This window comes from Delphinapterus leucas, chromosome X (genome assembly GCF_059928025.1).
Source record: "Delphinapterus leucas isolate spDelLeu-1000000601 "Yukka" chromosome X, BTC_Dleu_Yukka2, whole genome shotgun sequence".
In the NCBI taxonomy this organism is placed as follows: Eukaryota; Metazoa; Chordata; class Mammalia; order Artiodactyla; family Monodontidae; genus Delphinapterus; species Delphinapterus leucas.
The window spans coordinates 40,759,773-40,817,703 of record NC_143150.1 but is presented as its reverse complement, the minus strand read 5'-3'; the positions used below and the strand labels follow the sequence as shown (position 1 = coordinate 40,817,703).

Here is a 57,931-nt window from a genome sequence, read left to right as displayed (position 1 = left end):
CGGATCTTCAAGGCAGTGAGTCCCTGGAGAGCAGGCCACTCTAACGCTCCAGCATTCTGGCCCAGCATGGGGGGGGAAAAGCCTTACATTTTTGCTAGAGGTTTTCTATTCTTTCCGCTACCCTGAACATTGCCACGGAGAATAGAAATATCTCAGAGAAAGAGGAAATGCTTTCACTCATTCACTACTCTTCGTCCTTCCCATCTCAGGTAACTTGATGAAGCAAGGTCAGAAAGAGGCTTCTTCAGAGCACATAAGCCAGATGGGCAATGAGCAGATCAACCTCAGTCATATTCACCAGCGCTGGACCTCGTGAGGCATGCCATGTAAAAGTGTTGAAATCAAAATGGATTTCAGGTTCACTCTTGGTCAACTAGAATATTCAAACAAACATTCTCCCCCTTCGCCTTTCCTTCAGTATTTGGTGAAAAGAGTTGGGACTGCTTGTGCCCAGCATGTTGCAAAGCATTAGTTGCATGGAACTTCCTGGGGTGGCTGAGTGTTTTGTACAGCTAAAAATTTAACTCTTTACCCCACCTTGACCCCTTCTCCAGCACCCCCTTTATTTTTCTTTTGTTTTATTTATTTTTTACCATTTTAGAATCACACATTTTTTAAATGTCTCTCATTTTCCTTCCTTCTCTTCACCAGCAGAGCATCTTCACACCTTCGTTTCCCCTCTCCTTTCCCCCTCTTTTTCCTTCTATTGCAGTAAGTGATTTCTTCTCACTTATGTGGCGGATCCGCATGGAACTAACCCACTTACTTATGTGGGGGATCTCTCTATAACTAACTATCACAACAGCAGTGGGTCAGTTGAGCTCAGCCCTACTGCTCTTAATCCTGAACCCCTTGTCTCTAGTCACTAAGGCATCCTCGTAGAGACAATACTTGCTTGTCAAAAATGAAAAGGCCATTTCAGATCCGTTTGTCCAAGCATCTGAATTGTATATGGGCGGGGAGGGGTGGGGACTGAAGCCTAGAGGAGGGCGGATGGGCCCAAGGTTACACAGTGGCAAAATGCAAAACTAGAACCCTATCTCCAGGTTGGCCCACTTCCAGAAAAGTGTGTTTTTCCAGTGAAAGTCAGCTTTAACTGTTATCTCAGGCAGCCACTGACATGTGGGAATTGTTTTGTTTGGAAGCAGGTTATTCCTATTCCTGGGATCAAATTCTGCAATCAGTGTCTCAACTGACAGGAAAAGCAAGCCTCAAGTTTTTTTTTTTCCTAGGCGTCCTTGTGACTATGGAGATGGCCAAAAACTTGATGGCAAAAATGAATTTATTTCCAAAGCTTACGTCCCACACTCACATGACAAAGAGCCCCAAAGGCAGCAAGGAATATGAAATAGCTAGTACAATTTGTAGTTGTTGAGTTTTTGTTGAGTTCATTTATTAGAATGTACATAAATATCCACATTGAATGGAATTAAACATGAATATGGGATCAGGGTGTAGAGGACAGGTCACTGACCTAGGAGTTAGCCCAAGGAGTTAGCCCATCTGTGTTCTGACCCAGCTCTGACACATGACTGCGAATATTCCCGTTTGTCTAGAGTATGAGGTGGATTGGGAGGTAAGGCAAGAGGCCACATTGGTAAGAAGCAAAACAATAGGTGGCACCTGGCCTAATGAGGGCCACACATTCAGTGCACAGAAAATACCTCCTCGGTGAATAACTGAAGCTAAGAGGGAGACTTTTACTGTATTTTTTTTTTTTACTTATAAACAACAAACATTTATTTTTCACAGTCCTAGCCACTGGTTAGTCCAAGATCAAGGCACCAGCAGATTTGGTGTCTGGCGAAGGCCACTTCCTGGATCATAGATGGCAACTTTTCACGATGTCCTCACATGGTGGAAGGGGCAAAGTATCTCTCTGGACCCTCTTAAATAAGGCACTAATCTCATTCATGAGGATTCCACCCTTTTGACCTTGGCACCTCTCAGAGACCCCACCTTCTAATACCGTTATCTTGGGGATTAGTATTTCAACACATAGATTTGGGGGGAATGCAAACATTCTCTTTAGGACACCTACCCAATTTCCATACTGCCCACAAAGTGCCATGTGTAAACCCAAATAAAATCACATCATTTTCTTCCTTTAAAAAGTTCAAAGTCTTCTGATTGACTGGCAGAGAACTTTTCATCTTCAACCTTTCTCTCCATAACCTATTCCACATACTCCATTTTTCATTTCCATCTCTTCTTGTTTTGAAGTTAATTTTTATTGAAGTATAGTTGCTTTACAATGTTGTCTTAGTTTCCGCTTTACAGCAACATGAATCGGTTATATGTATACACATATCCCATCTTTTTTAGATTTCCTTTGCATTTAGGTCACCACAGAGTACTGGGTAGAGTTCCCTGTGCTATACAGTAGTTTCTCAGAAAGAGAGTTTTAGATCTGATTGTCCAAACTAAGGAATTTGATTTCTATCTTACATTCAACAGTAAGCTTTTGGAGGCTTTGTGCAGGAAAATAACACCATCAGGAAGAAACTTTCAGTTACTTTCTGGAGGAAGAACTGGAAGAAAGAGAGCCTGGGGACAAGGAGAGAAGTTAGGAGGGTGGTGCACACTTCTGCTCCGAGTAATGGCAGGCTAAGTCATTTGCACTCACCAGCGCAATGAGGACAACTAAAAAATACTGGGTGAAATGTGAAAAGAAATTATCTCCATTAAGCGCTAAGAAACTCTGAGGCTAAAATCTAGAAGAAAGCAAAAACCCAAATAGGAAAGCCCAGCACTCAAAGCCACTTTTGCCTGAGGGCATTAGCTGGATCCAGAAGAAAGACCTGTGACACTGAGCTGTGGTTTTGGCGGCCTGATGGGAAAAGAGACCAAAAGTTGAAGTCCTCACCCCCATTGAGTAGATCTGATAAGCCCTCCAGCCACTCTAAGCTGAAAAGAAGTGGCTACCCCTTTGGGATAATGGTGAACCAGAAGCAACAAGCCCTGGCATGGACTTGCAGTCTAGGTATCCATCACCAGAGTGGTCTGAGGAACTTCAAGCCCTGAACTTGGATTAAAGTGGTCTTGGACAGGTAGTGACCCCAGGCATTTAGCAGAAGCAGGTGAAAATGCTCTCTGCAGGAAGGTTCTGTCTTCCCATGCCTGAAATCAGTCTGATAAATAATTTTTCAACAATATATTGGCACACAGTCTAAGATAAGTGGACACATAAGCAAAAAAAATATATTGTAAGTGACAGCCCAAAGAAAAAATAGACAATGAAAACAAATTCTCAAATATTTCAGATATCAGAATTATGAGACCCAGACTATAATCACTATGGCCTACTATAGTTCAAAAAATTAAGAAATAAGCTTTAAAATATTCTCAGGGAACAGAAAATCCTAAAATGTGGCATAGTCAATTTGGAAAAGAATCAAATAGGACATCTAGGACTAAAAAAATATAACGATTGAGGGTTCAATGGATGCGTTCAACACAAGGCTAAACATAATCATTAGATGATGATAAATGTGATGAAGAGAAATAAACCTAAGAGAGAATTATTGAATTAGAAGATAGATCAAAAGAAATCATCCAGAATTCTACCTGGAGAAGTGAATTTTATGAAGAGAAATGTAGGATAAGAGACACAATGAATAGAGTGAAGAAGTCTAATATACATTTAATTTAAATCCTAGAAGGACAGGAGTGAGAAATGGGAAAGAAGATGATGGCCAAACATTTTCCCAAGCAGATGAAATGCACCAATCCACAGGTACTAGAAGCCCATTGAATTCTCATCAGGAGAGAAAACAGAAATTCACTCCTAGACGCACCATAATGAGAGTGCAGGACATCAGAAAGAATGAAGGCTATGTTAAGGATCCAAGTTAGAGATAATGAATCTTGACCTTGGGCAGGAGCAGAAGAAATAAAGACAAGGGGATGGGCCTCTGGACGCTGGTCTTTAGAATACCTTTTTCTCAGACTTACCATGAAAGACTATTTTATAAACGTTATCCATTTCATCCTTCATTAATAAAATACATTTGCTACCAAATCTATTTCTTAGAGCACCCTGACACCTAGGAGCTGTTCAAATTGTCTTAGTCATACATGGAAGGTTTTCACCCTATAAGTATGTCATCTCATGGGCTATGACAGGGGTGAGTATTCTCCATAGGAATTATGAAGGTTAACTTTATGTGTCACCTTGACTGGGCTAAGGAAGAATTTCAAGTGCATGAACCTATTCCAGGAGCTATTAGGTCTGGAAAAGCTTCTCTGTGGACCTGCAGATCCTATTTAGGAGTCAGCTATGGAAATGAAGTCAGAGTGACCCTTCTTGTGTTCCATTTAATGCAAACATGAAGAGAGCTTCTTTCCATTGAAATGCATTGTTATGGCACCTTGCTTATACACAACTTCACTTTGAATTTATTAAAAGTAAATGGAAACACTTATTTCACCTTGAGGATTATGTGTGGATCTTAATTGACAAAATGTACTCTCTACCCCATCCCACTGATCAGAAAATGGCCAACCTCCTCCAGAGGACTAATAATAATAATTTAATCCTCACTTCAGCTCTGTAAGGTAGGTATTATTCTTCCCATTTCACAGCCAGGAGGGGAGATGATATAGTAGAAGTCAGAGCTTAGGCTCTGAAGCCAGACTGCCTGGGTTTGAATTTCACCTGTGTCACTCACTAGCCGTGGAATCTTAAGCAACTTACATAGCTTCTCTGTGCCTCACTTTCTTCTTCTCTAGAGTAAGATAATAATAGCACCTCTTTAGAGGCTACAATGAGTTAATTCATGGACAGCACCTAAATTATTACGGCCAATCATACAATCAGTGCTCAAAACATGGAAACTCTTCTTCTTCTAGAGTTACGTGGCCATTTATTTTCTGGCCACTTAATACGACGAACGAGAAGGAAAAATATGGATCACTGAAGCCGACTAGAAGAAGAAACATGGGTCATGGGAGCAGCCTGGCCTTATTATCCATAGCTCCTGAGATGAGCTGTGTGACCCTGACTAGGGGCAGGGGGAGGTGTCTACAAGGGTTCTCCAACCCTTGCACTCCAGGGGGAGCCAGTGCCTAAGATATGTCCCAAATGTGTCTGCCCCACCTAGAAGCTCCTGGAGTCCTGGAGATGAGAAAAGGCCCTTTCCCACACAGGCTCCAGGAAGCCTTTAGAACCCCAAGGAATATACAAATTACTAAGCTCAATGAATCACAATAAATTCACTTTAAAAGTACTACTTTACCCTCTTAATTTACAAGTGGCAAGGTATGAAGCAACTGTTTGTTCATCATAGTTTTTCTTTGGGAGACCTGAAGCAGTTTCTGGCTCACCCAGTAGGGGTGTCAAACCCCTGGGTGACATGGAACCACCTTATCACCTTACCTTATCACTTCTAATGGCTGGACTTTGTGTTCCGTTGTCATCACAGAATGTAAGTGGTTTCAACTATAACTTTGTTCAAAGCTCTTAGTCCATGTCAAACTAACTAATGTTTCCCCTTTACTTTTCAGTTAAGACTCTCAAGTACCTCCTAGAGCAGCTTCAGCATTTATACCTTTCTGTCAGCAGCTTTGTCTCAGATATTCATGTGGATACAGCCTTGTTCACAGTGGAGCACAGGGCAAAATGCAGAATGTCTTTGTGTTTCTGATTTACTATAATGAGGGATAAGTGTGCTTAGGGCAATCACTCCCATGGAGAGCAAAGGGGAAATTTAGCGGAACATAATGCGTGTTGACTTGAGTAAGCCTCAGTCCCGTGCCCCTCCCTTGGGGTTGGATTCCAGTTTCTGACTACCCAAATGTGTTCACAATGCACACTGGAAGATGTAGCCCCATCTGGCAACACTGGAAATAAGCAAGGAGTCATAGGGCCCCTTAATACAGAAAAATTCCCCTGGTCACTGAGCTGGTGAACTCAAGGTGATGCGGTATTCCTCCATTCCTCATGATAACAGTATTTATTGAGAAAGCACCGTATGCCAGGTCCTGTGCCATGCAGAGCCACACACACGGTCTGCCCCTAGGGAAACGACTCTTTAGTAGAAATATAGATGATGAGCCAAGGAATTCCAAAACACATGGTGCAGTGATATACATAAGAGGGGCTCCTGAACCAGGCTTGAGGGTTTGCAAAGAAAACTGGATGTCTGGGGCACGAGTGAAAGGAAGTATTAATCTTCACACTTTTATGTCTTTCCCTCAACCCTGCCATAATTTATAGACAAGTCCTATTTTCTGAGTAAAACATAAATCCAACCACTTTCTAACACCTTTGCATTTGTCACTCTGGTCCAGGTCCCCATCGTCTCTCAGGTGGACCACTCCAATAGCCTCCTAATTGGCTTCCCCACTTCCAGTTTTATATCCTGTGGCAAATATCGTAGATTAGCTCACTTGACTCCATTACAATCCCAATCACAGCAGGTAAGGCTTGATCGACGTTGCAAGCCAAGTCTACATTTCCTGAACTCCCGCCCTTATGGCCTGGATTGCACACATAACTTAGCCTCTGCCAAGCAGATAATAAACCCCCATGAGAGTTGGTAGGAGCAGGAAGGTGGAGTCTATGCTGCTTCTTCTGTGGTTTCTGGTTTCTCTTAGTGAGCATGGGCTCAGAAATTTTCGCATCTCCTGCAGCAGTAACAATAGAGGTCCCAGGGTACAGTTCCTAGTTTTGTGGGTATCAAAAGGCAAGGCATGGGACATCAACTTTGTATAGATGGAGGAAGGAGGCAATGTGGCCTCAAAGCCAAAATTTGTGATGCTCTCAGCAGAAACAGAGTGGTCCAATGGCTTCCTCACGTTCCACCCTCCTGATTGTACCAGTTCTGTGGTATTATTCAAGAAAACAGTTTTGGAAATTATAACTACTACTGGAGTTAAACCAAACATGACCACACACCCCCCCCCCGCCGTGCAAAAGTCTCTCGTGCTTTTCCCTCATACACCCAGGTATTTTGTAGGCTCTTGTAATTTATTTATGCATGCCTGTTTTTGTGCTTTGTAAAAATGGCCTCCTATAGAATATATTCTTGTGTGTGTCTGTTCTTTTCTATTTTTTTTCTGGCTTGCTATCTTGATTCATAAGATTCATCCAACTTGTATGTAGCCAAGTTTGTTCATTTCCTTTGCTGTATGACATTCCACTGATGGACATATCACTTCATATACCTACCCAACTAGTTTCTGAACTTGGGTTGTGTCCACTTTTGGACTATTACAAACAATGCAGCTCTGGGCATCCTTGGCCTTGTCATCTGGTTTGCATGGGCATGGGGTTCTCTAGGCGAAGCGCCTAGTGGTAGTATTACTGGGTCTAGGGTAAATATATCTTAAACTTTGAGGGATACTGAATATTCCCGTTATTCAGTTCTAAATATTTCTTGATTTACTTCAATCCAAGTGTTAGTTAGTAGTATGCTATTTTGTTTCCAAACATTTGGGTGTTTTAAAGCTATCTCTGTGTTATTAACCTCTGCGTTAAGCATTAGGATCAGAGAGCCTAGATTTCACACTAGTGATCCTTTGCAGTTTATTGAGGCTTCTTTTTTCTTCTTAAGGTCTATTTCTGTAAACGGTCAATATGCTCAAAAGAATTTATGTTCTCTGTTTGTTGGGTATAAAGTTTTACATTATCTAATAGCTCAAATTTATTATTGTGTTTAGGCCTTTGATATCACTGCTTATTTCTGTTTGCTTGGACTTTCACGTTCTGAGAGTGGTGGGTTAAAATCTCCAGCTCTCATTGTTAACGTATCTATCAGTCCCTACAGTCATAACATTTATCCTTGAGGTTTAAGCTATCCTGCTACGCCACCTTCTGTAACTCCCTCAGTCCAGATGACTCCAACTTCCACATCAATCACTCAACAATTGGACATTCTCAATTCCAGTGAACATCTGTACAACATACTAGCCAAACTCTCTCACAGACACACTCTGGTTTATTCTTCACCCTAAACTACTCTACCTCTCACATCTAAAATGAAAATATCCCAGTGTTGGACCGCAAGCCCCTAGACATGCTGCTCTCTCATTCTTCTACTCTCTCTACATGTGCTCTTTTATCTCACTGAGCCCTCCGATTCCTTGGCCTCTCTATTTTCTGCACATCTGCACTCTCCCTCTTCTGTCTCTCCCTCCTGTCACCATTGATTTGGTATGGGGTTTCTCCCTATTATTTTTTTTTTATGGCCGTGCCACGCAGCTTGCTGGGATCTTAGTTACCCGAACCGGGATGGAAGACGAGCCCCCGGCCACTGCCGAGTCCTAACCACTGGACCGCCAGGGAATTCCCTGGGGTTTCTCCTCTTCTCCTACTCACACTCAGGCATACTAAGTGGTCAATATATCTACCACCGCTTATTCTTCTACGCTTATAACACCTTCGGTATCTCCACATCGAGTTATCACCCATAGCCAATCAACTGTTGACTTTCAGTTCTATACACTTCTTCATGTGTTTCCAGTACCCCTACCTTAGTCTAGGACTTCAGCATGTCTCACATAAATCACTGCTATAATGAGCACTCCATTCTTGCTCCTCTCTGATCCTTTCTTCACATTGCTTTCAGAGTGACATGTCAAAAACACAAATTACTTCCCAAATTAGAGCCCCTTGATGGCTTCTTGTAGCCTTAAGAATGAAGTCTCCACTGCAGTCTCTGGGGAAATGCAAATGGCCAATAGACACATGCAAACATGTTCAACATCACTAATCATCAGGGAAATGCAAATCAAAATCACAATGAGACATCACCTCACAAAAGTACACACGTAACAAATTTTGGCGAGGATGTGTAGAAAAGGGAACCATCCCACACAGTTTCGCAGGAGTGTAAAGTGTTGCAGCCACTGTGGAAAACAGTATGGATATTTCTCAGGAAGCTAAAAATAGTTTTAGCTTGTAGTTTTCAGAACTACCATACGACCCCACAATTCCATCCCTGGGCATCTATCTGTAAAAAACAAAAACACGAATTCAAAAAGATGCATGCACCCCAATGTTCATAGTTGTGTCATTTACAGTTGCCAGTGTATGGAAGCAATCTGTGTCCATCAACAGATGAATGGAGAAAGAAGATGTGATGTATATATAGAATACTAATCAGCCATAAAAAAAGAATTTTGCCATTGGCAGCAACATGGATGGACTTGGAGGGTATTATGTTAAGGGAACTAAGTGAGACAGAGAGAGACAAATACTCAGTACATTATAAATAACTGGCTGAATTAATGGACATAGAAATGAATGTAGAAGAGACTTAAGAAAGGGTAAGTCTTCAACAACAGACATCCTGCAGAGAGCAGAGAAAGGGCAGGGCTTATTTGAATACCACCTAATAAGTTGGTATTACTTGGTCTACAGAGCTAGTCGGCCCTTCTGTGTGCGTCTTAAATGACAAGTTTATTGTGTATGCAGTACAGTCATCAAAATTTTCTTACAGGAATCTGGCATGGCCAGAGTTGGGTTTTAGGAAGGTTGACTTAGCAAGTACATGAAGCATGTATCTGTGGGGAAAAATATGGAGGTAGGAGGAGGTTAGGAGACTAGGGCAAAGTTCAGGCAAGAAGTAATGAAGGTAATGATACTAAGAGTTGGCAAGAATGTGGAACAAATAGAAATCTCATCCTCTGCTGTTGGGAATATGAACTAGTACAACCGTTTTGAAAGATAATTGGTGTTACCTAGTAAGGTTGAACGTGGGCAGACCCTACGACCCAGGAATTTCATGTTTAGGCCTATACTGTAGATCCGGGTTCCTCAACTGTTGACATTTTGGAAAAGATAATTCTGGGTTGTAGAGAACTGTCCTGTGCATTGTAGGATGTTTAGCAGTATCCTTGTCCTCCACCCACTATATGCCAGTAGCACACCCTCAGTTACGACAACCAAAAGGTTTGAGACGTTATCAAATGTCTCCCTGGTTGGGGCGGAGGGGTAGTGTGTAAAATTGCCCTCAACTGAGAAACTAGAGAAACTCTTGTATGTGGGCATAGGGGGATATAATGAGAAAGTTCATCGCAAAATAATTTGCAAAAGCATAAAACTGGAAACAAGCCACATGTCCATCAACAGGAAAGAGACACACTGTGGAATTTTCATATGGTGGATAAGTATACAGCAATGAAAAGTGATTACTACAGTTGCACACATCAACATGGATAAAGATCACAAACACAAAATTGGGGGGATAGAGAAAGAGCAAGATAAGTAATACGCCTAGTATAATTAGATCTACATGACGTCCAAAATGGACAAGAAATAACGTTATTTAAAGGAACATTCCTCTGCAGTGAATGTATAAAAAAGTGAATTATTAACAAAGTTCAGGATCGTGGTTACCAATGGGAAGGAATGAGGGGAGGAATCTGGAAGGGCACAGGTGGACTTCCAAGGGATTAGCCGTGTTCTAGTTCGCAAGCTTGGTGGTGAGTACACAGGTTTCTATATTATTATGATACACCTTACATATATGCTGTATTATCTTCTGTATACATGAAACAGTTCATAATTTGTCAGGAAGTGATGCGGTGTAAAATAAGGCAGGAAAACGGAGAGAAAGGCAGCAGAGTAAATAACTGGATGAGAGAAAGAGACAGACAGGGAGAGAGAGGGAACAGCCAACTTTCAGGTGCCTCTTCGAAACGTTTTAAACTCATTTTCTTCATAGATTTGGGGATGAAATCAATTCCTTATCTATAAACACACATAATTCATTGCTCAGACTTCTAAGAAATGTACATTTTATGCCTCAAAACCGATCCTACTATATGATGTGATTCACAGGACTGGATAATACCACATTTCACAAAACACCATTGTCTGAGAATCCCGCCCTGTTAGACTTGTAAACGTGTTCTCATTTGTATTCCTTGGAGTTATAAACATCTGAAACTAGGCGGCTTAGAGTAAAAGTGATTCTTCATTACTAACTTTAGTGTCACTAGCATATCCCTAACTGGGACAGAACACTGTTTCCAACTCCGGCACCCACCCTACCCCTGTGTTTTTCTCCCAATGGTCACCTCTCAGGTAGCGGAATAAAAGGAGAGTTTTTGGATCAAATCCTTTCAGAAGATGGGGCCATAACCAAGGAAAATATCAGAATACCCTAACCTTTCCTGGACGAGGCAGAGAGGGACAAGACAGGTCTTTTCCTAGAAGAAGCACAAAGTTTTCAAGGCAGAAGGACTCACTGAAAACATATTTTATACATGTGGATACAGAAACACCCACAAACACCCAGAGAAGCAGGAAATGCAGGATTTGTCCCTGACCTGATTTAGGGACCATCTCCCAGAGACTCAGAGAAGCCTGATATGTTAGAGCTACAGCAAACCCTCAGATCAGCAAGCCTGAGCTTCCTCCCTCAACATGAGAGGCTTCAGGTGCATCCATGTGGATAACGTAGCCCACTTGTCCTGTTACCTGGATATGCAGCCTTCACCTCGTAGATACCTCTCAGCCCTGAGAGTATAACACTGACAGTGCCACTCAGCCCTCAGCAGCACAGACGCAGGGAAGAGGAACACACATGTCTCTTGGGGCTTGGGACATGGGGCCACCTGGGGAGTAAATTCAGGGCCCTAGGTAACTGGAGCTCGGTAAGGGCCAGGGACATGGACTCCGAGCATGCACCAAAAAAGGCTTATCTCAAAAAGAGTTGTGCATGCGTTTCTCTAAAGTGAACCTCCCGGGACTTCCCTGGCAGTCCAGTGGTTAACCCTCTGCTCCCAATGCAGGGGGCACGGGTTCCAACCCTCTTCGGGGATGTAATATCCTGCATTCCACACGACGTGGCCAAAAAAAATAATAATAAATAAATAAAGTGAGACTCCGAAAGTTCTTCAGCCCAGGTAAAGGCCTTTAATATTAACTATTAACTATAGTTAATACGCTAACTATATTAACACAGAAATACACACACACGCTCCCTGCTGGCATGGCATGAACCATACGGAACCAAACCAATTTGAGGACTTTCCAGGGACCCTACATGGATAAATTTCTACTTGGACTGTTCTTTCATTAAACAATGGTGACAAAAGGCCTTGTGCCTTTTGTTGTTGTTGTTCTAGCCATGAGGAATACTCTGTGTTACTACATGATAATGCATTTTTAAATGTCAACACCAGTGACAGGGGAAACGGTTGTGGATACCTTACACTCACTTCACTTTAACAGACCTTTATCAAGCGTCTACGGAGAAGAAAACATAGTGCTTTAGGAGAGAGAAATCAATAAAAGCCTTTACGTTCCGAACAAGTCAGAAGCTCACACTTTAGGGAGCTGGGGAGATACACACATAAATAAATAATGTTAATATACTCTCCATACATGAGGAACTAGCATAGAAAACAGAAAGCGGTATTGATGCTAACTAGCAAGCTCTCAAGCAGCCTTAACTAAATATAGAAATAAGGCCTTCTACCCTCAAACTCCTGGTCTTCCCCTTCTCTGATCCTCTGCTCTGCTCAAGTACCACTTCACTTTTTTCCATTAAAGATGTTCCCGATACTAGGCCCATTTCCTCTTTTAATTTTCTTTAAATTAGGACATATTTCAGACCTCGAAAAGGCACAGAAAATGCTACACCCATGCAACCATCAGCCGTCTTAAGAAACATAAGCTTACAAATAAAATTGAAACCCAGTGTACCTGTCCCCAACTGAATTCTTTTTCTATAGATTTAACCACTGTCTTAAATAAGTTTATTGTTCTCATAGACACCTTTCTGCATACTTCATATGTATGCATTACTCCTATGTACGCCTTTTACTACAAATGGATGTATCTATAATCAATCTAGTAATTTTGCATGTCTTTAAACTTCATATGTGCATGGTATCATAATGATTTTATCGTTTTGGAACTGGGTTTTTCCTTTATCTATTCGACCCTTCCACTACTGAATCTTTGCCCCTTATTATAAGCTGAATTGTGTCCCCACAAAAGACATGTTGACGTCTTGACCCCCGGAACCTGTAAATGTGACCTTATTTGGAAAGAGGGTATTTGCAGGTGTAATAAAGATCAGATGAGGTCATATTGGATTAGGGTGGGCCCTTGATCCAATATGACTGTTGTCCTTATAAGAAGAGAAAGAACACAGAAACAGAGACACAGGGGAAAACACTATGTAAAGATGAAGAAAGAGATTGGAATCGTGCATATACAAGCCGAATGATGCCAAGGACTGACAACAACCACCAGCAACTAGGAGAGAGGCATGGAACAGATCCTTCCTGCGAGCCTCCAGAAGGAACCAACCCTGCCGACACCTTGACCTCAGACTTCTGGCCTCCAGAATGGTGAGAGAATAAATTTCGGTTGTTTTAAGCCACCTGCCTTGCAGTAATTTGTTATGGTAACCCAAGGAAACTAACACATCCCTCCGGGAGGTCTTTGTGTCTCAGGCCCCTGAGAATTCTAGTGTCTTCCTCAGTCCAGATCTTACCATCCTGTTGTTTACCTGCAATAGTACCAAGTCAGTGAATTAAGGCTGGTCCTACTGTGGGTGTAGTTAAATGTTTCCCCCATTGCTCTAAAGCAGTGGTTCTGAAACTTTAGTGTGCTTCAGTAGCACTTGGAGGACTTGTTAAAACCTGAGGGCTAGCAGCCTACCTTCAGAATATCCAATTCAGCAGGTCTGGAGCAGGGTCTGAGAATTTGCATTTCAAACATGTTCCCAGCTGATGCTGCTGCTGCTGCTCCATGGCAGGCCACTAGCACCATCTGGTCTCCAGGCAAGCTAGGTCATCCATCAGTTTCTTTCAGTAACATATACTAGAGGCTGGGCCACCATCTCTATTGCCACACAAGTTGTTTATAATCTAATATTTCACTTTATTTGAGGCTGCTATAAATGGATGTCAAACAGGCTTACCAAATAGTTGAAAGAAATCCCTTTCAATGACAGTAAGGTGGGCCGAAATAAATAGAACCAAGATACATTGGAGTCAGTGCTATTTATGTAAAAAAAACCGAACTCTGCAGCTTATTCATGTCAAACAAGCTTTTATTTTCAATGTGAACAATACTGTCAAATTTATCTGTCAAAGGTAAGAATAAAGTCAGATGTCAGTTAATATCATTCTGGGATGTTGAACTTTGAAACAACATTTGTATTGTGGGCTAAAGAAAACTAGAAAATCCGTGAAGAACAAATTCGTCTTTTCTTTCGCTGTCCACTTCTTTTTATGCCTTCCAACTGTAGGATGAGATAGGAGTCAATTAACAATTGTACACCAATAACATGCACCAGGGACTTTCTAAATAGGAGTCAATAGTATGAATATCTGTTGGCTCTCCAAGGAGAAAACAAAACGTTTTCTTCGTGTAACCCAGAACCTTGGTTGTCAGGGTGCACATCATTTCATCACACCAACCTCATCTATCTCTTGCCCACCACTATAAATGCTAGTTTTTGTTCTTGAAAGGCCACTCTGTGATTTAAATGTCTTTCCACCTTAAGAGCCTATGCTCCTTACACAAATCATAAATCCCTTATATTCCCAGACCTCCGGTTTCCGTATCTGTAAAATGAGAAAGGGGCTCTTATCAAACATCCGCAGGTGTAAAAATTAAGAAAGGGAGAAAGAAAGAGTGTGATACTGCGAGAGAGAGAGAGATGAGAGAGAGAAAGGAAAAGATGAACGGGTAGAAGAAAGAGAAGCTAAGATTGAATTACCAACTCAGTGATAGCCAATAATCTTACTATGGCTAATTTTCTTTTCTTTTGAATAAAAAAATCTAAATTGAAGTAATATTTGTGAATTACTCATGAAATGCAGTCTTATTTGAAATCCTTAACTTTTTACTATTTTGTAAGCAGTCACCTTCTCAAAGGCATTGTTATGCCAAGAGACTCCATTTCTGTGGCCAGGTGATGAAGGTTCAGCCAGTGCACAGCTTGGTCGCTTTAGCTGCTTCTCCTCGTGGCCACTCTCTAAATATATAGGTCTCTATATTTTAGACCTCTAAAAAAATATAGGTCTCTATTTCCAGGTCTGATAAATTTCCCATCTGTAGTAGTCTTAAGGCTACAGGACAAAGAACTTGTGGCTGTAAATGAAATACATTTCAGAACACACTTCCTTCTATACCATCTAGAATACAAGTACATTATTAACATTAAACTGTTTTTCCAAAACTAAATTTCATCAGTTTTTTCTTATTCACTTTACAAAAATTATTAAAAACATGATAGCTAGCTAGTGGGAAGCAGCTGCATAGCACAGGGAGATCAGCTCGGAACTCTGTGACCACATAGAGTGGTGGGATAGGGAGGGTGGGAGGGAGATGCAAGAGGGAAGAGAAATGGGGATATAGGTATACTAGAGCTGATTCACTTTGTTATAAAGCAGAAACTAACACACCTCTGTAAGGCAATTATACTCCAATAAAGATGTTAAAAAGATAAAAAGTAGATTAAGGATGTAAACAAAACAAAACATAAAGCTGTTAGTAACAGGTATATGTCAGGAATGCTTGCACTATACAATAATACCTGTATTCTCCAGAGCTGCTCTCTGCTGAGACCATATCCAGTTTGGGTCCTTCTTCTGGTTCCTCATTTCCATCCTCTTTCTCTTCATCAGCACTTTCATACTGATGTTCACTCTCTTCTTTAGGGTCGAATGATACGGACTTTGGCATCACAAGGTGGTGGACAACATTTCCCGATTTAAAATCAGCAGCAGAATCTAGTTCTCTGCCCTCGGGAGGATCTGGAGAAGAGAAATATGTCAGAAAATAAATAAATAAGTAAAAAGAATAGTTGGCCATGCTCCTACTGGTTGATACAACACTTCCATGGCCCTCGCACTTCTGCTGCTTGACAGTTTTCACAACACGTTCCCCCTCTTTCCAGCAGATCTCACACACTGCTGCTGATTATTTCTGGCCCTTTGGAGAAGGGATCGAAATCGTCTGATCCTGAGAGCATGTTTGTATGTTTCTGCCAGAACCTCACTGGAAAATGTTCACCCGATATAAAGACAAATTCTACCGCGAAGCTCATTGATTCCTCAACCACTGAAAAGTGCCCCTGTGCCGTTTCATCATTTTCTCAGGTCATCCTACTGAGAATCTTTACATTTTTAGAAGCCCGTCAGCCAAAAGTGAGGTATGCCATTTGTTTGCCCCTCGGGTGGTAGAAGGCAGCATACTTTTTCTCAAGATCCTAAAGGTCTTTAGAGAACTGGGCTTCTACTTGTGCATATCGTGCCTGAAGGTTTTTGCGAGCTTTGACCCGCTGCCTAACCGCCAGAGGCCAGCGCTGAGCGCGGCCTCCCTTTGAGACCAATGCCCCAGCAGGGGCTGCAAGGGCCTGAGGTCTGGGCCGCCCCTCGCCAGCTTCGGCCCCGTCGTCAGGTCCACACGCCCCAGCCTCCCAGGACTCGGAGGCATCAGCCAGGACCTCGCCCGCCCAGAACACGGCCTCCGCTGCCGGCTCCTCTGCCTTCTGGGATGCCGCCCCCTCTGCAGGCTCCCGCGGCTTCCAGGGCGGGGTGCCCTCTGCCTGGTACTCGCCTTCCAGCATCTGGTCCCCTCTCTCTCCCGGCTCCCTGGGCTCCCAAGAACAGCGCCTGACCACCACGTGGCCAGCGTGCGGCCGGGCCAGGACACAGTTGTTATTAGGAATACGGGGTCTAGAAGGGAAGGGACCGAACCCGCACAGTGGGGAACTCACAGATACCCGCGACCACTTCTGCGCCCTCCTCACCGTCCTCCTCCTCCTCTTTGTCCACATAATTCTCGTCCTCTTCCTTGTCTCTGTCTCCCTCCTCTGCCTCTTCGTTCTTCTCCTCGTCCTCTTCAGCCTCCTCCACTTCCTCCTCCCCTTCTGCCTCTTCCTGCTCTTCTACCAGCTTTACACCCCAGTCCTCCTGGACTATGGGCTGGGCGCCCTGCTCTTCCCAAAGGGCTCGCACTTCCGCCAGTAAATCCCTACGGGCGGCGACCCTGCTACCCCTTTCTGCCGGCACCGCTCCTCCTGGGACTGATCCCGGGATGCTGCCCATCCCACTGCCTGCTCTGTTCTGACCACGTGTGGCTGAGCCCCGCTTTTCTGTGGCAGAGATCGCAGGAAAGATGCACCAGTCAGTAGCTCAACCAGAGAAGCGATCAGGCTGCTAGACCTAGTTGGCAAAAATGGCTGCTGCCGAGCTAAGCCTCGCTGCTGGCAGCAGAGCCTGCTGGGAGGGGCGGGGGAGGGGGGCGGGGGTGGTGGGAGGCAGAGAAGATGGCGGCAGACAGCGGAACAGTCTGTGATGGTGGCCTTTGGAGGACTCGTGACAGGAAGGGTGGGGGGGAGGGGCCTGAGGAGCAGCCAACCATAACTGTGCCTGGGGGGCCGTTGGACAAGGCGGGAAAGAATCTGATAGGCAGTTGACGGAAGCCAGAACTTCAAAGGGTCAACAGAGAACTGCTTCCCCCCCCAACCCCCCAATCTCCCCCCCCCCCCCGTAGGGAGCGCTAAACTCATTGGCTGAAAGGCGAGGATTGACATGCCTGCGATTCAATGAAGTTTCAAGACCCAGCTTCTAGAGTTTGAGACCTTCCTCCCTTTCCTTCCAGGACCTTGGAGTCCCCAATTACCCTTTAAGTCCAAGCATATCCGATACTTTTAATTTTACCAGTGCCAGCAAAACTAAAATGTCCCCATATAGAGGCACTCTGCTGCACAGGGTGAATTGTTCCCTGATTTCCATCTGGAGATGGCTGGTGCCAATAGGGGCAGAGTCATTAAAAACTGTATCGTTAATATGTCAGCAATAGTAAAAAACCTACCAGAAAAGAAAGAAAAAAAGAATTTGGACATTTTAACATTATTAAAGCTAGTTAGGAAAAAGGCGAGGTTGAAATGGATGCAGTCAGAACAGAAAGTTGCAGAAGTGTTAACAACAGGAGCTGGAAAGAATTTAATGAACTGCTGCTAAATTTGAAAGGAACAGGACCCTGTAGTTACAGACACCCTTCCACTCCCCACCCCACCTCTTGTTTGTAGAAGAGCTGTAGCCTCCCAAGCCTTCCCTGAGTTCCAAAGAGCAAATTTAATCAGAGAATTGAGAAAATGCAGAAAAAAAGGAAAACAGTCAAGCAAGACAAAATAATAATAGTTTGGCCATACGACAAAGTCATGGACCCATAGTTCCTTCTCAAGGGCTATAGATAATAATCTGAGCCATATCCTTGAATTGTTTTGCAGATACTAAAACCTCCACTGGGTGGAAGAAGTTAACTGCCTGCTGACCACAAGCAAGTAGATCCCAGACAGGTTGAAAACAGATTGATGATATTAATTCCCAAAATTCCACCCTGTTACCTCATCACGAACCAATGACAAGGATATCATGTACACCACTACCCTCTCCCTCACCCTACCTTTAAAAATACTTCACTGAAAGCCATTTGGGAGTTTGGGTCTTTTGAGCATGAGCTGCCCATACTCCTTGCTTGGCACCTTGCAGAAAATGCTGTACGTTCCTTGACCACAACTGGCTGTCAGAATAGCTTTGCTGCACGTTGGGTGAACAGACCCAAGTTTGGTTCAGTAACATATTCACTTCAACGCTCCAAAGAATGAACAAAGAAAGTGAGAGACTTATTTTAAAGGACCAAGATAAGCATGATAGCCGTGGAAAGGCAGGCTTCCTAGAATGATTTCTGAGTCAACAGTCCAAGACTTTTTGCGGCATTCAGCCCCACTTAGTGAAGATCTCAAGTGTACACAACTCTGAAAATTATGAAGGAGTCATTAGGTCTTTTATACTGATTCAATTTCCTGTTGTTACTGGGCAAGCACCAAAACAATTCCTGATGAATCCTCTCGGTTCAGACATACTCCTCCCTGTCCCCATTATGTAGGAACAACTCATATCTCTTCATGGTAATCAGGGTCAACTTGCCCCCCCCAATATAGAAATCTGCTTTATTTGCCTGCTGATCCACTGCCATGAGGAGACTGAAGTGACCAGATGGTCGCTGTAGCTTCAAGTTCAGTAGAATCCAACCTGTATGCCTTACCAGAAACAGTCTCTCTTGAGATCCAGAACATTGAATACGGCAGACCCTAAAGTTTCAGGGATGGGAAGCACACATTCTGCAAGTGTGCTACAGGGAATGATGGTGAGAAGAACTGTTGTAGACACTCCAGAAAGAAAGGATGGACCCCATCCTCCCAGCTAAAATTTGCTTCAGATGTCAAGAGTGCTGACACCAAACATAACACATACTAAGACGGTAGGACAAGGTTTATTCTTTACATAATAAGGCTTTCAGGGGAGAGCAGGGAAGCCTTCCCAGACTGCTCTGAAAACAGCTTGAAAGAGTGGGAAAGGAGACCGATTTCAGGTTTTTGTTTCAGTTAGGGGGTGGGGCCAGGGTGAGTGTTCTGGTGCAGAGGTAGGGGCTTGCATGGCTTGAACCTCCTGCTGGCTTCCAAGAAGAGATTACCTGGGATTTCGTGTCAGCTTACCCAGCTGTGGGGTGGAGGGGAAGAGGGAAGGCTGAGTCCTAAAAGTCCTCAGCACTCAAACATCATAAAGGAATCAGACTCATTTTTACGTGAGCCAATCTGATTTTCACTCCTTGGTTCCCAGATTCATATACAGTAGATTTGGCGACATAGCGTCAAATATCAGTTTTTGATTCAGTGCATATACCAGATCCTGGAGGAATGTGTCCCAACTATGCAGAGTGTTGTACCTGCACTGCTGCAATAGCTGAGCTGCTCCACCTGGTGGAATTAAGCCAACCAGAAAGGAGATGTTGTTGATCGGATATACTCCTCCCCCTTGAGCCTGAATGTACCCTAAGGCCAGTCTGTCATCCATTACAAGAGTACAAGGAAGTTTAGACTGATTCTCTTATCTTCCAGACCATTGGCTATGAGAGCTAAAGTTACAGATATGTTTCTGCCATTGTCTCCAGGGCCTGGACACTGATGCCAGGGCTATGGAACCAGGTATCTCCCCAGGTAGAACAGCCCTCTTTGCCTGGTGTCTCTAAAGGTGATCCAAAGGGTTGCGTCACTTCCAATAACTACAGGGGACAGTGCAGGATTTAAAACATTACCCCTCCTCCCAATGGAAAGACGTTCTGTGGCCCACTCTCCAACACAGACAAGCATATAACCTAAAGGGGCTTTCTACACTTGATTTGGATCACCTTTATATTGGTTTGGTAAAGCCACATGGGCAGTGTTGCTGAATAAATGCAGCTTCAATATCCATACATGCCTTTGGTGCCACGGATGCATCAGGAGAACCATGTGGACTTGTATCAGTAATAATGAAACAAGGTTGTCCTGGTCAGAGTGTTTCTATGAGGGGGTTCGAATTTAATAGCCATGGCCATGGAAGATTTTCTGTTCCCGTCTATGTGGATGGAAGGACAAACCTCAGACAATTCAGTCAGCTGCTACCGCCACTTGACTCAAGTGGGCCGTGGGGATATTTGCCAAGCCGTGGTGCTTGATTTAGGGGACACAAACCCGATCCCCATCTCTGCACCTGCCAGCTTACAAGGAGTTCCACTCCAGATACTGAGATTGTTGTTTTCCTTCCACGGCCCCATAGTCTGCTTGTCCTAATTCAGTAGTCAGTACTTCTCCCGTTGACCCAGCCATTTCCCACGTGCATCCAGACCTATCTGGATGTTCCAGGAGTGACACAGGCTGTGGCACAATGGTAGAACTTTCAATGGTCTATTGACCATCACCTACTGCTGCCTGAGGGAGCCACCACAAGGGTAATCTAGGTTTCACAGATTCCACCAGTGGATCATTATCCCTGTGATCTGTGATCCACAATGTCCAATGACTGGAGCCAGGTAATAGCAGAAGCAATAAGCTGGAGTCACTTTCACCTCGTTCTCTGACTAAGGTCAGTGAAGGAAGAAAAAAGAAAGAAAGAGGAATGGTTGGGGATTGTCAGTGTGGAATCACTGATAGAGTGAAGTGATCTCCCTGTCCTGACATCCCCCAAGCAACCATTCCCTTTAGAAAGGGAATATTCCTGGGGAATTCCCTGGCAGTCCAGTGGTTAGGACTCAGCGCTTTCACTGCCCACGCCTGGGTTCCATCCCTGGTTGGGGAACTAAGATCGCACAAGCGTCAAGGCGCGGCCAAAATACAAAAAGAAAGGAAGAAAGAACGAACGAAAGGGAATATTCCCTTGCTGGGAACAGCCTCATATAGTGACCCTATAGTCTGACTGTGATGTCTAGTCTGGCAGTGATTCTGGCAGCATGGCCTGTCCAGCAATCTTTCATAGTCAAAGCTTTGAAAATCCACTCTACTTCTTGATCATGCCAGCCACCAGAGCATGAAAAGGGGCGTGGAATACCTATGAAGTGTCATGCCCATCTCTGCCTGTTTTTTTAGTCCTTGAAATTTCAGCCATTATTATTTGATTTATCCTAGAGGTTTTGCTTCCATCCAATATGCTCTTGAGAATGTTGACCAAGGCTGTAAATCGTGAACAGCTCTTGTCTCTCTAACTGTGCTCATCCAGTTCTGTCTGGCTGCTGGTTCTCTCCATGGAATCAGCTTCTCTCAAGTCATTACGGAGAATAACGAGTTGGTCAAAAAGAGCTGTACTCTGTTTGGAGTGAGAACCAGAAAGGTATTCTTCATTGGCACACACCGCGGCACTTCCAGGGTACTCTGGCGGTCTTGCTTGAGTCTCCTTCATCATGAATGGCTCGCACTGAAAGATTACAAGTGGCCGAAAGCGTGGCGGAACTTAGATTCAAGCGTTACCCTGGTGCTGCCAGAATCTGCTGCTCACACAGGAATGGCAACTTCGTAGCCAGAATAGGTTTCAAAGGTTATTTGACACCAGAAGTAGCCACCGGATGGCAGCAGAGGGTGGAAGTAGTCTCTTTGCCAGGCGTGGGCAGAGCTCAAAGTCCTGTCACCTGCTGGCAGGTAACCCAGATGGAGGCCTTTTGAGCTCATTCGATTCTGGTAGCAGGGCCACTTGCCCAGTCTGACAATCAATCATCCCCCGTGAACTCCAAGAGACAACTAGGCTGTTAGCTAGAGCCCAAGAGCCAGTGAAAATACAGCATGCCTGCCCCTTAGGAGCATTGTCTAGGGCAAGGAGGGCAGCTTTTAATTTAGCCCATGGTGCTGACTGGTCCTCACTGCAGTGGGTCCTTTATGATTGTCATTGAGGCTAAAGGAGTGCTGAAGCCCGGGGACACTATAAGCTTTTATTGTGGCCAAGACACCAGTAAGCCAACACCAAGCATCCTTGGGGACTTCTTGGAAGTGTGGTCACCAGGTAGCGAAAGACTTCCCTTGTAGTTGAGCAAACAGAGGTGAAATGGCCCCTAAATAGGTAGCCACAGCCTTTTCAAATAAGCAAGACACAGCTATAGGACCAGACCTGCCCCTCTCTCAAATACAACATTTCATTTAATAAGAAAAGATTGTTGTACCTTTCCAACCTTGTTGTGAGGATCTGAGTGGAACAAACTCAAGATAGGGATGTCTGGATGTGCTGTTCCCTGGCAGTCCTGACTAAGGCTCTCATTCTCCACAAATGTCCAGTAGCAGGTTAGCAGCTGTTGCTCAAAAAGGGTGCAGTGGATGGCCCTCTCAGGGAGGCATCAAGTTCAGGACTCCAAGAGGCACTGCCAGGTGGAGGTGGTCTCCCTTGCTAGAAGCTCAAAATAGCCTAGTTATCAGTAGCAGACACCTACAATTCCAGGGGACCCTTGGGGTTTTACAGGCATCAAACGTAGGGTTGCTGAGATAGCCTGTTGCACTATCCCAGCTGCCTGCTACTCCTGTACCAAGCTACATTTGCTACATTTTCTCTTCAACATAGACGTAGGGTACAACAAACTGTCTAGGTGAGACATATTGTCTCTTAATAGTCAAACACTCAAATTAAGCACTGGACTTCTTTTTAGGGAGTAGTGAGCCACAGAGCGAATGACTCTTCCTTGCCTATCTTGGAGATTGGTCAGCCCACGTGGATCTCAAGAATTTGACCTGAGTGGCTGGTCTCTATATCTTATCAGGATTAAGGAGCCACCCCTTGGCTTTCATGCAAGTGGGCAAACAGCCATTGCCAACTCTTCTTTATTGGGGCCTCCCATTATGATAGGATCAACGGAGTGACTTGTTCCATATGTCAGCCTACCCACTGGTGGCAAGTAGCAGGAAAATCTGAGTCCCCCGGGTGCAACATGGTAATTGTGCATTTAAGCCCAAGGTCTGGAATAGCCAGAGCTACAGTGTCGACAGCTAAATTCAGTTGGCAATAATAATTACACCATAAGTCTCCAGATCTCATTAGCCTTTTCCCCTGGATACTCAATACTGTAGCCTTGAGATACAGATGCTCTCAGACCCCTACTACCCTTAAGTCCCTCATCAAGGTTTTGATTACTTTTCCCCCTGGAATTATATATTGCTTCTGCAGTATAATATGGGGAAAAACTGGAAGTCTGTGGGTGGTTTTGGTGTCATCTTCCTACTGTTACAACTCTACAAAGGGCTCTTCACAATTGGGAGAGTCTCTTTTGAGTCTTATGAGCACTCACAACGTGAACACACCCATATAACAGCCCTCAGAATAGGAAGCAGCGCATTGCCACATCCTAAAATCCCCTCGTATCTGCTTCAAGTCACTACATGTCCCGAGAGTGAACACTTATCTGACTTCTATCCTCACAGATTAATTTTCCCTGTTTTTGAGCTTTACACAAAAGGGCTTTTACTATACACTCTTTTGGGACTGACTTCTTTTGCTTTTGAAAGACTCATCTAATTTTTTGTGTGAGTGGTTGTAGATTGTTCATTTTCATTGCTCCATGTTATTCTCTGATATGAATACACCACCATTTATCTAGCAACTCTATTTTTCATATGTGTTTGGGGAGTTAAAAAACATTTTGCCTACTGTGAAGAGTGCTGCTGTGAACACTCTTATACAGGTGTTCTGGTGCACATATGTATATAATTCTCTTGGGTAAATAGCTAGGAGTGAAATTGTTACATCATAGGTTATGCATAAATTCACATACATTGAAGTTGGCAAATAAATTTCCAAAGTGGATGTACCAGTTTTCACTTGCATCAGTTGCTCCACGCCCTCACAAAGACATGATGTTTCTATCAGTTTTCATTTTACCTATTCAGGTGTGAAAGTAAAAGCATCACAATATGGCTTCAATGTTCATTTCCCTGACCTTCATGAATTATGAGGTTGAGACCCCTTCATTTGTTTATTAGTCATTGGTATTAGCCAGTTTTTCTGAAGTACCTGTTTGTCTTTTCCCATTTTTTCTGTTGGGTTGTTTGCCTTTACTTCTTGATTTGTAGGAATTTTTAATGTATTCTGGATACAATTCCTTTGTTGGATACATGTATGGCAAACAAATAGTCCCAATCTGTGGACTGCCTTTTCTCTTTCTTAATGGTGCCTTTTGATGAACAAATGCTCTTAAGTTTTACATAGTCTTTTTTTCTTTATTGTTAGTATTTTATTTCTGGTGTGACCTGTTAAAAAGAAAATGTTGCCTACTTCAAAATCATGAAGACATTCCCTATGTTTGCTTTAAATTATTTTTTACCTTTCACATTTATATCTGCAAACCATATCCAATTGATTTTTGTTCCTAGTTTGAAAAAAAGTCGATTCATTTTTTTCAAGTGGATATCCAACTGACAAAAAGAGACCATTGTCTCCTCACTGTACTTAACTGTCATAAATCAGGTGACTTAACATATATGTATATGCACACACACACATTTTTTGCCCTGTGTGATGAACCAGTATGTGTATAGATAGATAGATTCTATATTCTCTGTAAGATTCCATTGGTTAATTAGTCTCTCCTTGACCAGTACCCCATGGCTTAATTCCTAGAATTTCATAATAAGTTCGAAGAGTGGTAACCTATGTCTTCCTTTTTCAAGATTACTTTTGTATTCTTGCCATTCTGCATTTCCTATACCTGCACTATCCATTATGGTGGTGACTAGCCACGAGTAGCTATTTATTTGTTTACTTGCTTGGTTGGTATTTTGGGTTTCTTTTCTTTTTTTTATTGCAGTATAGTTGATTTACAATATTGTGTTAGTTACTGCTGTACTGCAAAGTGATACCGTTATACATATATATGCATTCTTTTTTATATATTCTTTTCCATTATGGTTTATCACAGGATACTGAATATAGTTCTCTGTGCTGTACAGTAGCACCTTGTTGTGTATCCATTCTATATATAAAAGCTCACATCTGCTCACCCCAACCTCCCACGCCGTCCCTCTCCCAATCCCCACCCCCTTGGCAACCACCAATCTGTTCTCTATGTCCGTGATTCTGTTTCAGTTTCACAGATAGGTTCATTTGTGTCATATTTTAGATTCCACATATAAGTCATATCATATGCTATTTGCCTTTCTGTGTCTGACTTACTTCACTCAGTATGATAATCTCTGGTTGCTTCCACGTTGCTGCAAATGGCATCATTTCGTTCTATTTTATGGCTGAGTAGTATTCCATTGTATATATGTACCACACCTTCTTTATCCATTCATCTGTCGACGGACATTTAGGCTGTTTCAATGTCCTGGCTCTTGTGAATAGTGCCGCTGTGAACGTAAGGTGCATGTATCACAAGTAGCTACTTAATTTGAAATTTAAAATAATTAAAAATTTAGTTTCTCAGTCACTGTAGCCACATTTCAAGTGCTCAATAGCCACATAGTGACTACTGTATTGGGCAGCACAGATACAGAACATTTTCATTATCACAGAAATTGGTATTGTATAATGCTGCTACTCAGATCAGTTTATCACTTTCCACACACACTCACACACAAAACCTACTGGGATTGGGATTTGGTTTGGTTTCGATCGCCAGACCAGTTTGGGGAAACCAAACATCTTTATGATAGTGAAACTTCCAATCCCTGTGAAAAGTCCCAATCCCAATTAGTAGCTAAGCTGTGTATAATTAATACTGCGTAATTAAATCCTAATGGAAAGCTCAAATGTGCAAGCACCTCACTATATTGCATCCCTGGAAAACAGAAGTAGCTAGAGCGTGAGCCTGGAGGTCTGATTACTACTGCTCCCTTTATGAATTCAATTTGGCTACAGGTTTAATTCTAGTCTATCCTGGACCTTTTCTTATGCATTTCATGGGGTTCGAGATAGCTTCCTCTTGCTGCAGGTTCCCTCAGTATAGATCCTGTATCTACCCCCTTTGCCTAAGGACTCAGCAGACGTTCCCACTGAGAGAGGGACTATATTTTCTCATTCACTGACTTTGAGTTTGTCCATTTGATTGCATGGGCCAATGAAATATTAGTGGGGGCGGCACAATCAGAGGCATGAAAAAGCACTTTTGCATTTCAGCCTTAGGTTCTTATACTTGGGCATCATCATAAGTATATGCCAAGACAACATGGAGTATAAAAGGCAAATGGACCAGAGTTAAGTAACCCTCAGTTTCTGAAGTGAGGCCTGTCCAATCAGTCAACAGCCAAACAACACACATCCATGCAAGTAAGCCTAGCCAAAATCAGGAAAACTGCCCAGCTCAATCCGGACTAAAATGCTCACCTGCACACTCATGTTCTAAATGGTTACTGACATATGCAAAGGAAGCAAATAGAAGAGGAATAAAATGATAGACAGACAACTACGCATGCCCATATAGAGGCAGCACTCTCCAGCCTATGGAAAGTTCCATCCTCACCTAAACGTGTGTGTGTGTGTGTGTGTGTGTGTAATAAAATAGGATTGGCTATTTTCAGATCCATTTTAGTTAAAAAAACATTGATCAATAAATAATTTTAAAGGATGTTAAAACTTAAGAAAATACACATCATCAGTGATCACACAGATAATATTTGGATCTATAAACTTCCAAATTTCAATTTTGAAAGGAAAACTTGTTATTCTTTTAAGCCTAACTCTCTATTTTATAGATTCACCATAATTTGAGTCTCATTTAATAGACTACCTCATGTGCTTGGAATCTGCTCTGAAGGTAGGAAAGCAGGGAAATGTGTAAAATGAGAATTTTAAATTATCAGGTCTCTTCACTTTATACCCAGCCCAAGATATCATCTTTTTTTTGGGGGGGGGGGTACGCGGGCCTCTCACTGTTGTGGCCTCTCCCGTTGCGGAGCACAGGCTCCAGACGCACAGGCCCAGTGGCCATGGCTCACGGGCCCAGCTGCTCCGCGGCATGTGGGATCTTCCCGGACCGGAGCACGAACCCGTGTTCCCTGCATCGGCAGGCGGACTCTCAACCACTGCGCCACCAGGGAAGCCCCCCAAGGTATCATCTTTATGTACGTTGTACAAATTCTTGTAATCATTGTTCATTTTATATTTTGTACCAACGTGAAAGAAAAAAATTCTCTCTTACTCTCTCTAAATTAATCTCAATGCAGGCATTGATAGATAAAAACCACCAATGACAAAATAACATGTTTATTGAGATGCAATTAACACAAAATTTACATATTTTAGTTGGAAAGTTCAGTGATTTTTGTATTAAAGTTACAAAGTTATGCAACCATCACCACAAACTATAACTTCTATTCAATTTCAGAAAATTTCCAACACCTCAAAAAGATCCTCTGGGCCCATTTGCAGTCCATCCCTGCTTCCTACTTCAGACCCAGGCAAACGCTAATCTACATTCCATTTCTATGGATTCGCCTTTTCTGGCTATTTCATATCATATGAAGCAAACAATATATGGCCTTCTTCACTAGTTTTTTTTTTTTTTTTTGCGGTACACGGGCCGCTCACTGTTGTGGCCTGTCCCGTTGCGGGGCACAGGCTCTGGACGTGCAGGCTCAGCGGCCATGGCTCAAGGGCCCAGCCGCTCTGTGGCATGTGGGATCTTCCAGGACCGGGGCACAAACCCGTGTCCCCTGCATCGGCAGGCGGACTCTCAACCACTGCGCCACCAGGGAAGCCCCTTCACTAGCTTTTTTTACTTAGCAAAATGTGTTTCATATATATCTGTATATATAGTTACATATGTATACATCTACATATATCTATATATAGATATATATGTACATATCTATATATCTGTATATGTATGTAAGACCATGTCTTGTGAAAATACAAATAGTTTTATTTCTTCCTTTTCAATATGCATGCCTTTTATTTCTTTTTCTTGGCTAACTAAACTTATTTCTTTAACTTGGCTGACTAAAACCCCCAGTACATTATTAAATAGAAGTGGAAAGAGCAGGCATCCTTGTCTGCATTCGATTTTTAAGAGGAAAGCTTTCAGTCTTTCAGTAGTAAGTATGATGCTAGCTTTGACTTGTTTGCAGTCTCTAATTTATCATTGTCCTTTGTAGCTTTTTGTCCAGCGTGTTGAAAACCACTGTGTCATAGTTTTTTTTTCTGATTATTTTGGTGTTTCACAGGAATTGTGGTAGGCTGAATTACAGACACCAAAGGATCTCCACATCCTAACCCTCAGAATCTGGGAATATATTACCTTCTAGTGCGAAAAGGACTTTAAAGATGTGATTAAGTTAAGGGTCTTGAGTGGGGAGATTTTGCGGCATATTGCAGATATCACGCAATATCTGGGTTGGCCCAGTGTAATCAGAAGTGTCCTTGTAAGAGAGAAGGCGCTGTGAAGATTGAAATAGAGATTTGAAGATGCTTCCTGGCTGGCTTTAAAGATGGAAGAACAGGCTCTGAGGAAAGGAAGGTAAAACATGCAGCACTAGGAGCTAGAAAAGATAAGGAAACAGATTTTTCCTAGAGCCTCTGTAAGGGCATGGCCACCACTGACACCTTGGTTTCATCCCAGAGAAACCAATTTCACACCTGTGACCTCCGGAACTGTGAGACAATATATGTGTGTGGTTTTAAACCACTGAATTTGTGCTTGTGTTTTATAGCAGCAACAGGACGCTAATAGGTCCTTGTTCCTCCATCATATGTGGACACAGAAGGAAATTCAATAGTCATTCTACATAAACTATTCCTGTGGCAAAAGAAGAGGTGGGAACAATTCTCAACTTTTTTTTTTCTAAGCCACGCTGCATGGCTTGTGGGATCTTAGTTCCCCGATCAGGGATTGAACCCACACCCTTGGCAATGAAAGCACAGAGTTCTAACAACTGGACCGCCAGGGAATTCCCTGGCGTTTGTCCTCTTTTCCTGCTCACACTCAGGCATACTAAGTTGTCAATACATCTACCACCGCTTATTCATCTACGCTTATAACACCTGTATCTCCACATCCAGTTATCACCCATAGCCAATCAACTGTTGACTTTCAGTTCTATACACTTCTTCATGTGTTTCAAATACCCCTACCTTAGTCTAGGACTTCAGCATGTCTCACATAAATCACTGCTATAATGAGCACTCCATTCTTGCTCCTCTCTGATCCTTTCTTCACATTGCTTTCAGAGTGACATGTCAAAAACACAAATTACTTCCCAAATTAGAGCCCCTTGATGGCTTCTTGTAGCCTTAAGAATGAAGTCTCCACTGCAGTCTCTGGGGAAATGCAAATGGCCAATAGACACATGCAAACATGTTCAACATCACTAATCATCAGGGAAATGCAAATCAAAATCACAATGAGACATCACCTCACAAAAGGACACACGTAACAAATTTTGGCGAGGATGTGTAGAAAAGGGAACCATCCCACACAGTTTCGCAGGAGTGTAAAGTGTTGCAGCCACTGTGGAAAACAGTATGGATATTTCTCAGGAAGCTAAAAACAGTTTTAGTTTGTAGTTTTCAGAACTACCATATGACCCCACAATTCCATCCCTGGGCATCTATCTGTAAAAAACAAAAACACGAATTCAAAAAGATGCATGCACCCCAATGTTCATAGCTGTGTGACTTACAGTTGCCAGTGTATAGAAGCAATCTGTGTCCATCAACAGATGAATGGAGAAAGAAGATGTGATGTATATATAGAATACTAATCAGCCATAAAAAAAGAATTTTGCCATTGGCAGCAACATAGATGGACTTGGAGGGTATTATGTTAAGGGAACTAAGTGAGACAGAGAGAGACAAATACTCAGTACATTAAAAAGAATTAATAACTGGCTGAATTAATGGACATAGAAATGAATGTAGAAGAGACTTAAGAAAGGGTAAGTCTTCAACAACAGACATCCTGCAGAGAGCAGAGAAAGGGCAGGGCTTATTTGAATACCACCTAATAAGTTGGTATTACTTGGTCTACAGAGCTAGTGGGCCCTTTTGTGTGCATCTTAAATGCCAAGTTTATTGTGTATGCAGTACAGTCATCAAAATTTTCTTACAGGAATCTGGCATGGCCAGAGTTGGGTTTTAGGAAGGTTGACTTAGCAAGTACATGAAGCATGTATCTGTGGGGAAAAATATGGAGGTAGGAGGAGGTTAGGAGACTAGGGCAAAGTTCAGGCAAGAAGTAATGAAGGTAATGATACTAAGAGTTGGCAAGAATGTGGAACAAATAGAAATCTCATCCTCTGCTGTTGGGAATATGAACTAGTACAACCGTTTTGAAAGATAATTGGTGTTACCTAGTAAGGTTGAACGTGGGCAGACCCTACGACCCAGGAATTTCATGTTTAGGCCTATACTGTAGATCCGGGTTCCTCAACTGTTGACATTTTGGAAAAGATAATTCTGGGTTGTAGAGAACTGTCCTGTGCATTGTAGGATGTTTAGCAGTATCCTTGTCCTCCACCCACTATATGCCAGTAGCACACCCTCAGTTACGACAACCAAAAGGTTTGAGACGTTATCAAATGTCTCCCTGGTTGGGGCGGAGGGGTAGTGTGTAAAATTGCCCTCAACTGAGAAACTAGAGAAACTCTTGTATGTGGGCATAGGGGGATATAATGAGAAAGTTCATCGCAAAATAATTTGCAAAAGCATAAAACTGGAAACAAGCCACATGTCCATCAACAGGAAAGAGACACACTGTGGAATTTTCATATGGTGGATAAGTATACAGCAATGAAAAGTGATTACTACAGTTGCACACATCAACATGGATAAAGATCACAAACACAAAATTGGGGGGATAGAGAAAGAGCAAGATAAGTAATACGCCTAGTATAATTAGATCTACATGACGTCCAAAATGGACAAGAAATAACGTTATTTAAAGGAACATTCCTCTGCAGTGAATGTATAAAAAAGTGAATTATTAACAAAGTTCAGGATCGTGGTTACCAATGGGAAGGAATGAGGGGAGGAATCTGGAAGGGCACAGGTGGACTTCCAAGGGATTAGCCGTGTTCTAGTTCGCAAGCTTGGTGGTGAGTACACAGGTTTCTATATTATTATGATACACCTTACATATATGCTGTATTATCTTCTGTATACACGAAACAGTTCATAATTTGTCAGGAAGTGATGCGGTGTAAAATAAGGCAGGAAAACGGAGAGAAAGGCAGCAGAGTAAATAACTGGATGAGAGAAAGAGACAGACAGGGAGAGAGAGGGAACAGCCAACTTTCAGGTGCCTCTTCGAAACGTTTTAAACTCATTTTCTTCATAGATCTGGGGATGAAATCAATTCCTTATCTATAAACACACATAATTCATTGCTCAGACTTCTAAGAAATGTACATTTTATGCCTCAAAACCGATCCTACTATATGATGTGATTCACAGGACTGGATAATACCACATTTCACAAAACACCATTGTCTGAGAATCCCGCCCTGTTAGACTTGTAAACGTGTACTCATTTGTATTCCTTGGAGTTATAAGCATCTGAAACTAGGTGGCTTAGAGTAAAAGTGATTCTTCATCACTAACTTTAGTGTCATTAGCATATCCCTAACTGGGACAGAACACTGTTTCCAACTCCAGCACCCACCCTGCCCCTCTGTTTTTCTCCCAATGGTCACCTCTCAGGTAGTGGAATAAAAGGAGAGTTTTTGGATCAAATCCTTTCAGAAGATGGGGCCATAACCAAGGAAAATATCAGAATACCCTAACCTTTCCTGGACGAGGCAGAGAGGGACAAGACAGGTCTTTTCCTAGAAGAAGCACAAAGTTTTCAAGGCAGAAGGACTCACTGAAAACATATTTTATACATGTGGATACAGAAACACCCACAAACACCCAGAGAAGCAGGAAATGCAGGATCTGTCCCTGACCTGATTTAGGGACCGTCTCTCAGAGACTCAGAGAAGCCTGATATGTTAGAGCTACAGCAAACCCTCAGAGCAGCAAGCCTGAGCTTCCTCCCTCAACATGAGAGGCTTCAGGTGCATCCATGTGGATAACGTAGCCCACTTGTCCTGTTACCTGGATACGCAGCCTTCACCTCGTAGATACCTCCCAGCCCTGAGAGTATAACACTGACACTGCCCCTCAGCCCTCAGAAGCACAGACGCAGTGAAGAGGAACACACATGCCTCTTGGGGCTTGGGACATGGGGCCACCTGGGGAGTAAATTCAGGGCCCTAGGTAACTGGAGCTCGGTAAGGGGCAGGGACATGGACTCCGAGCATGCACCAAAAAAGGCTTATCTCAAGAAGAGGTGTGCATGGGTTTGTCTAAAGTGAACCTCCCGGGACTTCCCTGGCAGTCCAGTGGTTAACACTCTGTGCTAATGTGATACTGAGAGAGAGAGAGAGATGAGAGAGAGAAAAGAAAAGATGAATGGGTAGAGAAAAGAGAAACTAAGATTGAATTACCAACTCAGTGATAGCCAATCATCTTACTATGGTAATTTTCTTTTCTTTTGAATAAAATATCTAAATTGAAGTAATATTTGTGAATTACTCATGAAATGCAGTCTTATTTGAAATCCTTAACTTTTTCCTACTTTGTAAGCAGTCACCTTCTCAAAGGCATTGTTATGCCAAGAGACTCCATTTCTGTGGCCAGGTGATGAAGGTTCAGCCAGTGCACAGCTTGGTCGCTTTAGCTGCTTCTCCTCGTGGCCACTCTCTAAATATATAGTTCTCTATATTTTAGACCTCTAAAAAAATATAGGTCTCTATTTCCAGGTCTGATAAATTTCCCATCTGTAGTGGTCTTAAAGCTACAGGACAAAGGACTTGCGGCTGTAAATGAAATACATTTCAGAACACACTGCCTTCTATACCATCTAGAATACAAGTACATTGTTAACATTGAACTGTTTTTCCAAAATTAAATTTCATCTATATTTACTTTACAAAAATTATTAAAAACATGATAGATAGCTAGTGGGAAGCAGCTGCATAGCACAGGGAGATCAGCTCGGACCTCTGTGACCACGTAGAGTGGTGGGATAGGGAGGTTGGGAGGGAGATGCAAGAGGGAAGAGAAATGGGGATATAGGTATACTAGAGCTGATTCACTTTGTTATAAAGCAGATACTAACACACCACAGTAAAGCAATTATACTCCAATAAAGATGCTAAAAAGATAAGCAAAAAGTAGATTAAGGATGTAAACAAAACAAAACATAAAGCTGTTAGTAACAGGTATATGTCGGGAATGCTTGCACTATACAATAATACCTGTATTCTCCAGAGCTGCCCTCTGCTGAGACCATATCCAGTTTGGGTCCTTCTTTTAGTTCCTCATTTCCATCCTCTTTCTCTTCATCAGCGCTTTCATACTGATGTTCACTCTCTTCTTTAGTGTCGAATGATACGGACTTTGGCATCACAAGGTGGTGGACAACATTTCCCGATTTAAAGTCAGCAGCAGAATCTAGTTCTCTGCCCTCGGGAGGATCTGGAGAAGAGAAATATGTCAGAAAATAAATAAAGAAGTAAAAAGAACAGCTGGCCATGCTCCTACTGGTTGATACAACACTTCCATGGCCCTCGCACTTCTGCTGCTTGACAGTTTTCACAACACGTTCCCCCTCTTTCCAGCAGATCTCACACACTGCTGCTGATTATTTCTGGCCCTTTGGAGAAGGGATCAAAATCGTCTGATCCTGAGAGCATTTTTGTATGTCTCTGCCAGAACCTCACTGGAAAATGTTCACCCGATTTAAAGACAAATTCTACCGCGAAGCTCATTGATTCCTCAACCACTGAAAAGTGCCCCTGTTCCGTTTCATCATTTTCTCAGGTCATCCTACTGAGAATCTTTACATTTTTAGAAGCCCATCAGCCAAAAGTGAGGTATGCCATTTGTTTGCCCCTCGGGTGGTAGAAGGCAGCATACTTTTTCTCAAGATCCTAAAGGTCTTTAGAGAATTGGGCTTCAACTTGTGCATATCGTGCCTGAAAGTTTCTGAGAGGTTTGACCCGCTGCCTAACCGCCAGAGGCCAGCGCTGAGCACAGCCTGCCTTTGAGGCCGATGCCCCAGCAGGGGCTGCAAGGGCCTGAGGCCTGGGCTGCCCCTCGCCAGCTTCGGCCCTGTCGTCAGATCCACACGCCCCAGCCTCCCAGGACTCGGAGGCATCAGCCAGGACCTCGCCCGCCCAGAACACGGCCTCCGCTGCCGGCTCCTCTGCCTTCTGGGATGCCGCCCCCTCTGCAGGTTCCCACAGCTCCCAGGGCAGGGTGCCCTCTGCCTGGTACTCACTTCGCCAGATCTCACCTGCCTCTCCCAGGTCTCCCTGCCCCTGAGGAGGCGCGGCATCCGCTGTAGGGTCCGAGGGCCATCGGCAGCGGTGCCTGACCATCACGCAGCCAGTGTTGGGGTCGACCAGGACACGGTAGTTGTAGTGCCTGGGCTTCGGATGGCAATGGACCACATCCCGGAGCAGGGACTTAGAACACGCCGCAGAGGCCCCGTGGCCCGCGACCACTCCCGCGCCCTCCTGCCCATTCTCGTCCTCCTCTTCTGTCTCTTCGTCCTCCTCAACCTCCTCCGCAGTTTCGTCCCCCTCTTCTGACTGGTACACATCCTCCTCCTGGTCCTCGATGTCTAATTTAAACTCTTCCTCCTTCTCCTCCTCCGTCCTCTCCATCCCCTCCATCTCTTGTTCCGTGTCTTCCTCCATCTGCATCTCCCCCTCTTCCTCCTCCGTCTGTTCCTCCTCCTTCTCTGTCTCTTCCTCCTCCTCCTCCTCAGTTTCGTCCCCTTCTTCTGACTGGTACTCATCCTCCTCTTGGTCCTCGATGTCTAATTCAAACTCTTCCTCCGCCTCCTCCTCCGTCTCCTCCATCCCCTCCATCTCTTTCTCCGTGTCTTCCTCCATCTTCATCTCCTCCTCCGTCTCTTCCTCTTCCTCCTCCTCCTCCTCCACCATCTCTACATCCCAGTCTTCTTCCACTGCGGCCTGGGTGGCCTTCTGCCCACCATCCTCCTCGTCAAACGCTCTGGAGCGCCTCAGGGAGGCCAGCAGGGCCGCGGCCCGCTCGACTCCATCCATCCCTCCCGAAGGGGATGCACGGACCCCGAGGGGACTGGGGTCGCCACCCGCCCCGCCACCAGCTCCGTCCTGGCCACCTGGGATTAGCCCGTGCTCCTCTGTGGCAGACATGGCAGGAGGGACGCGCCAGACACGGATGGGGCTGCAGTGACGACCGCGGGGAAGATGGCGACCGCCGGGATGAGTGTCGCTGAGGGAGGGGACGCTGTGGGCAGCGGGGCCTCCGGGACGGGGTGGGGGCTGCAGAGAAGCCGGCTGCACAGGGGACAGGATTCAGCAAAGATGCCTCTGGGGGCCCCGCTACGGGAAGGGTAGACGGCCTGCCCGCGGTGCACCCCAGCGAGACTGGGACGAGGACGCTGCGCCCAGGGGCACAGGGCGGGAAAGAGCCTGACTGGCTGGCGACGGGAGGCGGACTTTAGAAGGGTCAACGAAGGGCCACTTCCTCCAGCGCCAGCTCTAAGCTCATTTGCCAGCAGCCAAGGATTGACAGCACCACCGTCCAATGAGTGATCAAGGTCTTCAGCTTCCCTGGAGGCCTTAAAGGCCCAGCTCACCCTGAGCCTCTGTGAGCGCACAGGAATCCCTTCCTTTTCATTCCACCCCTGCAAGCGCAAAACTACAATGTCCCTAAAGGGCGGCGCCCTGGGGTATGGGAACCTGCATGTGTTCCCCAACTGCCACCCTGGGGCAGCTCACGCTGATAGAGACACACTTAGTTCAAAAACGAGAGAGAGAGAAGGTGTATAGATCAAATCTCAGCAACGCTTAAAACCTCCCACAAGAGAGAGCAAGAGAATTTGGAGGTTTTAATGCTGTTAAGGCTACTTAGAAAAGGACATACAAAGTCGATATAGATGCAGGGAGAATGGAGAGTGGAAGAAGCAGTAAAGACAGGAGCTGGACAGTGTTTCATCAGGGCTCCCCAATTCACTTGCAGCCTCCAAGAAATGAAGACAGAGAGAGAGAGGGAAGAGAGAGAGAGACAGAGACACACAGAGACAGAGACACACACACAGAGAGAGATACTTGTTTTAAAGACTAGGCTGAGCACCTGCTCTGCACTGGATTGTGTACACCCCCTGCCTCCCAAATTCATACGATGAAGCTCATCCCCCACCCCACCCCGCCCCCAGGAGATGGTATTTGGAGACTGGGTCTTTGGTAGGTCATTCAGTTGTGAAGGTCAGGAGGCTGGGGTCTACACATTGGGATTACTGCCCTTACAGGAAGAGACCACAGATGGTGCTCTCCGCCCACCACCCCAACGTGAAGCCACAGGAAGAAGGCGGCTATTTTCAAGCCAAACGAGGGCCCTCACCAAGAACTCCACCATGCTGGCACCCTGACCTTGGGCTTCCTAGCCTCCAGAACTGTAGGAAATAAATAAATGTCTTGTTTAAGCCGCCCAGCCTATGGCATTTTATTAGGGCAGCCTGAGCAGACTAATACAGCATGGCAGACGTTAACAGGACAGGCTTCCTAGAATCATTTCTCGCTCAACAGTCCGAGACTTTTTTTTTTTTTGCGGTACGCGGGCCTCTCACTGTTGTGGCCTCTCCCGCCGCGGAGCACAGGCTCTGGACGTGCAGGCTCAGCGGCCATGGCTCACGGGCCCAGCCGCTCCGCGGCATGTGGGATCCTCCCAGACCGGGGCACGAACCCGTGTCCCCTGCATCGGCAGGCGGACTCTCAACCACTGCGCCACCAGGGAAGCCCAGTCCGAGACTTTTTGTTGTACTCAGCCCCACTTAGCCGAGTGGTCAAGGGTAACGAATGCTGAAAACGAGGAAGCAATCGACAACTATTTTATGCTAATCCCATTTACTACTGTCGCTGGGCACAGAAGCAAGACTGGGTGTTAGCTGTAACATACATGCTCAACTATTTGACAAGAGCTCCAAGAACACACAATGAGGACAGGATAGTCTCTTCAATAAATGGTGCTGGGAAAACTGGATATCCACGGGCAAAGATACTATGTTGGGCCCTTATCTTACACCATACCCCAAAATGAACTCAAAATGGATTAAAGACTTAAACGTAAGGCCTGAATCTGTAAAACTCCTAGAGGAAAACACAGGGGTAAGCTCCTTGACATAGGTTACGGCAATGATTTTTTTTTGAAATGACACCAAAACAAAGGCAACAAAAACAAAACTAAACAAGTGGACTACATCAAACTAAAAAGCTTCTGCACAGCAAAGGAAATAATTAACAAAATGAAAAGGCAACAGACCTGTGAAGCACAAGAAAATATTTGCAAATCATGTTATCTGTTGAGGGGATAATATGTAAAATATATAAGGAATTCAATCACCTCAACAGCAAACAAAAAAAGAAAAACCAAAACCAACAAATAATTAATAAAAGGGCACACGGTCCAAATATACGTTTTTCCAAAGAAGACATACAACTGGCGAATAGGTATATGAAAAGGTGTTCAACATCACTAACCATCAGGGAAATGCAAATCAAAGCTGCAATTAAGACATCACACCTATTAGGATGGCTATTATCAAAAGGACAAGAGATAGCAAGTGTTGGCAAGAGTGTGGTAAAATGGGAACACTCGTGCCCTGCTGGTGGGAAAGTAAAATGGTGCACCCACTGTGGACAACTGTATGGAGGTTCCTCAAAAGATTGAAAGTAGAGCTATCAGATCAGCCAGCAATCCCACTCCTGAAAACAGATCCAAAGGAGGTGATTTCTGCTCTGCTCTCTTATGCTCATTGCAGCATTATTGACAAGAGCCAAAGAATGGAGACAACCTAAGTGCTTTGAGCAGATGAAAGGATAAAGAACATATCATATACATATAAAAGACATATAAAAGAATTCTTCTTAAAAATTCACCTGAGGGCTTTCCTGATGGCGCAGTGGTTAAGAATCCACCTGCCAACGCAGGGGACGTGGGTTCGAGCCCTGGCCCGGGAAGATCCCACACGCTGCGGAGCAACTAAGCCCATGAGCCACAACTACTGAGCCTGCGCTCTAGAGCCTGTGAGCTGCAACTACTGAGCCCGCGTGCTACAACTACTGAAGCCCGCACATCTAGAGGCCGTGCTGCACAACAAGAGAAGCCACCGCAATGAGAAGCCCGCGCACTGCAACGAAGAGTAGTCCCCGCTCGCCGCAACTACAGGAAGTCCGTGCGCAGCAACGGAGACCCAACGCAGCCAAAAATAATAAATAAATGAAAGCAAAATAAATAAATAAAAAAATTTATTTGAAAGACTATTCTTACCTTTAGGGGGGTGATCCAGAGAGGAACAGGAACAGAGACAAGACATAGTAGATTCTCCTTCCATCAGACTTCTTGTCTCTCTCAGGAAATCTCTACAGGCACAGCTTAATAGTGAGCCAGCTGGAAAGGCAAAATAGGGATGGCAGAGACCCAGAAACTTAGAACAGGTTATAGAATTTTGAGCTCAGATATTAAACAACTTTTACTTACCTCGCATCTACTTCCTCTTATATATCCTGACAAAGAATGCAAACAGTATGCCTTCTGAGACAAAATAAACACAGAAGTGACTATAACATCAGCAACACCCACTTCCAAAATCACAAGAACAAAATTTAAGACCTTTGTTAGGAAGTGTACTTATGTTTATATAGTAAATCGGGAACCATTGACAGACTTTAATGAAATTTACATATGTCATTAATTTTGATGTAGAAAAAAAGTTCATGTGCATAGTGACTTCTCTTCTTTCTCCCATGGCCACCTAGGAAACTCAGAGATTAGGAAAAAAGCTTCCTTCCCCATATGTTTCTTTAATATTCCAGCCTCAGGTACATTCAACACCTCTGCCTGAGCCCCTGATGGAACACCACTCTCAGGTGAGGCAGTTTATCTACCTGAAGGATTTCAAAATACCCTTAAGAGTTTGGAAGAATTGGGAGATCTAAAGGTAAAATCTGTGCAAACACTACGTAGAGGCAAAAACCTTCTATGACTCAGAAACGTATCTGGAGGGCTGAGCGGGTGTGTGTGAGTGTATGGGTAAAGATTATTTCGGTTGAACTTTAGGCAAACTGTAAACATAAACTCTACACAGAAACACTTTCCAATCCCCTGTGTCTTTAAACTCATGAGATGAGCTGCCCTGCAGAGGCAGGACCTGGTATCTTTGGGCAGCTGTGGCAGTTAAAGAGTGTGAGCTCTCAAACCAGACTGCCTGGATAAAAGTTCCAGCGCACTTACAGGCTGTGAGATCTTGGGCTCAGGACTTAATATCTCAAATCCTGTCTTATATTATAATTCTCAATTTCTCCATCAGTAAACGAGGTGAAAAATAGTCCCAACCTCATCGGATTGCTGTACAGATTTAATGAGCTAATACTTTACAAGGGCCTACTTGATGTAGAGCTTGGCACAAAGTAAGTGCAAATTAATGTCTGGGCACATCACAAACTGAACACATTCCATGCTCACTGCTGTAGCTGCACAGATCATCTTTTAATCCTTCAAATATGCTATGTTCTCTTTCTTCTAATGGATCTTTGCCCATCTTTATTCCCCTAACTAGACCTTATGCATAGCTTTGGCCCCCTCTGACTTTCTAAGCCCTAATCATCCTTTCCGTCCCAACTCAGGCTTTTTTTTTTACAAGAAGCCTCTTCTCTGTTACGACCGGGTTGCACGTTTCTTTCTTTGTTATTTTTAAACTAAAGTGAAATTAAAATAACAAGAAATTAATGATTTTAGTCCATTTAAAATGGACAAATCAAATAAAACGTTTTAAAAATAGAATGTACCAATCAGTTCTTTTAGTACATTCACGATGCTGTGCAACCATCACCCCTATCTAGTTTCAGAGCATTTTCATCAACTCAGAAACAAACCCTGGGGCTTCACTGGTGGCGCAGTGGTTGAGAGTCAGCCTGCCGATGCAGGGGACATGGGTTCGTGCCCCGGTCCGGGAAGATCCCACATGCCGCGGAGCGGTTGGGCCCGTGAGCCATGGCCGCTGGGCCTGCACATCCGGAGCCTGTGCTCCGCAATGGGAGAGGCCACAATAGTGAGAGGCCCACGTACCGCAAAAAAAAAAAAAAAAAGAAAGAAATCCTATATCCAGGAAGCCGTCATACACCATTCCCTCCTATCCTCAAACACTGGCAACCACTAATCTCCTTTCTGCCACTATAGATTTGCCTAATCTGGACATTTCATAGAAATGGAATCATGCCATATGTGGCATTGTGTGTTTGTGTGTGTGTGATATTTTCTAATTTTTGTTCATGGTAGTTGTTATCTTTTTCCATTATGAACTTTCTTCTCATTCTAAAAAAAGATTCACTTCATGCATGATTGTGTATAACGATAGAAGAGAGTCTTCCATGTTGTATGAGTTTCTTGCCTGACTGAACCTGTTCTGGACTCTCCCTGAAAAAGACCAAGACTCCTTGGGCATAATGCCTGTACCAGTCCAATAACATACACAAAGATTGTATGCCATGACCAAAGGATTTTTATCCCAGGAATGTAATGTTGATTTAACATTAAGAAATCACAGGGTAGGGCCTTCCCTGGTGGAGCAGTGGTTAAGAATCCACACGACAATGCAGGGGACACAGGTTCGAGCCCTGGTCCGGGAAGATCCCGCATGCCGCGGACCAACTAAGTCCGTGCGCCACAAATACTGAGCCTGCACTCTAGAGCCCACGTGCCACAAGTACTGAAGCTCACGCGCCTAGAGCCCGTGCTCCACAACAAGAGAGGCCACCGCAATGAGAACCTTGCACACCTCAACGAAGAGTAGCCCACAGTCACCGCAACTACAGAAAGACCGCATGCCGCAACGAAGACCCAACAGCATCCAAAAATCAATCAATCAATCAATCAATCAGTCACAGTGTAGGGACTTCCCTGGTGGAGCAGTGGTTAAGAATCCACCCAACAATGCAGGGGACACGGGTTCGACCCTTGGTCCGGGAAGATGCCACATGCCGCGGAGCAACTAAGCCCGTGTGCCACAACTACTGAGCCTGTGTTCTAGAGCCCGTGAGCCACAACTACTGAGCCCACGTGCCACAACTACTGAAGCCGGCATGCCTAGAGCCTGTGCTCCGCAACAAGAGAAGCCACTGCAACGAGAAGCCCGCGAACTGCAACGAAGAGTAGGCCCCGCTCTCCGCAACTAGAGAAAGCCCGTGCGCAGCAACGAAGACGCAACGTAGACAAAATTAAAAATAAATAAATTTATATAAAAGAAAGAAATCACAGTGTAATACATCTAACAGAATACCAGACAAATCCTCATGATCATCTTAAGAGACGTTTACAAAGCCTGTAGCATAACTCAATACCCTTCCATGATAAAAACTCTCAAAAAACTAGGATTAGAAGATATCTTCTTCAATGCTCAACATCGCTAATTATTAGAGAAATGCAAATCCAAACTACAATGAGGTATCACCTCACACCGGTCAGAATGGCCATCAACAAAAAGTTTACAAACAGGGACTTCCCTTGGTGGTCCAATGGTTAAGACTCCACACTCCCTATGCAGGGAGCCCGGGTTCAAACCCTCGTCGAGGAACTAGATCCCGTATGCCGCAAGTAAGAGCCCACATGCCACAACTAAAAGACCCCGCATGCCGCAAGAGCCCACATGCCACAAGTAAAAGACCCCGCATGCTGCAAGTAAGAGCCCACATGCCACAACTAAAAGATCCCACACGCCGCAACTAAAAGATCCCACAAGTCACAAAGATCCCACATGCCACGACTAAAGATCCTGCATTCAACACCTAAAAGATCCCACGTGCAATAAAGATCCTGCACGTGGCAACAAAGATCCCACGTGTCCCAAATAAGAACCAGCACAGCCAAGTAAATAAATAAAATAAAATAAAATTTTAAAAAAAGTTTACAAACACTAAATGCTGGTGAAAGTATGGAGCAAAAGGAACCCTCCTACTCTGTTGGTGGGAAATTAAATTGGTGCAGCCACTATGGAAAACAGTGTGGAGGTTCCTCCAAAACCTAAACATAGAGTTGCCATATGATCCGGAAATTCCACTCCTGGGCATATATCCAGAGAAAACGCTAATTCAAAAAGATACATGCACCCCAATGTTCACAGCAGCACTATTTACGATAGCCAAGACATGGAAGAAACCTAAATGTCTATCGACAGATGAATGGATAAAGAAAACGTGGTACATATATACAATGGAATACCACTCAGCCATAAAGAATAATGAAATAATGCCACTTGCAGCAACATGCATGGACCTAGAGATTATTATACTAAGTGAGGTACGTCAGACAGAGAAAGACAAGTATCATATGATATCACTTACATGTGGAATCTAATACAAAATGATACAAATGAACTTATTGATATTTACAAAACAGAAACAGACTCACAGACATAGAAAACAAACTTATGGTTACCAAAGGGGAAAGGGGGTGGGGAAGGGATAAATTAGGAGTTTGGGATTAGCAGATATAAACTACTATATATAAAATAGGTAAACAGCAAGGTCCTACTGCATAGCACAGGAAGCTATATTCAATATCCTGTTGTTAAACATAATGGAAAAGAATATGAAAAAGAATGTGTGTGTGTGTGTATATATGTATGTATATATTTACATTTATATATATATATTTATATATATAAGTGAATCCCTTTGCCGTACACCAGAAGCTAACATAATACTATAAATCAACGACACTTCAATAAAAATATATTAAAAACTGAAACACAGTTATGAAGCCATAAAAAAGGTACAAACTCTTAGTTATAAAATAAATAAGGCATGGGGATGTAATGTACAGCATGATGACTATAGTTAATAACACTAGATTTTATCTTTGAAAGCTGCTAAGACAAAACCCTCTTAGGTTTGCTCTTAATAAGAGATTATAATAGGTTTTTCCTTACCTCCTAAGTAATCTCCGTAGAAAGCAGAGATTCTTTGTCTTCTCAGAAAAATTTCCTGTGCTTCTTGTTGATTTATCATGTCCTTTATTTGTAAGATAAATGAGTCTTCTTACTTCTAAAAGACAGAAGGCTGTTTTGAATCACATTACTTCCAATATTTACTTTTGAAATCTTTTATTACTACTCTGGTAAAATAGGTGGCCAAATAGTTTCTTAGTGACCCATGATTCTACTTAGCCAAGTGTACAAATCTTTTGCCATTTCTAACAACTTGTGATATTTGGCCTTTCCAAATTCAAATCCTAAATGAAATCTTCTTGATCTCATACTGATTTTTTTTTTTTTGCAGTACACGGGCTTCTCACTGTTGTGGCCTCTCCCGTTGCGGAGCACAGGCTCCGGACGCGCAGGCTCAGCGGCCACGGCTCACGGGCCCAGCCGCTCCGCGGCACGTGGGATCTTCCCGGACCGGGGCACGAACCCGTGTCCCCTGCATTGGCAGGCGGAATCTCAGCCACTGCACCACCAGGGAAGCCCTATATTCGTGTCCTTGTGTGAGTGAATTTGTAGGAATGCTCATGTGATTGAGTGAATGTTTGAGCAGGTTTGTATGGAGTGAATTGTTTAGAGTGTGGGTGACTGGGTTATGTCTATGTATTTGAGCACATTTGTGAGCATGTTCACGTGAGGGTATGAGGTATGAGCACATTTGTAGTGAGTGAATGTCTGAGCATGTGGGTGGGAAAGTACATGAATGTGTCTATATGCGTGAATAAGTTTTCAGCATGTTCATTTGTGTGAGCAAGGAGGAAACATGTTAATATAAGTGAATGTGTGAGCATGTGCATATATGTAGGCATGGACATTTGTGAGAGTGAATTTGTGAACTTTTTCACGTCTTACAGTGTGTTATGTGAGAATATTTGAGTGTTGAATAAATGGGGGTGTTCAAGTGTGTGGAACTTGTGAGCATGTGCATATATATTTTCATGTTTGTGTGAGTGAATATTTGTTTTCATGAGCTTGTTACGGTGAGAGTGTATTGTATGTTAAATCTGCGAGTGAATCTTTGTGTGTAAGTGAATGTTTGAGTTGATGCTGAGTGTGAGCATGTTTGTGTGAGAGTGAATAGGTACGCATATTTCTGTTTGTGAGTGTGTTAATGTGCCTGTGTAAGTGAATGGCTTCAGTGTGAACACAGTCTATATGACTATGTCTCTGTAAGTATGAGTTTGTGAGAATGCATGTTGTGCCAGTTAATGTGTGAGCATGGCCCTGTTTTTGAGTGTGCTAATGAGTGTAAATGAGGGAATGTGCTCATGTGAGATCTGTGAGTGTGTCTTCTTTGTGAATACATTTGTGAACATGTTCAGGTGAATGAGGGAATATGTGCACTGGTGGTAGCATATGTGAGTGTGTCTACATGTGTGTGAGAACTGAGGACGTCTGTGTTAGTGAATACGTCTGTATAAGAGCACGAATTTGTTTTAGTGAATTTGTATGGTCATGGGTGAGAACAGGTAGGTGTATGTGAGTGAACACTGAGATGTTTGTGCATGTGAATGAGTAAATACGGGAGTAAGACTGGACACGTGATTTGTATAAATCATCATATCTAAGAGTATATATGCAAATGACTTTTTAACACGTGTGTGTTTGATTGAATGTGTTAGCATTTGAGCGTGTGATCATGTTAAGATGGGGATGCCCATGTGTGACTGAATGTATGAGTATGTCCTTGTTTGTGTGTTTATATATATTAACGAGAGAAGGTGTGAGCGAATGAACGTAAGCATGTATGAGTGTGTCTTGCGTGTGAATGAATTCTTGGGCATGTTCTCGTGAATAAATGTGTGACCAAGTCTGTGGGATTGAATGTGTGACAATGTAGATGTAAGTGCGTCTATGTGTGTTAGTAATTTGTAAGCATGTTGTGAGTGAACAGGTGTTCACCTTTAAGCATGTTAATGTGTGGGGGTATTTGTGTGCGACTGTGTGAGCGTTTGTAAGTATGAGCATGTTCATGGACAAATGAAGACATGAGCATGCTCCTTTTGCGATCATGTTATTTTATGGAAGTTAAAGTGTATATACAGGGACTTCCCTGGCAGTCCAGTGGCTAAGACTTTGCCTTCCAATGCACGGGATGCAGGTTCAATCCCTGGTCGGGGAGCTGAGATCCCACACGGCCAGAAAATCAAAACAGAAAACAGAAGCAATATGGTAACAAATTCAATAAAGGCTATTAAAAAAAAGGTCCACATCAAAAAAAAATCTTTAGAAAACAGTGTATGTACATATAAGTGCAAATGAGTCTGTCTAGTGTGTGAATGATTTTGTGAGAATGTTCACATGAGTAAATACATGTATTATCATGCTCATGTGACTGAATGTTCACACATGTTTGTGCAAGTGACAGAATGTGTAAGACTGTTCGTGAGTACAGGAGTTAATCTGTCACTGTGCCCTTTGGAGTGAATTGTGAGCATGTTATTATAAGTAACAATGTGTATGTGTGCATGTATATTATCAATTTTTGTGTCTGAGTAAATTCACAAGTTTATTTGTGTGTTTGAACACACATATGAGTGAATGGTAATCAAGTTTTATACTTAATATGTTGATATGCATCTGTGACTGGGTGTGAGAATATGTGCAAGTGATTATTTGTGAATCTCTACGTGTGCAAGCCAATTTTAAACCATGTTTGTATTTGTAAGTGAACATGTCAATGCGTGTGAGCCTAAATTAAAGTACACACATCAGTAAATATATGAGTGTTGATACATGAGTGAATGAATATATGGTTATATGACCATATTTTCACGAGTGAGTGAAGGTGTGAGCATTTCATGTGTGTAGCCATGTTGGTTTGAGTAATGGTTGCTCGTCTGAGTGAGTGAATGAGCACGTATCTGTGAGTACATAAGCGTCTCCACCAGTGTGAGTAAACGTCTGAGCGAGATCATGTCAGGGAATAAATGTGTGTGCATGTATGAGATTGATGTGTGAGCCTATTCAGGCATAAGTGTGTCGGTGTGAGTATATTTGTGTATTTAACACATATTTGTACCTATTCACGTGTATGAGTAAATATGTGAATTTGTTCATGGAGGTTAGCTTGCTCATGTGTGCGAGTTAATCTGTAAGCATACTAGTTTGCATGGGGTTGCTAATGGATGAGTAAACTTATGCGTGAATATGTGAGCATCTACTTGTGAGGGTATATGTACATCTGGGATGTCTGAACATGTGAATTTCATGATGAGTGTCAAAATGTTTATTTACAATTGAATGGGTAAGTGTGTTCCTATTTGTGTTCATTTGCACGGGCAAAGGGTTTGAGAGTGTACGTATATGCAGGATCTGTGCACGTGAGCCGAAATTAGTACGTCTTTAGGTTGGAATAAATTTGTGATCATGGTTGTATGAGGGAATGGATGTTTGGGCATTTTTGGGTGTGTGAGTGAATGTTGCAAGTGTGTTTATGTATGTGAGCTTCTTAATGGAAGAATCTATTTCTGGGAGTGAAAGTGTGAGTGTGTGTGTTTGGAAGCATGTTCATTTGCAAGTGACTGTGTAAGGATGTCCCTGTTTGTGCTTACGTGCACAACCTGTGAGGGAATGTGTATGTACGTGTGACACATATGAATGCCTTGTGCATGAGTGATACTGTAACCATGTTCATTTAAGTGACTGGGTGAGCCAGTTTGAGTGAATAAATGTGTCAACATATTTTATGAGTGTCACTGAGCATACATATAAGTGTGTTCATGCCAGTGAATGAATATATGAATGTTATTTGTCTGTCAGAGAGTTAACGTGTGGGTGTATTTGACTACGTGAGTGAATGTGTATGCAAGTAAACACGTGAGTGTGTAATATGTGGGATAATAATTTCTGTCGGGAATGCGGGAGCATGTTCATATGTGGAGCAGGCACTCTGGGGACTTAACATGTAAGTATATTTACATATTGAGTATGACTGCATGTGTGATCAAGTTCATACGTGTGACTGTTGATGAGCATCAGCACGTGTTTGTGAGTATACGTGAGTTTGTCTCTGTGCGAGAGTAACTTTGTTTGATGTTAACAGTGAATAAATATATACGCATGTCCTTATTTGAGGGTGTTCATCTGTGGGTGACTGTGTGAGCATGTTCATGTGTGTGAGGGACTGAGTGTGTTTGTAGGTGAATAAACGTGTAAAGATACTCACAGGTGAGTGACTGTGCAAGGAGCATGATACAGTGAGAGTATATCTGTGTGTGACTGAATATGTATTTTAGTTTGTGAGCAGGCTAATGCATGTGCATAAGTGAATACGTGGCTGTGTCCATGTAAGCAAACACAAGTGTGCCCGTGTGTAAGTGAATTTGTGAGCAAACTCATGTGACTGAGTGAATGTGTGAACGTGTCCATATATGTGAGTCTGTGTTTGTATGAATTCTTGAGTATCTTATTGTGTGAGTAAATAGTGAGCATGTTTGTATATGTGAGCATATTAATGGGAGAGGGAGAATGGATATGTGTGAAAATGAATTTATGGGAGGGTCGCTATGTATGTGAATGAATTTGTGAGCATGTTTGTGTGCATGAGATTGTTGATTGTGTGAACCCATTAACACCAAGTATGCCACTGTGTGGGAGTGAACGTGTCAGTGTGTTGATGTGTGTGAAGGAACGTGAGTGATCTTGCGTATGCGATCATATTCATGTGTGCAATGAATTCGTAAGCACTGTCATGTACGTGAACATGGTATTTCAAATATATCTGGGTGTCTGAATATGTAGATACATGTTCCTAAACCAGGGTATCTACAAGTGCTAGTAAACCTGTGAGTGAGTGTGTGAACATGTGCATGTGAATCTTTAAGCGTGTTTGATCGTGTAAGCTTGTTAATGTTTGATTACATTTGAATGAGTGAACATGTGAGTGTGTATGAATTTATCTGAGTGTATCCATATGCATGAGTGAAGGTGTGGACTTCATGGTGTGTGAGCATGTTTGTGGGTAAGTGAATATGTGAGCATGCCTGTTTGTGACTGTGTTAATGTGTGCATGTGAGCGAATGTGTGAGTTTTACATGTGAGCATACTTGAGTGTGTGTGTGTTTGTGTGTGTGAGTGAATCCGTGGGCATCTTCATTTTATTGAGTGAATATGTGACCAAGTTTGTGTGAATAAATGACTGTGTAAGCAGAATGTGCTTAAATTTGCCATCTTATACATTGCTGTGACTAAGGCAACATGCAGGTTTGTTTTGGTGGGCAATTGTATGTATGTTCTTTCTTGCTCAGAGTGGTGTGATCGTTGCTTGAGTTTCCTGCCAACTACCAGTAACAAACAGCTGGGTGGGCCAAGTGATTTCAAAAACAGATTGTACATTTGTCCCATTTCTGTCCCTGTTTATCACAAGGCTGCTGAATTTCAGTGCAGGGCTACCTGTTCCAATGCTTCCATTCTAGGGGAAATTTTTCTTGGGCAGCTGTTTGTATAGCTTTCACAGCCTCAGACGTGGCCTCTTGGGAGGTGGTCACGTAACGCTACCAATAGATTTCCTCCCAGATTACCTTTGCCACTGGGCTTCTCATTTTTGTTCCGTAAGATGGGATGTATATGTTTTAAGATCCCCAGAAGAGTAACATTGGGCTGCAATTTCCCTCAAGTCTTTCCCAAGTGCTTATTAACGATGGCCTTGGTAAGCCTGACAAATTTTGTAAACGTTGTAACCAAGTAGCTGTCAATTTGGATGGAAAAACTCCCACGTAGGGCTTCCCTGTGGGCGCAGTGGTTGAGAGTCCGCCTGCCAATGCAGGGGACACGGGTTCGTGCCCCGGTCTGGGAAGATCCCACATGCCATGGAGCGGCTAGGCCCGTGAGCCATGGCCGCTGATCATTAGCGTCCGGAGCCTGTGCTCCGCAACGGGAGAGGCCACAACAGTGAGAGGCCCGCGTACCGCAAAACAACAACAACAACAACAACAAAAAACTCCCACGCAGAGACTGGTTAGATTTCTCCATGGGATCAAATATGTTTTCATGAGAACTGTCTTTGCTGTCACACCCAAAAGCTGTGATTGTTTACTGTGGGCAGTAAGTGCTGCAGCTGTTGAAGAACCCAGTCCCACTGAGTGTGATGTAAATCTTGAAGGTGGTATTGTAAGAACGTTAGGTTAGGAAAGAATTCCCAAACTGGATGAAGCTCCTGACATTTTAGACATGCCTTGTCCTGGGTATTATGTTGTATACATTCCTTTCCTTGTGTGTGTGTGTGTGTGTGTGTGTGTGTGAGTATGTGTGTGTGTGTGTATTTATATATAAAATATGACCTACCAACCCGGGGGAAATTCATGATAAGTTGCCCTTGGTCAATTAGTGTAATTTTTTTTAGTGCAAGCTTCAGTAAATGGGACTTGTGCTAGAGAGAGAGAAATCGTTATAACTACTAAGAAAAGAGACCAATAGTTGTTAAGGTATACGTTTTTGGCAGCGTTTACATTCATCATTATGCCAGGGATTAGTAAGAGCTATAATTTTATCTAATTGTAACCCCATAGAGTTTGTCGGTATGGCTCTTCATTACAGCATTTTTAATATGACTACACTGATCACAAGCATGCTGGCTGTACTACCGGGTGCATACTCTCCCTGGGATGCCTTAAATAAGACTCAAGAGATAGTGGCTCTATTTGCTTAATGGCACTACTTTATAACACTGGGTCTCATCTGATTTGAGGTGAAAGTTGGCCCTGAGGGTTTAGAAGGCATCTATGAGTCATTAAGTGTTATCCGAAGAGTCTGGCTTAGCCAGAATGGGTGTTGCTAGTAGTAGAAGAGACAGGAGAAGGTCGCTAGCCTCAGTGTTGGTATCTGTGGTCATGTCAGTAGGATTGACCAACCTGAATAGCCAACAGCATGGCTCCCATTGTCCCCAACCTGACCTATGTTGTAAGAGTCCCTGTTGTGTGCATGTGGTATACTGTTTCCAACACACCCTGTCAACAGAAGTGTGTGGATTACTAGGGCTGGGTGAACCGCAAATAGACAGATAGTCAACAATGGCAAGGGCAGTAACTCCTCAGGTAAGAAGGGGCATACTAACAGGGTAGGGATTAAGGTTGGAGGTCACCTGTAGCCATCAGTAGGGGACCTGATTGTCCCTGGGTGTTGTTCAGATGGGGTTACCTGGTCTGGGAGAGGTTTCGCTCCACCCCCTGGGTTCCACAGTGCCTTTAGTGGAGCAAAGTACAGGGATGGCAGATAAGGACACCTCTTTCTCCAGAAAGTGGTGGGTAGTTTGCTTGGCTTATACTGGATGACGAACGAACACAGGCTAAGGATGGTTTCAGAATCACTGGTCCACGTCAGGTTCTCATCAGGATCACGAAGGAAGTGGCTCAGCTCCGGGTTTTCTATGAGGGAGAAAGGAAAGATGAAAGTACCTGGTGAAAGTTTCTTTTCTGTGCATGGCAATGCCTGGGCTCCCATGTCTGTGAAAACTGACAACCGGGTCGTGTCTGCAGTGGAGGTGTACACCAGCAGAGAGAGAAATGTCTCTGTTGGGGGTCTCGTCATTTGTTGTGAATTTAAATATGGTGTAGTTATGCCACAGGGGCATGAACTTAATATAATCTGGACCGTGGGCAGTATTTTTGACCACCTGAAGGGCCACTGCCCTCCAAGTTCTCTCAACAGCCCTTGAGTTAAAAGTCCATTATGTCGGGGCTTCCCTGGTGGCGCAGTGGTTGAGAGTCCGCCTGCCGATGCAGGGGACACGGGTTCATGACCCGGTCCGGGGAGATCCCACATGCCGCGGAGCGGCTGGGCCCGTGAGCCATGGCCGCTGAGCCTGCGCGTCCGGAGCCTGTGCTCCACAACGGGAGAGGCCAAAACAGTGAGAGGCCCGTGTACAGCAAAAAAAGAAAAAAAAAAGTCCATTATGTCTTTCCATGATCCCTGCTACTGGAAGATGATAGGATAGGTGACAACCCCTAGCAATGTTTTCTTGTAATGCCCGTTGCTGGTTTGCTTTACAGGGATGTGGGAACTTTGGTCTGACGGGATAACTTCTGCGGCAGCCCCAAGGGCTGTAAAAGCTATTTTGTCAAGCCCTCAATAATATGAGGAGACGCCTGTGCCTTGCATGGATACACTAATGGAAGGCCTGTATAGAAGGCCGGGAGGTTATGGTAAATTAACTGCAGTGGCAGGGTATGTGGTGATTTTCTCATGGAGTTGCAGCACTCTAGTAGGGCCAGCTTTAGCTCAATCCAGTAGATCCCATTATCATTTGAGCAGAGGCCTTTGTTGCTCTACGGGGAGCTTCTGCCACTACCTAGGACATAACAGGAATCTCAAACCACAGGACAACTGGCTCTGCTCCAGTAAAGCCTTCAGTTTCAATAAGGGCTCAGTGCACCTCCAGAAGCTGCCTCTCCACTGGCCAATACCTTTGGACTGAGTCTGGGAGTCACTTATGCCAAAGGCCCACGGACATTTGGTCCAGCGGCTCCCATAAGTGAACGTTAGGGTGGCCGAAACTTCCAATTGTAAGTCCTGCCCTCAGAGCACTAGTGGGAGAGCTGAAATGATAGCCTTCTTTAGTCTTATCTAGTGCCTTTTGTGGCTCAGGTCCCCACGGAAAAGTGGAGGGCCAATGGGTGACTCCGTAGATGGGAGCCAGCAAATATTTGAGGTTGGCACCAGAATGCAAACATGCCTACCAAATGTTGGGCTTTCTTTACCAATCTGGGAGGTTGGCTGGAGCACTAGGAGCTTTTCTTTCACCCAGTTGCGACTAGTTTACCCTTCTGAGTTTCAAACATAGCCCGGAAATTTAACAACCTAGGAGGTGCCTTGTACCTTATGGCGGGCAATTGCCCATCCCCTCTCAGGGAGGTGTTCACTCACAGCTGTGATGGTGTGTGACACAGAGTCTTGTCCAGGTCCAGTGACCAGGATATCATCGATACAATGCCAGAGCTGAGTCTCTGCAGGAGGTGGCTGGTGCCGAGCAAGCATCTAGGTCCCGAATGCAAATCCCACGGGAAATCACGGGGGCATTCATGTACCCCACAGGTCACTGGGAAAAAGGTGTACTGTTGATCCTCCAAGGGGAAGGCAAAGTGTGATATTTAACAAAGAGAACATGTTAGCCCAGTCTATGACTCTGAACCATTTACCAGTGTTATTCTGAATGTCATTCATTAAGGGAACAATTCATGGTAGAGGGGCTCTAATACAGGGAGCAGCCTTGTTTAACTCTCTCTAGTCTACAGACAGCCTGTACTCATTAGAAGTGGCTTTAAGCACAGGCCATACCAGAGAACTGAAAGGTGGGAATCCATTCCTTTCTTTAACTAAGTCAGCTAGGACAGGCCATAATCCTTCAGTGCTTTCCTTTTACTCAGTACCTCTTACACGGGTAGAGCAAGGTGAACTGGTTCCCACTGGCCAGCGCCCACCAGTGGCATCGAAACCTTAGGCTTGTTTCATGAGGTTACCTGCTGACTGAGGAAGTCCATTCCAGTAATGGGCAAAGAGCCTCAGAGAACAACCAGCGCAGAAGCATCTTTTAGCAAAACTAAGCCCATATTAAAAGCTAAGCAGATGGGACTTCCCTGGCGGTCCAGCGGTCGACTCCGCACGTCCACTGCAGGGGGCGTGGGTTCGATCACTGGTTGGAGAACTAAAATCCCGCACGCCACACAGAAAGTTAAAAAAAAAAAAAGCTAAGCAGATAATGATCCCTTCAATTAATTCTCCTCCAAAGCCCGGCATCTCCTGGTGGGGGGAGGGGGGCGGCACTTTAAAGTATGAGTGCTTCCTGGGATTAGGGAGCTTTGGACACCTGTGTCCACCAGAGCCAGCCAGTGTTGTTAATAGTTTACAGTTCACGTGGTAAAAGGGCTACTGTCGGCCAGAAGAGGCCTGCTTTGAGGCCAATGGGTCCTGATGTGGGAGCAGGTCCTTGCCACTGGCAGAGGTCAGGGGCAGACATGGAAGGTAAGGTTGTCTCTGAAGGAAAAGCCTGGCCAGGTTGGAGTCTGACTTTAGTAAATATTTTAATTGCTCCACAGATTTACCAGAGATCATCTAATATCTCTGGGCTCCTTGTCCCTTAGGGTCCAATACAAGCAACGTCTCTAGTTCATTTCAGGGTTCACGCTTAAGAGGGCGCCTGGTTTTAAGTGGTTTATTTGGCCGAGGAAGGGGGCAATCGCTCTATGGAGAGTAATTTTGATTTAGGCCAGGTGGGGTATTGTTAACAGGCAGCACTTGACTTTGAATTTGTCTTTCGTGAGTTTCTGTTAAATCCAGGGCAGCTATGTCCTCTTGAACTGTCTCAGGATGAGCCATCACTGTCAGGAAAGAGGACTTACACTTTTCAGGAGCACCCCCTGAGAAACAACTTGGTGGACTCAGGACAAAATTCAGCCTCCTCGAGACTTGGCAAATCACCAGGCTGCATGCCATCTGTCGCCTGATAAGCCCATCCCAACATCCCCAGCTGTTGGAGGCTAATGTTTTCCTTTAAGAGTTTGCCCAGGATCACTATGAGGCTTAACGTAGGGTGGGCAGCCTTCTAAGAAATAAAAATCCACATCAACAACGTATCTACCTACTTATCTATCTATCTATCTATCTCTCTGTCTATCTATCTATCTATCTATCTATCTATCTCCATGGCCTCCTCTGGGACCATTCCTAGCTTCTGCACTAATTGCGTGAGATACTTCAGTAGGGACACCATTTTCCCATCCCATAGTATGGCAGTCAATTGATTAATTACATTCCCTGCTAGGTGGAGCTCACTGTCCCCCAGGTTCTATACAGCCAGAGAGCCCTTTTTTCATTTGGCTCTTCGGCTACGTCCCTAAGGAGAGACTGGGTCTCACGGATGGGTGAGAGAAAGGGTATGTTTCCTCCTCCACCTGAGAGCACACCTCACCTCCTTAGCCCTCCTACTTTGTCTCTTCTGTCTTTATTACTTTGTGAGTGGTTACCAGCAAAAAAGAGGATAAATAACTGTCAGGATGGTATTGCACTGCCTTTTCTTCTAGAGGGCACCAGACCTCTTTTCCCAGGGTTCTCCAATTTGTCTCGACTTCCAAAGGAGTTAAGGCTCCAAGCAAAAACAACAGTGAACAGAGCCCGACACGTCTTGTGGTTTGGAGCATGTGTTCATTAAGACAGCCACCTCCAGGACTTCCCTGGCGGTCCAGTGGTTAAGACTCTGCGGTTCCACTGCAGTGGGCACGGCTTCGATCCCTGGTCAGGGAACTGATATCCCACGTGCCGTGCAGCCAAAAAGAACAAAAAACAAAAAAGACAGCCACCTCCTTCAAGTCCTGGGAGCAGCAGGAATATTCACTTCCGTGCATTCAGTCATTCTAAGTAATGCTTTTTTAAGCCCACATCCTTTGGGGGAGGGACTAGAAAGATGCCATCTGCAACAGCAGGTCGGAGTGAGACAGCAGCAGAGACAGGCTAGCTGTTTACAAAGATGTCCTAAGAGACCAGCCTCGGCCTGACACCTCTGCCTTATTGACTCATTTACCTGCCATAGCCGCGCCCTGGCCATGAGGATGTCCTCTCACCTCAGAGCACCCCAGATCACCAGCCCAGCTACAGGGAGCCTGTTATGGGATCAGAGGTAGCCCACTCTTGGTCCAGAGGCCCGCACTCCTCCCCTTTTCCTATTTGGGCCCACAGGTCTTACAACGTCTAGTACCTGCCTAGTGAGGGACCCAGGTGGCTGGGCGGATCTTTCTTGGGGAGCCCAGTGCCTCTGATCCCCAAAACTCAGTTACAATGGCATGGGTTGGCTCAAATACTGCTGCTGCTGCTTGACCAGGCTAATGACACACAGGGAGACACCATAAATACAGATAAAGTGTAATACAGCACAGAGCAATGCCATGCCAAACTGACATGGGGGAGTTCCACATTTTGAGTCCCAACCACTTAAGACTGTCCAGGATTGTTTTGCCAATGGATACTCCTCCTGACTGGGTGGACCCTATATTGATTTCTTGATTATCACCCAAATCCTCCACTTTCCTCATCAACACGAGTAATGAGTGCGAGGGATTTAGGGGCTGATCAAAGACTAAAGTATCACCAGAAAGTGGCAGTAGCACAAGATGACCTTTATCCGGAGGAGGCTTTCACAGCTTTGCATGCACGGGAAGTGTCTTAATAACAGGAGAACTTCCAGAGGCTACTGTGTGGGAGTACCACTCAGGAAGGAAAAGCAAGGGAAATGCAAGGGAAATGCCAGGGAAGAGCAGGTTCAGAGAGAGGACTAGTGTGTTTAGGTGACACCACTCAGTAGCATGATGGGAAGCCTCTGGGTCGGAGAGTACCAGAGGGCAGCAGTGCTGTGGGGTCTTTTATAACTACAGGCTTTATCTTATCTATAGCTAACAGGTGTTGGCTGCAGTTTCGCATGGCATACAAAGCACGCAAGCTCTGAATGGATTAAAATCTACTTACTTGGAATATATTCAAAGCAAATGAATGTGTAAAAATTGAGTTTGGTGTGGCCGGGCTTTTGAGCTAATGGGTTCCAGCCTGCTGTGCAGAAGGAAAGAGAGGCCAACTTTGGCTCCTTTACACAACAATGTCCGTGTTGGAGAATGAATGGGTGAGCCTTTTCAAGCACAGTATGAGTGTGTTCATAGGAATTTGTGTGATTAAGTAAATGTTTGTGCATCTTCATATGCATGAGAGAACAGGTGACCATGTGCATGGATATGAGCATGTTTGTGGGTGTGAGTGAAAATGTAAGCATGTTTATTTGCCTGATATTCTTTTGGGGGGGGCCATGCTGCACGGCTTGCAGGATGTCAGTTCCCCGTCCAGGGACTGACCCCAGACCACGGCAGTGAAAGTGCTGAGTCCTAACCACTACACCGCCAGGGAATTCCCGTTTGACATTTTAGAAACACATCTGACCCTTAAACAACAGGGGATTGAATAGCACAGATCCACGTATATGCAGATGTTTTCAATGGCAAATACTACCGTACTACACGATATGCGATTAGTTGAATCGGCAGATGCAGAACCCTGGATTCGGAGGAACCTCATGTACACAGGGCGGACTATACGTTATACATATTCAACTGCACGTGGAGGGTCAGCACCCCTAACCCCTGTGTCGTTCAAGGGTCAACTACATTAGTGTATTTGAATGAATGAATGTGTGAGTGTATGTGAGTGAATGTGTGAGGCTCTTGGTGAGGGTGAGCACATTCCTAGTTGGGAGCATGTAGCTCTGTATGTGAGGGAATGAGTGTAAGTATGTAAGTGACTGTGACTCAATGTGTCAGCACATTCTAGTGAAATGTGAGCAGTTATTGTAAGCAAAGGAGTGTGTGAGCATGTGTGCAAGTGAATGGGACCTTGCGCATGTATATAAGCACAGGTGTGAGAGCGAACGTGGGAGCCTTTTAAAATATGAGTTTGTGTGTTGAAGTAAATGGGACTTTTCATATGTATGAGTGAATTCGTGAGCATGTGCATGGATGTTAGCATACTCGTGCGTGTGTGTCTCTGTGTGTGAGTGTGTGTTTGTGAGCATGTGAAAGTGGAGTAGATTTCTGTGAGTTAATGTGCAGGTGTGTGGGGGGGGTATACCTGAGCATCCCTATGTGTGTGAGTAAAATGTGTGAACTTCATGGTAAGTGTGAGCATATGCACTTGTCAGAGTATGAGTATGATGCTGTTTGTCAATGTGCTGTGTGTGGGGAAATGTGAGTACGCAACTGTGAGCATATATGAGTGTGTGTGAGTGAATGTGGGAGCAAGTTTGAGGGAATGCATGTGTAAGCACGTTTTCATGAGTGAGTGAACGTGTAACTGTTCATTTGTGTAAGCTTGTTAATGTGTGAGTGCATGTTCATGAATACATGAGAATATGCTTGTGAGTTTGAGTGTATCTGTGTGTGAAGGTGTGAGCTTTGTGATGACTGGAGAAAATCTGTGTTCAAGTGACTGCATCAAAGTGTTGCTGTTTGTGAGCATGTTCCTGTGCACGTATAAGTGAAACTGAGTGTACTCTTGTCAGCATATATGAATGTCTGTATGTGAATGAATTTGTAAACATGTTCACAGGTTAGTGGACATGTGAGGATTTTGTGTGAGTGAATGTGGGTATGATCATATATGAGTGTGTCTATGCACATGAGTAAATTTGTGAGTATGCTCGTGAGTCAGTGAATATGCTCCAATGTTAGAGAATTTTTGGCTGTGTGCAAGTATGTGAGCATTTCTTATATCTCAGTGAATTTGTTCATGTGAAGAATATGCTGTGGATGTGAGTGAATAGTGATCACACTTGTATATGTGAGCATGTTCATGTGTGTGTGCAAATGATTATATGTAAGGATGTCTATGTGGGTGAAGGAATTTGCAACCGTGTTTGTGTGTGCGACTGAGTGTTTGTGCATGTGAGGGTGTGAACATCTTAAGGATGAGTAGGCTGATGCACGTAAGTAAATGTATGAGTGACACAGTATACGTGAGGCATATTCAGGTGGGTGAATGAGTGCATAACCATGTTAAATTGAGTATATTTGTATTGGAACGAATGTGTGCATGTGTCAGTCTATCTAGGAATGGGAGTAAGTCTGTGAGCATGTTCATATGAGTGAATGTGTAACTTGTGGATGTATGTGATCATGTCTGTAAGAGTGA

General features: G+C 43.9%; 1 protein-coding gene, 1 long non-coding RNA gene and 1 pseudogene across 4 annotated transcripts; all 3 read right to left on the bottom strand.

The window, feature by feature from the left end:
• Positions 1-15,255: 15,255 nt before the first annotated feature.
• On the bottom strand, positions 15,256-17,025 carry LOC149744216 (uncharacterized; annotated as a pseudogene).
• Positions 17,026-33,215: 16,190 nt separating this feature from the next.
• LOC149744214 (uncharacterized) lies at positions 33,216-54,137 on the bottom strand. 3 transcript variants are annotated; one of them, XR_016391304.1, is made up of 5 exons: positions 52,139-54,137; positions 50,414-50,640; positions 43,226-43,340; positions 38,572-38,835; positions 33,216-33,726 (listed from the first exon to the last, which is right to left on the bottom strand). It is a non-coding gene; the product is annotated as an uncharacterized LOC149744214 (long non-coding RNA). The 3 variants fall into 3 exon arrangements; XR_016391303.1 differs by having other exon boundaries at positions 33,219-33,726; positions 38,572-38,691; XR_016391302.1 differs by having other exon boundaries at positions 38,572-43,340.
• On the bottom strand, positions 33,733-35,614 carry LOC149744215 (uncharacterized). The gene has a single exon (XM_089904237.1). The coding sequence runs from the start codon at positions 35,433-35,435 to the stop codon at positions 34,182-34,184; it is 1,254 nt and encodes a 417-aa protein (XP_089760363.1). The 5' UTR covers positions 35,436-35,614; the 3' UTR covers positions 33,733-34,181.
• Positions 54,138-57,931: the final 3,794 nt, after the last annotated feature.

Excerpts from the sequence above, each read along its gene's own strand:
- LOC149744215 (XM_089904237.1), bottom strand. The coding sequence starts at position 35,435 with ATGTCTGCCACAGAGGAGCACGGGCTAATCCCAGGTGGCCAGGACGGA.